Genomic DNA, 72089 nt, shown 5'->3' on the forward strand with positions numbered 1-72089 from the left:
GTTCGGGATACAGCCAGGATTCGGCCTTTTTCAGCAGGATTTGGATTTGGCCGAATCCTTCTGCCGGGCCGAACGGAATCAGAAAATTGTGTAACTTTTTGTCACAAAACAAGGAAGTAAAAAATGTTTTCCACTTCCCATATGCAAATTAGGATTCAGATTCAGTTCTCTATTCGGCTGAATCTTTAGTGAAGGATTCGGGGGTTCGGCCGATTCCAAAATAGTGGATTTGGTGCATCCCTAATGTTAAAGCACAATAATGGAGAAGTTGCTACAGTACATCAGAATATAGGAAACAATGTGCGGCTATTTCTTTGTTGCATGCAAGCTCATGTCAGCCAAGAATTTATTTAGAGGGATACCCACAGGTCTGTTAAGGTCTGCGAAATTGTAGTACAGATGATGACTTCTTAATAATTGCATGCAAACTGAGAGGTTACCACATGAGAAATCCAGTGAGAGCATTTGATTTTGTGGTGAAAAAGTAGAATTGAGCTGTTTAGTAATGGAATAGTAGGAAAGTAGGATTGGTAGGAAGTTAATTTGGACACACCTATGTTTATTACTTCATACATTTGTCAATTTAACAATACAAAGCAAATCATAGAAAAGTACAGTCCGGATAGTGCTCCATAGTGATACGAAGCTGAAAGAGATCCTAAAAAGTGTCTGCCAATTTGTAAGTCGAAGGGCTCCATCTCTAGGTAATATTTTGGTACCAAGTGAATTTTGATCTGAAAAACTACTTGGTTAAAGGTTGTGTTTTTGTTGGTCGCATAAGTACTTGAGCTGTAATGCAAGGGGTGTGGTTTACTTATTAACTTGCAGGCAGTGCAGTTTACAGTATATGGACTGTGCAATGCGACCTCTCAAATATCAAATGCGGGAAGATTTAAAACAGGGTTGTGAAGCTTTTTCAGCAGCCCCAGTGGTCCCCAGCCCCCCCAGTCTGAGGTTGCATTTAAATTATATTGTAAATAGTAGTGATGCCACAACAGTGTCAAGACAATGTAATGGGTGGAATGTTTCCCTATTGCAGATTCAGGGTATCAATAAGGTGGTTAGCGAATATCCATGGGGGGAAATCAGTTAGTCAAGTTACTGAAATTGATATTTGCCTTTATCTGAATGTTGTTACAATGTATAAGTAATATAATAATAATAACATTATAATATAATAATGTATAGTATTAGTGTCAATGTATAGTGTTAGGATGCTACATTTTCTGTTGAAATAAGTCACTGATTTGTCCTTGAATTTATCCTCGGCATATTAAATTATTAGGCACTAATGGGGTTATGTAAAAAAAGCACTAAGTTTGCCCAGATGCAGTAACCCATAGCAACCAATCAGAAGGTAGCATTTACTGGTCACCTGTTTAAAACCAAACATCTTATTGGTTGCTGTGGGTTACTGCTTGTGGGCAAGTGCCTTTTATTATACAGTATATGGGGGTAAAGGATTATTTACAAAAATATTAGTTTAAAAAGTGATCAATGATTTAAAAAGTAATTAATTTAATACTGTGCCGAGGGTTATTTCTAATATTATTATATTATAATTATAATATTATATTTCTATGAATTATATATACATTTTAGGAGGTTTTGTAACTAAAGCAAGTTATTTATAGTGAAAAAGCAGGATTCCCATTGTTTTATTAAAATAAAGGAAAACAAGGGTTCATTTTGTGAGGTGCCTGATGTTATATACTGTATGCTATTACGGAGTGGGACCCCATAGAGCCCTGTTGCACCAGATTTCTCTTATTAAGGTTCAGAGGCCTGTCTAATCTAGTTTGTATAATTTATATTATGTTGCAAGCCATGGGGCTCGTGCAACAGCTTCATTGAATATTGGATTTTGATTTTATTCAGGTTTGTAACAATAGCAGACTCTACAGTTGCAGAGTGTAGAAGGCCCGGTAGTGTACGACCAATTCTCATATTAAATGTGTTCTGCCCGGCCGAACCGAATCCTAATTTGCATATGCAAATTAGGGGTGGGGAGGGAAATCACGTAACTTTTTGTCACAAAACAAGGAAGTAAAAAACGTTTTCACCTTTACACCCCTAATTTGCATATGCAAATTTGGATTCAGTTCGGTATTCCGCCGAATCTTTTGCGAAGGATTCGGGGGTTCGGCCAAATCCAAAATTGTGGATTCGGTGCATCCCTAGACAGTATCATGCTGCTGTATGTTCTAGTTATTTTGATATACTGTATCCCCAGAGCTGTCAACTTTATTTGCTCGTCTCTAAGTGACATGTGCCAACGAGCCGCCAAAAGTTTTTGAGACCTGGAAGTGACGTCACACGCATACGCAAACCTTTCCTGAAGACAAAAATGTCATGCTGCATATGCTCCCGCTGACGTCACTGAAATGTTCCGCGCATGCACACATCAGATTTTCAGAGCAAATCATCAGAAATCGGGGGAATGGTTAAGAGTGACGGGAGACCAGGAGAAGGAGCCCAAAATGTGTAAATCCTCAAAAAAATAGGGGGGTTGACAGCTCTCTATCCTCCTGATGTTTTTAATCCCCCAGGGGCACTTCTGGGACTGCCTTCGCCTTAAGCAAACAATCAAATACAATGCAATAAGAGCAGCATGGAAGTACCTGGCACTGGCATTAAAGCATCCTTACTGAAACAAAGAAACAGGACCATTTTAAAGGAGAACTAAACCCCCAATAAGAAAAGCCCCATATACTACTCTAGATAGTCCCCTCTCACAGTTTATAGTTCATTACTTCTGAAAGTGTCCAATGGTGTAACTAGAGTGCGCCAGGCCCCATGCAATGCAATCTTCAGAGGGGCCCAGTGCACTCCCACTTCCTGCCTGGAACCCACCCACTTCTCTGTCCAGACTCCACGCATCCCATACAGACTCCGCCCACTATCTGCCCCATGCCGAAGCGTTCTGTTTCCCCGCTGCAGGTAAGAGAGCAGCTGGGGAAGGGGGGAGTTCAGGGGTGCTTCGCCAATGAGGCGAGATGAGGCTGTCGCCTCAGGCGGCAGCGCCCCGCTAGGTACCAGGGGCGGCAAAAATGCTGCTCCTGGTACTTTAAGAGCGAATTTCCGGGGGGGGGCAGCATCAGGCGGCGGAGGGGCCAGGATCGCCCCTGGGGGGTTCTTGTAGGCTATAGGAGGCTCTATAGAAACACCACTGAAAATGTCCCTAGCATACTCACATATCTGTGCACAGTAGTGCAGCGGAGCTCATGGGCGCCATCTTCCAGATCTTCGGTCTTCTTCTGTAAGGAAGTGCTGTATTGGCGCGTGCCTAGTTGGAGCAGTCCTGTATTTGTAGCAACTGCGCGTGCAAGTGCTGTGTTTTGCCGAAGGGTAGGAAGAAGACCAAAGATCTGGAAGATGAAAACAGCGAGGCTGATTAAAAATCAGAATATGTAGACTGCACTGGTTCTTGTGATGCCCTGTAATGAAATGTGGGATTTATAGTTTTATAATACACAAAAGACATCAATATCTTGTAAATTATATCTTTATAAACGGTGAGTTCTGATGTCATCAGTTATAAACGGTGAGTTCTGATGTCATTTTTGTCACATGACTCATTGAAACTTGTGTATTATAATAAATAAAGTACCCCCAGTTGTAAAATATGAGGATATTAGAAGTTACCTTGGAGTTCCATGACCTTCGGCCTCGGTAACTTATAATATCCTTATATTTTATAAGAGGGGGTACTTTATTTACTATATATTGTTTGATAAAACTTTTCTCAACTCTCCAAAGCCAGTGGCTCTATTAATATGAATAATAATCCTCCCCTTAGCCAGAGACACACGGTCAGATTCAGTAAGATTAGTCGCCCAGCGAGAATGAAAATCACAGGCGGGATGGCATTCAGAATGCTTAGTTTTCCGAAACTTCAGAAAACTAAGCGCTCCGAGTGCCATCCGATGGCGATTTTCAATCTAGAGGCAGGAAGGCAGTTCAGGGAGATTAGTTGCCCTAAAACATTATGTTGCAGCTCCATAGGACAGAAGGTGGCAACACTATTTTACTGCCAATTCTGCTCTCTGGCTTTGACAGGAAAGTGGCCCAGTGGCCAGCACAATTATCCAGTGACAACTTTTAATAAAACAACAGCAGATACGCTGACTCTGTGGGAAGGAGGGTCAGGGTGGTGAGCAGGCTGCAGGGTTTCAGCCCAATCAGAACCTCCTATTCTGCCGTACAACAATCAGGGAACTGAAGGAGGCGGGTATTTTTACTGCTGGCCAATCAGATGCGAGGGCCTCCCTGTCACAGCGTGTGTAATTTGATCCGGCTGCAGGGAAAGTGGGGAGGAGCAAGCACCAGAAGAGCCGAATTATTCGACAGCCCCTTCCTTTTACTCAGTGGAAAGCAATCGTTTCTGGGAATTGTAGTTCAAAATGTAGAGGCACGCAGAGCATGACTGTCTTATCAAATACAAGTCCCAGTTTCCCTTGCAAGAAAAAGAGCTTTAGAATCAGGCCGAGGCTTAGAACGCACACTACCGCCTCTTTGTTATTGTGCTTCCCGTCTGAATCAATTCACTGTGTGCAACAGACTGGAATTACTGAGCTCGGTCGGAGAGACTATGTACGTGTAGCCGTGTGTCTTTATCAACACTTGTAAGTACTCGGGGCAGAGCGAGTGTCATGGCCTTTAACTGTGAAAGCGACCTCTTCACTGGTGTGTGTGTCTGGATTTTAAACAATTTGTATGGTTCTAGATTAACATTTATTCTACAATTACTTATCCCAAATTTCAAATAGAGGCCGCTGACCCAATCTAAAAACAAATGCTCTGTAAGGATGCAAATGTATTGTTATTGCTAATTTGTAATATTCAGACCCTTTCTTATTCATCTTCCATTCTTACATCCAAATCAATGCATGGTTGCTAGGGTAATTTGAACCCTAGCAACTGGATTGGCAAAATTGCAAACTTTAGAGCTGCTAGATAAAAACTAAAAAAAAAGCACAAAAAAATAACACCAATTGCAAATAGTTTCAGAATATAAATCTATGTCTCTACATCATATTAAAAGTTAATAGGCGAACAACCCCTTTAATAAAAATTGTCACCACTCAGGATATGATACTAATCTTGCAGGAGTTGGATGGGTTGGGGCTAATGTAGAAAAAAAAATCAGGGTGCAACTGACAATTGAATATTGGAACCATGGTTCTATGAAGATCGTAGGAAACTGTGGGGAGCTACACGCAGACCTGCTGGGTGCTTGTGTTTGATTTTCACACAAACTGAGGAATATTCTATGTCTGGAAACAAGACCTAAAAAGGCCTGTCATGTACTGTTGCCTGAAGGGGCTTACACACCTGTTTACCAAACCAAATCCACAGTTTTAGATTTCCCTCCGTGAAAGATTTGGCCGAATACCAAACTAAATCTAAATTAGCATATGCAAATTAGGGGCAGAAAAGGCAAAAGTGGAAAAGATTTTCTTTACTCCCTTGTTTTGTGATGAAAAGTCACGTGATTTCCCTTCCTGCCCCTAATTTACATATACAAATTAGGATTTGGTTCGGCCAGGTGCAAGGATTCGGTTGAATCCTGGATTCGGTACACTAGTAACAACAGATTTTTTTTTTTTAAATTTACTAGCAGTGACTCTCTTTTTGTTCTTTACAGCAATTTCACTAAGTTCGACCTCTGCTAATGTATTTACACATGGCCGACTGTAAGGCAGATGAGCAAAGTAATCAGGCACTGGATGACGAGGAGGTAAGAGACACATGCACCAAATCAGTCAAAATCATCCTGACAGTGGGGCTCATTTGTCAAAACACTTTGCCCATCACTAAATTATATGTTTTTTATATTACGTACGTGGGTAGCAGTGGTTGACAAATTGCAACAAATTCAGTTTCAGATCTAATTTCAGACATCAGAATGAATACTCTTTATAAAGATAGACCTTTGTCATAATGCATATTTATTTTATGTTGTTGATGGCAGCTGCAGTTATACTATTTCCTGCATAATTTAACTTCTCTTGTGAACTGCTCTGTGGCAAGGGATTCATTTCCTTTGCTCACTAATCATAGTCTCACTGGCCTACTCCATGTATCATGGTCTTCTTGTTTTTTCTTATCCTTACTCATTTATATTAAGGATGCACTGAATCCACTATTTTGGGATTTGACCAAATCTTACATTTGTCGTTTAGGATCCTACTAAATCCCAAAACGAATCCAAACAACAAATAAACCCTTCCTTGCCCTAAATTGCATATGGAAGGAGAGTTAAGAACCGCAAGCGCAGCACACGGGAAAATAAAACGAAATTTCCTTGATCAAGTGACGAAAAGTCACATGATTTTAAGGATTCATTTTGGCCAGGCACTGGGGCTGCTGAGAGAGACTGAATTTCAAACCAAAACCTGGATTCTGTGCATCCCTAGACACTACACTGCCTTTTCAACATGAGTTTATTAAACAGAGTTTGTGTTGAACATACTTTTTGTCTATTGTTTTAATCATAAAAAAAGTATATTTAATGTTATTTCTTGCGCTACATGGGGTTACTCCTTGTTTGTTTCTTGTGAGGTAGATAATTAGTTTACCAGAGCTCAGATATTTTCCCCTTATGTTTATCTGCACACTGGTAATATAATTAGCTACCTCGCAAGGGCCAAGCATGGAGTCATTTCAGTTTCCTTGTTTGCCCTGTTTAGCTGGAATAGACATGGATCGAACATGTAACGATTTGCAAACTGATCTCTATGTGAGACAATGCTCCAGATATATCAACTCGAACCTGCAATAGGAAAAATTTAGGAGAGGCCAGTGTTGTGAATGAACGTTGCCAATCTCAATAAAATATATGGCTCATATGTAAAACACTGCTCTATCTAAATATACCATTTTTTAAATAAAAATATATTTTTCTAGTAGTATGTGCCATTGGATATTCTTAAGTAGAAAATAGTACTAAGGGCTACATCCTGGCTCCTATGATTCACTGTGCTCACACACAAATCAAGGGCACACATACATTCTAGGTTATATCAGCCAATGAAGGGACAGAGGTCTGTCTTTTTCTCCCACAACACTTCCTGTTACAGTTAGAGCTGCATTTTTTTCCTGTCAGGTGATCTCCGATGGAGCACACAAGCTATCACAAAATAGTGGTTCAAGGTAAAAGATGTAAAAGGGCAATATTTACTAATATATATACTGTGTACTACTTGGTAATATTCTTTGAAAAGTGATTTACAATTATCTAAATCATCTTTAACTGTTTGCATTGGTAAAGGGCTATTACTCTGATAGAATTTTGTTTTGAAATACACAAACGGTTTGTCGCAGTAATAAATATACAGAGAGCCGTGTACTAGCTGTATGAATACAAAGTGTTGATCCAGAGTGCAAAATGCACCATATGATGTGCTAGCAGGATCCATAGTGCCCAGCAGTATAAATGCAGCATGCACACAGTTCTACCAGCATAGCTGTGAAGCCCCAGTGCCCAGACAGCAGAGCTACATGTGGTTGACCAATACCTGCAGTAACGTAAGCTGAGGACAGAATCGTGTTAAAGGGGAACTATCGCGAAAAGGAAAATGTAAAGCGTACTGAAATAATAAACTTTCTAAAAACAATTAAATATTCTGCATTGTTTCTGAAATAATCAAGTTTATCTTCACTATCCCTCTCTCAGCATCTGTTTCTCTTCATTCTGTCTTCATGCAGCAGTTGGGTGTCAGATGAATGATCCAATATATCTTATAAGAGGGCTTCCTTTCCTAGCAGATGAATTAGAGCTCACTCTGTTAAAACAACCAGAAATACTCTCTCTCTATATGTAGACTGATTCCAGTACAAACAAAATAACTGCCTTTTGTACTAATTCTGCATGTAGAGAGACAGGATCACTGGTGATATACATAGAGTGAGCTCTAATACATCTTCTAGGGAAAAGGAGCCCCCCTATAAGATATATTGGATATAACTGTCGATGAATATCTGACACCCAACTTTTGTTCAAATTCTGCATGTAAAGTGACAGGATTTCTGGTGATTTTAATAGTGAGCTCTAATACATCTTCTAGGCAAATGAGCCACCCTATAATATATATTGGATCTAACTGTCAATGATTATCTGACACACAACTCCTGCATGAAGACAAAATGAAGAGAAACAGATGCTGAGAGAGAGGGATAGTGAAGATAAATGATGCAGAATCTAATTGATTGTATTTAGAACACTTCTTATTTCAGTAGGCTGTAGTAGCTATTTTTTTTTGCGATCCCCTTTAAGGATGGGCATGCATAGTATGCAGTATGTATACTGTATAGGGAAACATGGATGGTGAAAAATACATGGCCGAAACACATAGTGTTTAGTGATAGTGTTTCAGTCTGCCAGTAAAAAGAAGCATGGGGTAAAAGTTCATAATTTAGCAAGACAATTATCCCAAACAGTGGGTCAAAGTAACACAGGAGTTGCTGAAGATAAAAAGGGGAATACCCAAGATATGACCAGCTAAAGACCTGGTCTTATTCAGCATTTGAAAACAAGGGGGCACAGACACGGACTAACTTGAACACTACCACTATATCAATCATGCTAAGTCTCACTAGTGTGAATTTGTTTTTCATGACTCCATAAAATCCAGATAAGATATAAATTCTCACTAATGCAAATTTGTTTTTCAGGACTCCATAAAAACAGATAATGTTGCAGTGTGCTTCTCTGTGGAAGAGTTAGAATCTTTTGAAGAACGGCAAAAGGAACCTTGCAAGAACATAATGAGGGAAATTCATCAGACCCCCACCGTAGTGGGTAGGGAGAGAATTTCTTAACTAAGGCGTGAGTGATGGGGAACCTTAGTGATTGGTTTTACAGAAACCTATATGAATAATGAATAGTAATTAATGAGGCAGCACAAAGAGATCAGTCTACAAGGTTTATATAGTTTTAGGGAGGATCAAACTATTATACAATAAGAGGCATATTTATAAAGGGTCGAATTTTGAATTCATGCGAGTTTTTTTAAAACTCCCTTAAATTCGACTTGGGGAAGTTTGTTTAAAAAAAACTAATTTAAATGACCCGAAAACTCAAATTGAATTCGGTTTGAATTTAATCAAACAATCAAATTCAATTCATGTTTTTTCTCCGAAAAAAAACTCGAATGTCAGGAAGGCTGCAAACATCTCCGAATTGATCCCTGGATTTCTCCCATTGACTTAAACAACGGGTTTTAGGTGGCGAATAGTCAAATTTGAATTCTTAAAGGCCCAGAGTATGATAAATCTCGAAAATCGGATTAGAATTCGATCTCTCTCTGATATGCCCACATTGAGGTGGATAATATTGGGCTGATCCGATCATTGGGCCCTAGGAATTTAATTCTACTAATAAATTTAAATATATAGTGTATTTCCCATTTTCAGTCACAGGTCGAACTGATTCCATTTCTTATTGATTTCTGTGGTTACAGGTTACATCTATGTGAAGCCTGAAACTGTATCCCTTATTCGCAGAGGAGAAGAGCTGTGTGTCAGTAGCAATTTGTACTCAAGAAAACGAGACCTACGTATAAGTCCTGCTTCAAGTAAGGAGTATTTTATGTGCCAATCCCAGGAGTAGTTAAATCTGTTAAAATAATTATGTCCCTCCATAACATAAATTTACCCGTGATGTGCACCGGCCATCATCCTTTCTTGTGTTATCACTCTTACTCAGCACAGTTCTACAGCACGGACTGCCATTTCTGCAAGTGTGATCCGCAACAACAACTAAAGCAGCATCACCACAGGCAGCTTTGTTCCCCACTCCTAAGGGTATACTTATCGATGAGTGAAGTTAGAGGTCACCACAGTCCTCTAGAGTGAAATTACACCACTCTCCATTCATTTCTATAGGATTTTGAAAGGTGTATTTATGAAAGGATGAACTTTCATTGCACCCATTGATAAGTACTCTTTTAAAAATCCCATAGAAATGAATGGAGAGTGGCGGAATTTCACTCTAGAGGACTGTGGCGACCTCTAACTTCACTCTTTGATCGGTTCTCCATGGTTCACAAAAAAGGGTAGACTCAAGGCACCATTAACTCCTTGTGCTTTGGGAAGGGAAAGTTGCCCAGACCGATGTGAAACGGTAAAGACGCATTTCCCTAAAATAAAATCTATAATACTGGCTACACCAATATATAAAAAGATAGGGGTATCCCCAGAACCCTACCTCCTGTGGCAGGACAACAGAAAACAGATGTCTGTCTTCAAAGATCACTGCAGGGGTCTCCTGATTAGATCGATCAATCACAAGGCTGATGTTTCTGAGGCAATTCCCTTTGCAGCTGACCCTTGCCATGTGGCATAGAGGAGGAACAGGGAGTATATGATTGACAGCCTTGAGTTTTAAATGAGCTTATAACCAGTATGGTTGTTTTAATATAAAAAAAAGGATTTGGGTTTCATGATTCATTTTAAAGAGATTATACAGATTTTCAGGTGTGGGTGACAGGTCCCCTTTAGGCACAGGACTGCTGACCCCATGCAGTTGTCCAAAAGACTATATAATTGTAAAAACACCTTTGCAATGTACCTTTGTAGTACTTTATACTATTGGGGGTTCCTTTTCATCTGCACTGTGCTTATGGGCAATGTGAAATGACAGTGCCGGGACAGAGGGCTCTCTATGCAGGAAATTTCTAATTATAGAGGGTGCCGGGGACAGAGGGTTCCCTATGCAGGAAGCTTCTAATTACCATATATAGATTTTATTTAGAGAGCTCCCTGTACAGGCACCCTCTATAATTAGCGAAAGTGCAATAAAACACCCTCATGTAGAATTTTCCATCACGACCATGTTTTAGTTCAATTCAATACAATATTAGCATATTTACATTTTTAGTAAGTAGACAAAAGTCCGAAATCCCTTCTTTCATCATAATAGTGAATCAGACATTTTCAAATCCAGTCTGGCATACCACACCCATTAGTAAGATCGGTACAGAGAAGTAAGTGCAGTGCATGCATACCCTGCAACAACTGTTTTAAGGCTCCCATGCACAGGCCTACAAAAGCTTCCGACAGACCAAGTCGACTGCTTATCGGCACATGTGTAGAGCCCTCCCACGGGCTTTTCCGACCGATATCTGTCCGAAAGACTGGACAGGGTAAAAAATCCCGTTGCATCTTTTCGTTGATGCATTTCCTCAATCCGACCACCTGTTTGGCCTCCATTCTGATCCAATAGTTGGCCCAACGATCAGATCAGCCCGATATTGCCAACTTCAATGTGGGCATATCGGGGAGAGATCCGCTCGTTTGGCGATGTCACCAAACGAGCGGATCTCCCTGTGTATGGCCACCTTTAGACACAGTAGGGTACTGACTGATAAGTAGTTTCACACATTCAGAAAATGTTTCCACACAATAATGGAGTGCTTTGACCTTGCCTGATGGATCCCTTCGGACCAGGTGCTTAAACAGTGTTAAATCCTCCACGGGATAAAGTTCAATATAATAGTCCAATACACTGCAGCACACTAGAATGAACGATTGCTTAGTAAAGTGAATTTATTGGCTCATAATTTAGAGCAGACAATAAAAATGGCAACATTTCGGGCCTCGCAGGACCTTTTATCAAGCCTTGATAAAGGGTCCTGCGAGGCCCGAAATATTGCCATTTTTATTGTCTGCTCTAAATTATGAGCCAATAAATTCACTTTACTAAGCAATTGTTCATTCTACAGTGTGCTGCAGTGTATTGGACTATTACATTCAGAAAATGTATAATTTTCAATCATTGGCGGGCCCTAAAATGATTTTGTTATAGAGCTCAATAACTTTTATAGTTTTTTCACTAAGCAACTGAATTTAGAATATCTATAAATATATATAAACTGTTCTTCTGAGGGCAACCTGTGATTATTACATTAATGCTCAATATCTTGTTTTTCTTACAGGTGAAGGTGGAAGTAAATCAGATAGTAACGGGAGCACGTTACATGCTCAAATCAAAAGGCCCCATAGCACATCCCAAATTAAAAGCATTAAAGGTGACTCTTCACAAAATTCACCTCAGGAACCCACACTGAGTATTAGAGGAATCCTAGCTAGGAAACCACGTATTATTATCCCAACTGTAAATCCAGTTAAAGAACACCTAATCCCCAAAATGAACATACAAGTAATGGAAGAAAAGAGCAGTGAAATGGCTACTTGTACGCAAAAGACACGCGTAAGAAGGAGATATCTTAAAAGGGCTAAAAGTACAAGTGTGGACCAAGTACAAGATGAACAGAAAACAAACAAAAGAGCAGAGGTGTCTAACCGGCCTAAAATTCCTAAACCCCCTAAAGTCTATTCATGTTCTGATTGTGGGAAAACATTCACTCAGAATGCAAGTCTCATTATTCATCATAGAACCCACACAGGAGAAAGGCCCCACGCCTGTAAGATATGCAACAAAAGTTTTATTAGCAGCGCCTACCTCATCATGCATCAGAGGATCCACACAGGGGAACGTCCATATGTATGCAAGGAATGTGGTAAAAGCTTTATAAACAGTTCAAATCTTATTATCCACAGAAGAGTTCACACGGGAGAACGGCCCTATATCTGTAGCGAGTGTGGGAAAAGTTTTCGGCACAGCTCCGATCTGGTTAGGCACCAAAAAGTACATACCGGAGAAAGGCCATACTCGTGTGAGGAGTGCGGGAAGTGCTTTTTCCGTAGCTCTCATCTGGTTAGACACAAGAGGATTCATGCAAAAGCCTAAAGATGTGTTTATATGGAGATTTATTTTTCATGTACATAGTAAAGGTAATCATTTCTTAATTTTTAGTTCAGTTTCAGGGTACAAAGCATTAATCTTCCTAAAATTTGTTAACAGGTTACGTTGGCTACACAGTAATTATTTGTCTGGTCATATCTGCCTGTCTGGGAAGGTCTGGTTTAGTTGGTTAAAGGGGTGGTTCACCTTTTAGTATGTTTTAGAATGGCCAATTCTAAGAAACTTTTCAATTGGTTATTATTTATAGTTTTTTTTGGATTTCTTGTCTTTCTTCTGACTTGTTCCAGCTGTTCACAGATCCCATCTGAAAAAAACAAATGTTCTGTAAAGCTACACATTTATTATCATTGGCACTTTTTATTACTCATCTTTCTATCCTCTCCTATTCATGCTCGTCTTTTTGAAATCATGGTTGCTAGGGTAATTTGGACCCTAGCAACCAAATTGCAGAAACTGCAAACTGGAAAGCAGTTGACTAAAAAGCTAAATTACTCAGAAACCACCACTAATTAAAAACGAAAACCAATTGCAAATTGGCTCAGAATATCACTCTACATCATGCTAAAAGTTAATTTTAAAGGTGAACAACGTTCACATTCAAACAACGTTGTTTTCAGATAGATCACCAAAAATAACAACTTTTTCCAATGACTTTCTATTTTGTATGTGTGATGGTTTTTCTAATATTGAAGTGTAAAGTGTCATTTTTCACCTTCAGAAGCAGCTCTGGGAGGGGGGGTCGTCGACCCTGTAAACTGTTCTAAATGGATACATTTAGCTGATACATTTGTTATCTTTGTCCCTGCTGAGCAGAATCTCTGGGTTTCATTACAGGCAGATGTTAGAATTGATCCAATAGTTGCTGTTAATCCTAGAGATGCTGCTGAGAAATGTATCAACTAAATGTTGCAAAATTGTAACAGTTTAGAGTCTGCACCTGAATTACTGTGCTGCCAGACTGAAACACCAGAGACACAAACATTCAACTTTAAACTTAGATTTTGGAAAAACAGTAAAAAAATATATATATGGAAAGTAATTGGAAAAAGTCTTTATTTCTGGGGAACAATCTAAAAACAACTGAATTGAAAAAAGTGTTTGGAAGGTGAACAACCCCTTTAAGATGTGATCTCTCTTTTTTTTAAATTCTTAATGGCTAGAGACCTCCATCAGCATGTGTGGTTATTGTTTTGGTCATCTGTCAGTAGGGGAGAAATTCTCAAGCGAGTCCAGCCATCTGTTGCAGTTGGCCATTGCGTGTGACCAAATTATGTATCTTCTGATATATATACAAAAATTGACCAGGCTGTGCCCACAGGCTGAGCGTTTTCTCAGTTTAGCAACATAAAGCTCGGTTGCACAGAGACAATGGTAATTCATTTTGATGCTTGAGGAAGGCTAGGATATTAAAATAAAGCTTTTTTTTCTTTAACGGTATAAATGTAACTTATTTTTTATGCATTGCTGCATATTTGCTGTTGTACCCGGTGGGAGCTGCAACTTCGCCTGCATAAGATGCGGCATTCTCTGCAGACTTCTAGTAGCACAGCACCACCAAGTGGTCATACATAGATGTTGTTCATGCCAGTTCCGTATAGTGAAACAGGAGCTTTGATCTGTTTGTATAAATTAAATGTGCAGAGATGGAATGTGCACACAAAACCAAGGGTCTCGGTTTTTACATCTTTTTTTTTAGAGGGACATTAAACTTTAAAATGTGTTGTGAATCTCTTATTAACATGTACTCTGTGACCATGTGTATAATATAAACAATCAATCTTCAATAGATTAAATCTTATGTATTTTGTGTTTGCTGCAATGTACAGTAGGAATATTACTTGCATGCAGTGTATCATGCACAGATTGACAGGTTGCAGGTGTTGGTGTAAGAAGTAGCACACAAGTTAATCCAACAAATAAAAACTGATGGTTCAAATTTTATATTATTATGGGGATGTGAATCATTAATTTGTATTGTGAGCTTACTGTTTGTATCTGCAATGCAGCCGACTGACCTACAACATGTTACTTTTGCCGTAGAAGGATGTGCTTTTGGTTACTTTTGCCGTAGAAGGATGTGCTTTTGGTTGAGTTTTTCCTTGGTACTGCTTTATGTATGGGAAGATTTTGAATAAGTAGAAGGTGAAGCTGCTCCAAACACACAGACTGTTCATGTAATCCAGTACTGCCGCCTCCGCTCTGATGTAAGTATCGTGTACCTGCTTGGGTGCATTGCTGGGACCACAGGCAATCAAAATATACTCTTGATAAAAAAGGGCAGCCATATTTGCAAAAGCAGCAGAGTGGAGGTTGGCCTAAAACTCCTTTCTTTCACCTACCTCCGCCTTTATGCAAGCAGAAGCTGCACTTTTCAGCGTGGATCAGGGGAGCTTGGGCACGGAGCGGATCTGCTTCACTCAGCAGTTGGAGAGCAGCAGAGCCAGCGCTCCATGGGGCAGATTTACTAAAGGGTGAAGTGGCCGTCACTATCGAAAATGTGCTAGAAATCTCATCCGCAGGCACAGTGCCAATTCACTAACGACAATTTGCTAGTGAAAGAGACCGTCGCCAGCGCAGTTTCACACCCTAACGCTCAGGCGAATGATCGTTACTCTGTAAATTCACTAAAGTTCGAAATTTACAGAACGTTACCTCTTTCACCAGAGTTTTCTTTGCCACCTTAGACCAGGTGAACTGATAAGATGAAGCTACAGCCTCCTCAATCTTATGTCAGTGACATCATATCCTGTATGCCGAAAAGTCATAAAAGTTGTAAAAAACACTGGCATTTTTTCATATTTTAAAGCAGGATTGCCTTCAAAAGTCCTATTTATTAAAGATTTTTGTGTTAACATTTTTTCCCAACTATATGAGGGACATGGCACATTTGTTTTAGGGTGGGCTCATTTCTAGGACATTAGAGTATCTATTTTGTCTTCATTTTGCTTCCTTGGACATTTGTAATAAGAAGTGGCCACTTCAAGCATATACAACCTATATGTACCCGCCCTATTCAAATTGACCTAAGTGTTGGAGTACTAACAAAGTTACGCGTGGCAGAAATAAACTTTGGCGAAAGGTCGCTATTAAATGGTCGCGCTAACAAATTTGGCTGCTAAGACGCAACTTTGCCTCATAGTGAATTAGCGTAGTGGTTAATGAATTTGCGCCTGACGAATTGGTGCAAAGTGTGGGGGATCGTTCGCTGGTGAAAATTTAGTGAATTTGCCCCCATGTGCCCAAGGCCTTAATATCACAATTTCTTGATTTGTCATATAAAAACTCAAATCAATCAGAAGCTTAATCTTTCCAGCTCACAGAGATACCATAGAAATCAATGGAAAGTGCACATTTTAATTTTGGAATAAAGTTGATTTTGTTTCACATTTTCTCAAAAACAAATATTTATTTGAGATGTCTCTGGTTTTATATCAGTTTTTAAACAAACCATGTTAATTTCTTTGTTCTTAATGCATTTATCGAAAATGGAATAGAGGGTTATATTTTGAAACTTGCAAAACAAGCACTTCTGTAAAGCATAGAACAATATAATATATGTATTTTTAAATGCACAAAAAAAAGCTACGTGTAAGAGCCCTAACTCCTTCAAGGTATTTGAATTTGTTATGGGGGCCATATACACTCTGCAACATGAGTGCAATGAATAGTGCTTGTGCTGAACATACTTTTTGTCTATTGTTTAAATCTGTTGTTTGTTATTCCTTTCGACAAACAAGGTAATTTATGATTTAGCCCAGATTTATGGAAAGGCCCAGCCTAGGGCGGCAGCAGGGCCGGATTTACATAGCGGGCACCCCTAGGCCCCCCCGTCTCCTCCCTTTTATTTGCCAAAATTTTCATAATTGGGACTGGAGCAATGGGGATTGGTGCACTGGAAATTTAGAAAACTATTATGTTCTGTGCATCTCCAGTGTTTCTGAACCAATGTGGGTGTGGTTGGGCCGCATGCCGTCCCCTAAAATCCTGCTGCCCTTGGCCCGGGCCTTGGTGGATTTAAAACAAATCTGGGCCTGGGCGTCAGGATTTTAGGGGACAGCATGCTTCATAACTACACCCACATTGCTTCAAAAACACCGTGCATGTGCAGGAGATAAAAAGCTGTGGAAAATAAAAGGCAAATTTATCAAGCTGTTTGTAATTTTATGCCATGTGAACGCCAGATTTGCCACTGTTATTTAACACTGCTTCCTGCGGAAGTGTAAAAATTTGACGCCGTTTTTTAAATGGCAAAGCCTGGTGATGTGTGGTGTATTATCCCGCTGTTTTATTTACACAGCATAATACTGTAAATATGCCCCTTAAAAAAACATTAACATCACCCTACAAGGCATTCCACAACCTGTTTCCTCACCATGAAGAACAAAGTTCAGAATCACTAGTTAAAGTAGTATGAATGTGATATAATAATCTTAATGCTTTTTATTAGTAAAAATGTATTTGTTTACATTAAAAGGACAGACCAAATGCATTTTCCTTAAGTTCTACTTATTTTGCACATCTTGGAAAAAAAAAATAATAATAATAAAAAAAAAAAAAAAAATATATATATATATATATATATATATATATATATATATTGTATATGTGAATATTGCTTCTTAAAATACAGCTTCAAGGAAATTGAGGATTTATCTATCCATTGGCTCATCTTGGATGAATTGTGATTATTTGTGAGACTCATTTCCCCTAAAGAAAGCCCTATGACCACATGGAACACATGAAATGGATGAAGACATATTGTACATCTCTCTTTCTGAGTTACAAACTTCACACTTGGCTCATTCAAAGATAGTGGCCACACTCCAAATGTATATACACCCTAAGGGGCCTATTTATCATGCTGTGTAACAAGTGGAGTGAAGCATTACCGGTGATGTTGCCCAGAGCAACCAATCAGCAATTAGATTTCAACAGTTAGAAAACAAAAGCAAAGATCTGATTGGTTGCTAGGAGCAACATCAACGATAATGTTTCACTCCACTTTTTACGCACCATGATAAATAGGGGGAAATTTACTAAAGGGCGAAGTGGCTAACGCTGGCGAAAATTTGCCAGCGTGATGTCATTTCGGCACTTCACTGATTTACTAACAGTAGCTGCCATAAATTCGCTGGCGCAAGGTGATTGACTCTGGCGCAAGTTTGCACTAACGCCAAGCGAATTTATGGTCTGGCGAAAGAGCGTTACTACTGACTGTTACATGCGACGGAAATAAGGTAAGTGAATGCAAGTCGCAGCGTTGATCCGACACGACTGACGGATGCAGACGCTGCATGCTGTGTCTGCATCCGTCAGTCATGTCGCGTTGGATCAACGATACGGCTTCACCTGACATTTTTATCTCTTGCATGTGATTTGTCGCAGCGTGTCGGATCGCGCCGAAAACCTCTGTGTAGTCCTACCCTTATAGTGACGCTCTAGTGATGTCTAACTCAAAGGTAGTCAAGAGCTGCATCAAAGGGGACTCAGTGTGTGGAGAGTCAATAGTTTAGCACTTATGGACAACATAATAACTGACCAACTGCAGGGAAGCCAATGAAATAAGCGTATGTATGAAAGGAGAAGGGAGAGTATAAAGGGGTAAAAGACTGAACCCTGTGTATTATATTAGCCTTATGCACAGCAGCACTGCAAGAATACAAAAGATTTACCCAATAGATGTCTTCTCTCTTCTAATCTCTCTGGGCAAGGATCTGGGAGGAAAAGAGGCCCAACTGTAATAAGTGATCTTTTTACCCCCAATGATCAGTATAGAATGTATTAAAAGGTGGCAACAGGCAACCCCCAGATATTCCTTCCCTCACTAGCAAGTATCTGGTGGGCTCTTGGTCCAAAATGTTTTCCGTTTATTTGGAGCCAAGGAGAGTAGAGAGAATTATAATTTCAACCCCTAACAGAAAATAAAAATATTTTACATTGCTATGTACAAACAAAATCAGTATTCACCACAGTTTATCTGCTATATAATCATGTGCCCTGTAGCCCAATATCAACTAGAATGACTGCCCCATGGCTGTACAACAGATTATTTATATAAAGTGTAGTTTTGCTTCTAAAGCAAGTGCACCGTTTTTACCAGTGCAGGATAATTGTACATTATATTTAAAGGCATAGAGACTACTTTTATTCGATGTTACTGGTCCTATAAAGTTTACATTGCCCAGTATATATTGTGCATTTTTAGGGAGTTATTTATCAAAGGTGAGTTTTTTCTACCTTGAATAAAAGCACAACTCGAATGTTTGCTTATTTATGGAAAATTCAGAATGTAAAAAACTCAACTGAAAACTCGAATACTCCAGCGGAAAAAAACCTTGAATGCCTGATGGCAGAATTTTTTTTATAGTGCCTGAGGTTGAATCGCTACAAAATATTCTTTTCAAGCAGTACTTTAGTGAGATTATTCACAGTATATGTAGAATTCCCAAGATCAATGGACTATTGGTTGTAAAATAATGCTACATATAATACAACCTTTTCAACAAAATAGTAGACAGCATTTAAAGCAAAACCTTGGTTCTTGTGATCTAGTTGTCCGAGTGTTGCCTATACAAGTATGTGACCTGTTATCCAGAATGCTCGGGACTTGGGGCTTTCTGGATAATGCATCTTTATGTAATTTGGATCTTCTTCATCCCTTAAGTACTAGAAAATCTTGTAAACTTGAAATAAACCCAATAGGCTGGTTCTGCTTCCAGTAAGGATTAATTATATCTTAGTTTGGATAAAGTAGAAGCTACTGTTTTATTATTACAGAGAAAAAGGAAATCATTTCTAAAAAATTGAATTATGTGGATAAAATTGAGTATATGGAAGATGGCCTTTCTTTAATTCGGAGCTTTCTGGATAACGGGTTTCTGGATAACAGATCCCATACCTGTATTGGGCAGAATTTATAGCATTTTGCAGTGTAGGTAATAAAACTTTTTACTGAAAATTTTATTTTTGCACCAAAAAAGTTTGATACCTTCTAGTATGCCTTAAAAGTTAACTATGCACAATTACACTTTTCAATTTAATAACTAACAAAGAATATTACCTTGCGAAATGCAAATCTTCTTGCGAAATGCAATTTTTTCCCCGTTATGACTTTAAATACATTCTCCCAATGTATGCTATTGAATTGATTTACTTCTTGCTTCTATAAGGTTCAAACGACTTCCTACTTACAGTCAGGCTGCCGTTATAGAAGAATAGTGCTTTGGGGGAATCTGGGGAATGTAGTCTCTCCTGTATCTATATTAGCATGTCTTGAACCCTATATATATGCTGATATAGAGCAACCCAACAATGGGTCCCCAACCCTTTTACCTGTGAGCCACATTCAAATGTAAAAAAGAGTTAGGGAGCAACACCAACATGAAAATAGACCTGGGTGATGCCAAATAAGGGCTATGGTTTGCTATTTGGTAGCTTCTATGTGGACTGGCAGCTAACAAGAGGCTCTCTTTGGCAGTACACCTGGTTTTTATGCACCCAAAACTTGCCTCCAAGCCAGGAATCTAAAAATAAGCACCTGCCAAAAATAACCACCTGCCAGCACAAACCATTTTGGATAGCTTTATTTATTCCCTCAAACCTCATCTTTTTGTATATGGGCTCCAAAACGTTAACTTAATACCTATTTTAAAATAGGTACAATAATAATTTGTACAACTGGACCCTCTTTCTTAGTCTGATGGTTTTCCATGATACATTCTAGATTCCGGTGTATTTCTTCAAGAAAAGATAGCATGAATATAAAAGTTTACGAGGTGACATGTTTTGTTATACAGGTATGTGACAGGTTATCCAGAATACTTGGGACCTGGGGTTTCCAGATAATGCATCTTTCCATTATTTGGATCTTTATTCCTTAAGCCTACTAGAAAATGATGGAAACCTTAAAGGGGAAAATGAAAATTTAATATAAGCTTCATCATACTGAAATAAGAAATTTCTAAATACAATCAGTTAAATAACTGATTCCAGTACAAACAAAATCTAACAAAATAACTGCCTTTTGTACAAATTCTGGATGTAAAGAGACAGGATTTATGGTGATTTTAATAAGAGTGTGCTCTAATACTGTATATCTTCTAGGAAAAAAGAACCCCCCTATAAGATATATTGGATTTAACTGTCAATAAATATCTGACACCTAACTTCTGCATGAAGAGAGAATGAAGAGATAGAGATGCTGACAGAAGAATAGTGAATATAAACTTGATTATTTCATAAACGGTACAGAATTTTTAATTGATTGTATTTAGAAAGTTTCTTATTTCAGTATGCTGAAGCTTGTATTAAATGTTTGCAATAGTGTAAACCCAATAGGCTGGTTTTGCTTTCAATAAGGATTTAGTATATCTTAGTTTGGATTAAATACAATGTACTGTTTTATTATTACAGAGAAAAAGGAAAACATTTTTAAAAATTCTGATTTTTTAGATAATATGGAGTCTATGGGAATTTCTGAGCTTTCTGGATAATGGGTTTCTGGATAACGGAACCCATACCTGTATTGCAACAAGACAGTGTATATTTGTGAATGTGTTAATACATTATTTTTATTTCTGTACTGTAAACTCTGTGGGGAGACAGGAGTTCATATGTAGGGTAAAGGAACCCTCTGCAGGAATAGAACACTGTAAAGATCAACATCCATTGACACAGTGCTACCCCTGCCAATCTCAGCTTTCATCCTACCAACAGTCAGATAATAAGTATGTCACCCAAGAAAACCCGTAAGAGCAAATGCTTCAAAAAGTTGCAAGACAAAATAAACAATTGTACACATGGCAGAACTTCGTCCTGCAAAACTAATGTTTTGGTATTTTAACAGTTACCGTATATACTCGTGTATAAGCCGACCCGCGTATAAGCCGAGGTACCTAATTTTACCTATGAAACCCAGAAAAACGTATTGACTCGCGTATAAGCCTAGACACAACTCAGAAAAGTCTCAGAAATATCAAACAGTCGGTTTAATGTTAAAAATCAAGCCATGATGCTTAAAACATTAATTCATAAAAACAAGCACAAGTTTAAAAAAAATGTAATTGATTGGCCAGGCAGCAGCTAGTCGTACCCATCTCATAACAAAGGGAACAAACATCCCAACAGATCCACTCAATAGCCACATATATAAATAAAATACAGGTGCTAAGAGCAGCAGTGATAGATAGATAGATGATAGATATGGGGCTAGCCAGGATAGTACAGTATGTAGTAGACAGTAGGAAGACAAAAAGTTAGGGGCCACAGGGAAACAGTAGAAGGCATGTTCCCCAGCGACTCTACCCCTAACCATACAGAGTGGCTGCTTCCCCCAGTTACCGTAAGTAGAAGGCGTCGTCAGGAGGTGTCAGGCCCCGTCATGTGTAGCGACAGGGGGTGCCGGCTTTACTTCTAGCCCCCAACCAACTCAACTGCACACACAACATTCCACCACCGGGCCCAAGGCGGCTTAGAGGGAGGCGGGGGAGCCATTTTTACTTCCCAACCATCTCTCCTGAAAGTTTTTTTACACGCGATCGATGCCGGCTCCCCTGCACTGCGAGGGAGAATAAAGAGCGACTGCGCCAAGATAGAAGGAAAGCACCGAATGTAAAGCCTACCTGGCCGCAAGCAAATCCGGGCGTAAGGAAGGTCCAGCGTAGAAATTCAAATCCCGTAATATCGGATCCCTCACCTCCCTCTCCCATAGCGCATCAGGACTCTGTGACTGACGATCGCCGCCCGGAGCAGGTCCAGGAGCTCCGGGCGGCGCGTCCTTCCCTGCCGGCGTCGCTCCCAAAATGGCGGCGCCCATGGCCGCCACGTGGGTAGCGGCGCCGGCGCCTCTACCCACGTGGCGGCCATGGGCGCCGCCATTTTGGAAGGACGCCGGCAGGGAAGGACGCGCCGCCCGGAGCTCCTGGACCTGCTCCGGGCGGCGATCGTCAGTCACAGAGTCCTGATGCGCTATGGGAGAGGGAGGTGAGGGATCCGGTGAGGGATTGGCGTATGACCCGCGTATAAGCCGAGGTCGAGTTTTTCAGCACATTTTGGGTGCTGAAAAACTCGGCTTATACGCGAGTATATACGGTACATTGTTTGAATGGGAGTTCATTACGTTCCAAATGTGTTATGAGCTTGGCTGAAACAATTTCTGTGCCTACGAGACAAAATAGACCATGTGGAGACCCAGTTTCCATAAAATCACACGTTTTATTTAGCTCTGTTGAAGTAATGACAAGGCCAGGGCCTTATGCGTTTTTGGTGTTACCACCCTGAAAGGGCATGTAAAGGCAAAAAAATAAAACCCCATTTTTACTTTCTTTAATGAAAAAGAAACCTATCTCCAATATACTTTAATTAAAAAATGTGTACGGTATTTATAAGAAACCTGACTGTATGCAGTGCAATTCTCCCTTCATTTACTGCTGTGGATAGGAATTGTCAGATGGTCCCTAACTGCTGAGCAGGGAAACAATCATACTTATGAACAGCAGGGGGAGCCCCCGCCTTACTTACCAGCCATGCAGAACTCAAGCAGCTTTGTTTATGAAGATCCCTAAGCAGCCCAGACCACACTGAGCATGTGCACAGTCTTAAGGTGGCCATACATGGATAGATCCGCTCGTTTGGCGATGTCGTGGGCAATATCGGGCAGATCCGATCGTGGGCCCTAGGGCCCAATGATCGGATCCTAGCATTCGGCAAACGGGCGGTCGGATCGCGGGACTGCATCAACGAACAGATGCGGCCGCGATCCGACTGGATTTTTAAACCCATCCGATCGAGATCTGGCCGACTTTTGGCCAGATCTAGATCGGGGAAGCCCGTCAGGGGCCCCCATACACGGGCCAATAAGCTGCCGACACAGTCTGTCGGCAGCTTTTATCTGCCCGTGTATGGCCACCTTTAGTCTTGAAAAGATGTTTAACAAAGTTACAAGATGGTGACCCCTATAGCCAACTTTGAAAGCATAAATTATTTGTTTAATTAGGCTTGTGGTGCAGTAAGTTCATGTTTATATTTAGTATACAAAACACAGCATTTCTAGCCTTATTCTATTTTAGACTTTACATGCCCTTCAAAGGGGTTGTTCACCTTCCAAACACTTTTTCCAGTTCAGTTGTTTTAAGATTGTTCCCCAGAAATAAAGACTTTTTTCAATTATTTTCCATTATTTATTTTTTTTACTGTTTTTACAAAATCTAAGTTTAAAGTTGAATGTCCCTGTTACTGGTATTTCAGTCTGGCAGCTCAGTAATTTATATGTAGACTTTAAACTATTACAATTTTGCAACATTTAGTTGATCAGCAGCATTTCTGGAATATTAGCAACTATTGTATCAATTCTAACAGCTGCCTGTAATGAAATCCGATATGGTGATTATTTGAGAGTATTGGGGATTAACTGTCTCGTGAGTCCTGGGTAGGTATGATTGCTTTACTTGCTTTTAGAATTACTTTTGCCACAAAATTGAAATAATGTTGATTTTTCATCATAGGTTTGATGAGAATGTGAGGTTAATATGATGACAAGGACCGCATTCCACTAGACACACAGCACATTATGGATTATGTTCAAATTTTGTTTTGTCTTCCACTTTTCCGATTGTATATTGTAGAAAAATGTATTGTTACTTGTGTATTTTTGTGTAATTTTCTCTTTTTGTAAATTTTTCTTTTTTTGTTTTTTTATAATTTTTTATTTTTATTTTGTAATGTTAATTAGTAGGGATGAGGAAGTTCCTTGCAAGCTTATGGTAATTATTCTGTAAATTATATGTAAGATGAATGAGAAGCTGTTGACTGACCAGCTTAGATTACTATTTACTTGATGTTTGCGATGCTGGAACGCAAGTGCGCTCCATATGTAAAGCAGCAGGAACCTCCTCAGATCTTTACAATAGTCGGCGGAAGTGACGTCCATAATATGCGACGTTGAAACGCATTTGCGTTCCATGTGGATCGCAATGCACCTTTTTATGATACACGCTTCTGCCTTAGAGCGGATGTGACGTCACACGCCATTTCACATGTGCAGGGTGATTATGGAGACTTTACAAAGGTATTTAAACTTGTTTAATGTATGCATTCGTTCTGCCTTTTATCCTTTTCTAACACTTTATGGATTTTGCCCCTGATGAAGACCACTTCTGTGGTCGAAACGCGTAGGGCCATTACTGGGCAGTAGCCAAATATGTGAGTGTATTTTTTGTAAATGTAATAAAATTTTTGCCTTTTAAATTGGAGTGTGCTGTCCCTATATTTAACTTTTGTAATGAAATCCAGAGATTCTGCTCAGCAGGGACAAAGATAAGAAATGTAACAACTAAGGGGCAGATGTATCAAGGTTCAAATTTCGAGGGGTTAAATCCCTCGAAATTCGACTGGGGAATAGAATCGAATAGGGAATTCGGGCGAATTTACGCGCTGGCAAATAGTCGAATGGGCGAATATTCCATCGAAGGATTTTCATTCGATCAAACGATCGATCAAACGATCGATCAAATGCCTTTTTATTCGATCAAAAACTTAGAAAACAAGCCTATGGGACTTTCCCATAGGCTTTTAAAGCAACTGGTAGGTTTAATCTGGCGAAGTAGGCAGTGGAATAATTTTTAAAAGAGACAGTACTTCGACTATTGAATGGGCGAATATTCGCAGCGTTTTTGCGCTCGATCTATTCGAATCATTCTACTCAGGCGAGTTTGCGCCAATTCGATAGTCAAGGAGCACAAAAAACTACTCGAAATTCTAGCTTTTTTCCCTCTATTCATTCACCCGAGCTTGGTGAATGTGCCCCCATATGTATCCATTTAGAACAGTTTACAGGGTCAATGACCCCCCCTCCCAGAGCTGCTTTAGAAGGGGAACAATTATACTTTACACTTTAATATTAGAAAAACTGTGACATATAGGGGCAAATTTATGTGAATTACGGGAAGTCCATTTAAGCAATTTATGATTTTAAAACATGATTTCCCTTTTCTCTGTAATAATAAAACAGTACCTTGTAGTTGACGGTAACTAAGCTGCACAAACCCAAATTGCTGGTAAAACAATCCTACTGAGTTTAATGTCTAGGTGATTTTTAGCAGAATTAAGGTATGGTGATCCAAATTACAGAAAGATTCCTTATCCAGAAATCCCCAGTTCCTAAGCATTCTGGATAATAGATCCTATACCTGTATATTACACTTCTTACTTAATCCTTTAAAAATACACTGAAAGAAATGTAATAGGGCCACCAACTATAAATTTATTTTTATCAATTTGAAGCTCATCTTTTGCTGAAAATAGCGAAATGACTTATAAAATGTTTTTATGTATTACTTTTTTAAACTTTCTGTGGGGTGAAGGGGCCTTAAAGAAGAAAGAGAGTATTTCAACTTGTGGGTGCCAAAAGTTAGGAGAAAACTGCACTGGTCCGGTCTGGGATTCTTCCATTGAGCACCACGGAGCTATTGTCTTCCTGCTTCTATCTTCTAATTTCACGAGACTCATGCGCAGTAAAATGAAATAACCCTACTTTTTTGTTAAAGTTCAGCTTTTCTCGCTACTGCGCATGCGCGGCTGCAAGAAAAAAGAAGAAGCCAGAAGACAATTGATCTGTGGTGCTCCATGGAAGAATCCTGGCCGGTGCAGTTTTCTCCTAACAGGTGCACCGGCCCGGGGTTTCAGATAAGTACATGTAATCACTTGAGGGTGCCTAACTTTTGGCACCCTCAAGTTAAAAGACATTTCCTTCTCCTTTAAGGGAAAATATACCCCTTTTGACATGAGCTCATTCTGCTGGTCTTTTTTAAAAGGTGTATAAAAATTTTCTGAACTTCTATAAATTTCACTTTGGTGAAATGGCAGATTCTGTATGTAACCCTTTCTTTACCACATTGCTTTTAGAATCGGATTACACTCTATTAAATAGCAATCAACCCTTTGCAATCCAGGGCCCTGAATTCCCTTTACATGACAGATGTGCACTTCCTGAAGACAGCCCAAGTTATTGCGCCGAAACATTGAAATACATTTTTTACTTCACCTCTGACGTAAGATGGGGTTGCACTTATTTGGGGACATTGATAGAATAAAAATCCTAGTAAGCATTTTCTATAAGTTAAATTTCAATTTCCATCTAGTTTTTATCAATGGGAAAACTATTTGCACTAGCAGAAAAGGCATTTTACACAAATTCATGATATTTTAATTTAGAAGCCCCATATGTGTAGTTTTCTTCAGTAAACTTGAAGTGATGCCCAAGAAATGTCTCTAGATTGTTAGCACATAAGGTTGAAAACTGGTAGAAAAAAGATGCCCACATTGGTTTGTCATTGGTAGCAAAAGGTTAATAAACGAGAAAATTAAGGACATGTATGAACAGGGCCACCATCAGGGGGACACAGGGGCTACTGCTGTACCGGGCCCGGGCCTAAAGGGGGGCCCCCATTGATAGCGCCAAAGCCGTGCCCCATTTGCAGTAGTCCAGAGAGCCGAAGTCTCAAACAGGTAAAGTTGAGGTCCTGAAGCCGTGAAAATATCCGAAGCCACAAAAGAAACTGAAATTGAAGTCCCGAAGCCGCGAAAAGACCCGAATCACGAAAGGAGCCGAACTTGAAGTATTAAAGCCACCAAAAAAGACCCAAATTCTACAAAGGAGACAAAATTTAAGTCGTGAAAATTACCGAAGTCACGAAAGGAGCCGAACTTGAAATCCTGAAGCTGCAAAAAGACCCGAGGTCATGAAAGGAGCCAAAGTTGAAATCCTGAAGCCACGAGTTCAGTTCTACTACTGAACACCAATGTGTGTTTTTTTATTTTATTAAACCCCTGGCTACCAATGTATTATTTTAATACTCTATAGTCCATTGCCACCAATGATTTGTGAAAAACTATTCTCTGGGGCTGAATGTATCTTTTTAACTTGTAAGGGGGACAGTAGCGTCACTAGAGGGGGGTGGGCCCTGGTGCGTGACGTGCAGCCGGGCCCCATCCCCCTCCGTTCGGGCGCATTTGGCCACATTTGTCAGTGGCGCGTGAGCTGCCGGGGGGCCCTGAGGGGGTGCGGGCCCTGGCCCGCTCGCACCCCCTGCTCCCCCGGTAGTTCCGCCACTGAAGGGGGACCTTGGCGCCACAGTTTTTTTTTTAACTTGCAAATGTATCATAAAGGTTGGGAATCATATAGCAGGCAGAATAACTGCTAATAGGCTTTTTATTTTCACGTAGGGTTGCCACCTGGCTGGTATTTTACCGGCCTAGCCGGTAAAAATGATGGTTGATCCCAATATTATTAACGGGGAAAAATTATAAATATATAGGAAGGCCGGTATTTTTTTCCAGAAAAGGTGGCAACCCTACATGTTTCGGGCTGCAAGGGCCCTTTCTCAAGCGTGTCAACTTTTTTTTTTTAACTTATAAGGGGGCCCTAACCATCAATGGCTTTTTATAACTTGTGTATTGGGGGGGGGATTTACAGTTTTTAGTGCTGATGTCTGTGTGGTCTTTTAATTGTGATGTGGGGTGGGAGGGATCTGGGGAAAATTTTGTTGTACAGGGCTCCATAATTTCTAATGACGGCCCTGTGTATGAAATAAACCTTTTGCACAAAATATTGACAGCACATAGGTTTGTGTTCAGTAACACACAAAGCAAAGTAACAGGATGTGCAATGGAAACCATTTGCTTCAGTTTTGTCACTAGGGTTGCCATCTGGCCGGTATTTTACCGGTGTGGCTGGTAAAAATGATGGCTGATCCCAATGTAATTAATAAGGAAAAAAGCTAAATATAAAGGAAGGCCGGTATTTTTTTTTACAGAAAAGGTGGTAACCCTATTTGTCACCTGCTTATTATTTTCCCAGCAGACTACGGGCTCTTACACACGTTTGTTTGTGCCCTGCATTGCGCTTTCCTCCGTTCAGCCGCAGGGGAGCGCAGGAGTAGATGCACTGAATTATTGTCAATGGGGCTGTACTCAAACAGACACGTGTATGCGCCAAATGCAGGTAAAATGCACATGCTGCATCCCAACCTGCATTTGGCGCTTACATGTGTCTGTGTGAGTACAGCCCCATTGACAATAATTCAGTGCGTCGATTCCTGTGCTCCCCTGAGGCTGATTGGGGGAAAGCACAACGCAGGGGAGCGCACAAACAAACGCCCCAAGAGCCCTTATTCTGTGTATTCCTCAGTGCAGCTGCTGTGGACAGGCTGAAGGATTATCACAGGGGAGGGGTGTGGGAAGGACGCTCCTCCCATGGTGTCCACTCTGCTCAGGGGGAGGGTTTAGAATTCCTCCATGCTCAGAGGCACATTGCTTGCATTATAGCTATAGGTTGTGACTTCCTTCTTGGCAATGGCGGACGGCTACTTTTGAGGTGGGACTTTATGTTTAGTGAGAGACTTGAGGTAAGTAGTGATCGCTGACTACGTTTCAGTTGCAGCATTTCTATACACACACTTATAGAGTTCTTTCATTGCAGCTTCCAGTGAATACATGATGGGCTTTTGTGAGAATCCTCTTTCACTGTGTGACTTACTTCAGGGTTTGTTGACAGATCTGTGTATGTGGGTCAGTAAGAGGAGCTCAGCTGGGCCCTGCTGCAAAGGAAAGTCTCCCCAGCCCACATAGAAACACGTTCATGTTAAACTGGTGTCTGCTGGACTCCTGGTAGTACATAGAGTGTCTGAATAACAGACACAGACAGGTTTAAAGGGGTTGTTCACCTTTACATTAACTTTTAGTATGCTGTTAATTAAGTAATTAAAAAACTATACACAGATAAAATGAAGGCTACTTGAAAAGTTGTTTCAAATCAGCCATTGTTTGACATACTAAAACTTAAATTGAATGTGAACCAACCATTTTAAGTAATGGTTCAGGGATGGCAGCTAATTCAATGCCAGAGAGAGTGCTCCCACAGCCCCACAGTGCAGTTGTATTAGTGAGCTTCTTGTGCAGTGTATGTAGGACATTTTGTGCCCCCTGACAAAATGTGCTAATGGGTCAGTGCCCACTTAGTAAGCAGAGTAGTAGCTACACTGGAGGGGAGAGAGTCTGAGAGAAAGTAGTGCATGTATTTAGGGTGTCAGGGGCTTGTTGCTGCTGGAACCCTATTTCTAGCGGTATCTCTGGCTGCTCTGGTACTTCTAGTCTTGGCACACAGACAAAAGAGGTTGTGTAGACTGGCAGGAGAGTGCCCATCCCAGCACAGAGGAGGAGGCTGCACAACAGGAGTGTTAGTAACGTACTGCCAGGTGCTAGGAGGGAGCACAGGGCATTCCTGTCTTGGTGCTGTTAGCGAAAGGAAAGAACTAGATTAGTGTGTCTTGGTGGGGGGGTTTGTGTGCAGCAATTACTGGGCTTAAGGGAGTATGGAGCTGCAGCTATTTATAGATCAGATAAAGTGTAATTAATTTATACTTTAGGACTAGTGTAGAAATGGGTTAATTGTAAGGCAAATGTCTTCACAGAACTGATTTTGTTATGTTTAGGAGCACAGATGCATAGTTTTTCCATTCAATTTTATATCACGTACATGTGCTGCAGGGCTGTTCTCTTCCCCTGAATACTGTGTAGTGTGTACAGCTGGCGTTGCCTGCAGCAGGAATTTGACCTGATTTGTTATCAGTCATGCAATATATGTAGTTTATATGCCTGCAACCCTGTCGGTGCTGGCCTCACTATTGGGTGGGTTCAGCTGAGTAACCCAAGGGGTGAAAAGTGTATTAAACTGGGGTATGTATCAATTATGAAAGTACACAATCTGTACTGGCTGATCTGGTCAACTTTACTGCAAACATACAAAAGATGGAAATGATCAAGGCAAATTCCCTGGTGCCAGGGTTTAGTAATCATTAGTAATCATTTTTGTGCAGTTGCATATATTTTCAAACACAGGGTTTTAGTTACAAATTTATGATCATAAAATTGCTAAGCCAACACACCATACCACATTAAGGTAAACCCTATATGTTAATAACTATTTACATTTGTTCATATTTTTGATCAGGTGTAAGACTACTATTAAGGTGGTAGTCTGCCTGTGTGTCCCCTACTCTGGCTGCCCTACTCTGTCTGTGTGTGCCATATTCTGCCTGTGTGTCTTAAACTCTGTCTGCCCTACTCTGCCCTACTTTTATATATAAAAATATGGACCAGTGGTGTAACGATGTGTATATTGCACCCAACATGCCCACCCATTTGCATGTGCAACATAGATTCTCAGCAAACGGCAATGGGGGGAACGCTCATTTATTGGGAGTAAAGCGGCTACGGAGGAAACTGTCCCCGTAGTCCGGCCCCCTCTCCCCAAGCCCCACCCAGTGACCTTGAGATCTGTTTCCTCCATTGTTACATCACAACCATAGACAACAAGTCATGCTGTAATCATGTTTTCACATGCAGCTTTTATACAGATTTCCAAGTCCCTAAAGAACACAATCTTTCTTTGTTCAGTAGTAAGAGCAGTAATGTGACTATGAAGTGTAGCTTCTGTTCTTTCTTAGCGTTGGGCGAGTCTGCAAGATGCTCTGTGTTGGCAGCTTGGATTTCAGTGGTGCTGTAAATTAAAACGTTGACCTGTTTAGGACTCTAGCATCTCTGTGACAGCTTATCTCACATAGTGATTAACTATCTGAGCTGAGCTGAGGTAGAGCACAAAAGAAACAAGAAAGCAGCTGACACTTTCCACAGTACCCTATTTATGCTTCTGCTTTGTTCTGAGAAGTAGGACAGTAATTTTTTTCCAACTATAGCCTTCTCATTAAGAGTAATATATATTCACTTGAATGTTATACTGACAAATTCTCAGCAGTGGTTATGACTGTGTTGGTATCAAGCTAGTTTAAAGTTAACCTGCTTCTTATAATCATGGTTGGCCTAATTTTTATAGATTGTAAACTCTAATGACCAGGTGCCTCTTTAGCAACTATATATGTATATAATCTGCATGGCTTGTTTCTTTATGTGTATAATATGCCACTTTATAGAGGGTGTGTTACGTGGTGGGAAAATTAAAATTCGGGGAGTCTAACCTCCATGTGTAAAAAAAGGCACTAAGTTTGCCCAGGAGCAGTAACCCATAGCAACTAATCAGATGGTTGCTTTTAAGCAGGTAACCAGTAAATGCTGCCTTCTGATCATACTGGGCTGGTGACACGGGAATAACATTTATGGGTGCTGCCCCCTGCCCCGATTGCGGCCTCAAAAAGAATAAGGTATGCATGGTGGAGGGGGTTGCGAAGGGGCTACCCGGGAAGGTGAAGAGGGGGCTTGCAGCTGGGGGCCCCTGAGGTGGCAGCCCCGGTGGGCCCTGGAGCTCCCAGTCTGACTCTGGTAATACAAATGTAAAGTACAACTGACAGCAACTGTATATGTTTAGCAACTTATATGTAGGATTTATATTTAATTTCTTTTTTAAAATTTCTGTGAATTGGGGCTGGCATTTTAGCTCCCTGTCAATAAAATTAGTTAAATTTCATCCACAGAATTCCACAATTCAATTCCGCAATCCACACACATATTGGATTGTCTGCTTTCCAGCACTTGCGTTTTTTACACAGGTGAAGGAAAGCAGATCCACTTCCATACTTTCGCTCCTGCAGCTCCATAAGCAGGCCCGGCGTTGAGCTGTGTGGAATAACATGGAGCATATATCAGTTTGGAAATGCAAAGGTGTTTTAGTATTTGAAAGATGTGTTTTTCTTTGATTCTTGGAAACTACTGGTTTTACCTTTGGTTTTGAAGAAGAGGTTTATTCACTTATATGTTTTACAGATTCAGAAGCTGTTCCACCATGCCTCATCGGACAATACACATTTTTCGCAAAGGCCTTCGACTTCATGATAACCCAACATTGGTAGCAGCACTTGAGACATCAGATATCATATATCCAGTATACATCCTTGATAAAAATTTTATGACTTCATCCTCTGTTATTGGATCCAAACGCTGGAATTTCCTCTTACAGTCCATTGAAGACTTGCATTGTAACCTTCAGAAATTAAACTCCTGCCTTTTTGTTATCCAAGGAGATTATCAAAGTGTTTTGCGTGAACATGTTCAGAAGTGGCATATTACACAGGTCACATTTGACCTTGAGATTGAACCTTATTATAAGGGAATGGATGAAAGAATTAGAGCAATGGGCCAAGAGCTGGGATTCGATGTTGTCTCAAAGGTTGCACACACACTGTATGATGTTAAAAGGTGAGTACGTTGGTATTCATACCAAAATAATCATATATATGAGTGAATGCTGGTTACTGGTAACAGAAGGAGTAATTTATTCCTAGTATATGAGATAACACTAGCTCTAGGCTAATTGTTCTAATTTATCTCAAAGCTTATTGTCTGGACCTGCTTGGTCCAGAAGCAGGTCAGGTTATTGCTGCTCGAGTTCAGTGGTTACATTTCAGCTGTTTTTTTTTGTTACACATCAGGGCGCTGCTAAACACAAGTGGCAAAATGCCTGGAATTGATGTGTGTGCCATTTCCCTTAAAGCAGCAGCTCCAAATCCTATCAACTAACCAATCGCACAGCAGATATGTGGAAACACTTTGGATAGGAACCACATCAACACACAGTTGCAGCGTTCACCTTATGGGATTTTCAAACCTGTCTGGTCAATATGGGTTGGACAGGTTGAGGTTCACAAAAATGTATCACATATGCACACAGAAAAAAATGTTTACCTTGTGCATTTTTTTTAATGTTTATCACTTAGAGTACATTCCCTAATTAGAGCACTATCCTGTTGTTGCGGAGTTACATACATCTGTAACTGCTGTTCAGTTGCTGACTAAATTTATCAGGTACTGCCTAATGGTCATATGACCTTTACATTACATGTCACATGATTCAATACTCCGTGAGTAAGGAAAAGTGCTATTTCCTTTTATAGCTCAATGCAGAAAGTTTCCACGGGAGCAGAGGACGCTAGGTTTGCCCTCTATTAGGGGTGTAACTGCTATGTGAAGGGTCATTTACAAACGCCAATGCAGAGTGATGTTTTGGACACAATTTGCCATGTTTTATACCCATAAAGCAGCATTTTTGGCCTTAATTTTAGCGTAATGGGTCGAAATGGACGTAAATGGGTGTAGGTTGTGCCTGTGGACATTGCACTACTACAAAACGTGAGTTCAAATGTAGCTTGCAAGGATATTGACACAATTCTCTGTGGCAACCCTGGACCGACTACTTGGTTCAGAGTTGAGGCAGCCACTGGGCTCCCCAGAATGAAACCTTAAATTGTGTACAAAGAGCTTTATAAACACACATTGGTATTCATTGTATTTAGCACAATTCTGCAGCAATATTTGAAGGTATAGTGTCCCTTTAGCCATTTAACTATTTCCCAATGCAAGCACGGCAATACTGTTTTTAGAATTTAAGCAAATGGCTGTAAAATGTGTACCAAAAACTTTAATGTGCATGAGTATTTTTTTTTTTAACTGTTGTTTTTTTCAGTATTTTAGCACTGAATTATGGGAAACCTCCCTTAACATACAAAAACTTTCTACGTGTACTGTCTGTACTTGGAGATCCTGATAAACCTGCTCGACAAATAACTTTAGAAGATTTCATGTAAGTTTTCAATTTAAAAACAGTGAAAATGAAAATAAAACCTTTAAGGGGACCTGTCACCCTAGGAAATGATTCCAAACCCTATTTTCTGATGTCAGTGGAGCAAAATAAACTTTATTTACACAATTTAAATATTGTTTCTTTTAGTCTTGGAATTCACATCAGGCAGGAAGGTGCTATATTTTGTGCACACCGTTATTAAGGCAAGCCTTGCATCATGCCAAAACAGGGGACTTGATGCACATGCCAGTTCACTTGCTGGCAGTTTTTAGACCAGCCAGAGAAGCACCTGAATGTGCCAGGGAGCCATAATCTGTAAATTGTAACAGTTGGGTATTGTGCAGCATGTAAACAAGTTGCAGCAAAAGTAATGTAATACATGATGGCACTGTATTCTAAGTTATGTAGCAACTAAAATACTTTGTCAGTATAAGACTTCTACCAGGCACTATAAATGATTACATAACTAAAAAAGCTTACAACAAAGAGAAGTAAACCCACCTTCCTTCCACACACCTAACCAATTATAGACTGAACAAGTGCTTAGTGCAATAAAAACATTTTTAAATCATAAATATATTACTAGCATGGAACTTCGTTATAAACAAAGTTAATCACATGCTTATGCCTCTGATTGATTGCTTATGAGAACATTTAAGATGCTAAGTGCTATTTCAATGTATAAAGCAAATCATTAATTGGATTAATCAACCACGGATCAACCACCATTAAGTTAATAAATTTAAAGTGCTAGTGCCACAAACTAATTGCAACCACAGATTGCCAATGTGCAATCAAAGTAAAGGTGGCCATACACAGACCGATAAAAGTTGCTGACAGACTGAGTCGGCAGTTTATTGGCCCATGTATGGGGCCCCCCCGACGGGCTTCCACGATCGAGATCTGTCCGAAAGTCGGCCAGATCTCGATCGGATTGGACTAAAAATCCCGTCGGATCGCGGCCGCATCTGTTCGTTGATGCGGTCCTGCGATCCGACCGCCTGTTCCAGTTCGTTAGGATCCGATTGATGGGCCCTAGGGCCCACGATCGGATCAGCCCGATATTGCCTACCTCAAGATGGGCTTATCAGAGAGAGATCCACTCATTTGGCGACATCGCCAAATGAGCGGATCTCTCCATGCATGGCCACCTTAAGTTAGAATTGGCTGTCTGGTGTAGGAAGTGAATTAATAAACCATTTATAATATACAGACCAAAACCAGCATTTGAGAAATAAAAGCAGGAAAATGAAAATTAGTTAAGAGGTGGAGAAGTCCCGAGAATCTACTGCCTGGTTGTATTTTCTAGGCTCTGCGACCCCACACGGGGAGAAAATAGGACCCTGGGGACTGTGGTCTTAAGTCTACCTTACTATCTTTGAAGGAGAGCTGAACTTCCCCATAAAACCACAAATCCCACAGAGTCTTAAAGTAAAAGATTAAAGAGATACAAATGCGGTCAAAAAAAACATTAAAATATCCAAAATTAGAAAAGATTATTAAAAGCAATTTTTGGAATCCAATCCAATTGCTAAAATGCTAGCAGTTTGCCAATGCGTGCTTCGCCTTTGGCTTTATCAAGGCAAAGCCTTTGATATTTTAATCTTTTTTTTAACCGCATTTGTATCTCTTTAATCTCTTTTACTATAAGGCTCTGTGGGATTTTTTTATTTTCACACCGAACTGTTTTAACTATATAAGCCCAATGGTGCAGTATAACCACACTTTGCACCCCAGCATGACACCTTCTTGTTTCACAGTCTTCAGTAGTGCTTTGTCTCCCTATTTGAAATGGGAACTCTGCTGCTTCCTTAGTGTTTTCCTTTCCTCTCCCCCAGCACTCCATTCTCTTCTCTAAAGATGCTGTATTGCCCAAGCCCAATGCAGATCCCCTCTGCTTCTCAGTCAATCCATAATGCTCCACTACCCCCTTCCTTGACTCTCTTTTTCTTTCTATGTTTTCTCCTATCGTGCAGTTGCCACTCCACTGCCTGGGTTCCATCACTCCACCCCATGCTGAATTCTTGTTTCAAACTTTTGTCCCATCATTGCATTCTCTGCAACACAGGGAAAAGTTGTAGTGAGAGAACCCTACGAATTGTCACCATCAGTTTGGTTATATTGCAAAGAGTATTTATCTTATTCCAAGGCTTCTTAAATTAAAATAGCTTAGCTATCTTACAAAGTAATAAAAAAGTAGACTCACCAACATTGCAAAAGTATATTATACATACATTATAGTATGTAAATTATAAGTACATTACAGTGAAACCTCAATTTTACATCCCCTGATTTTAAGTATTCCTTCATTTTATATTGTTATTTTGTGGTCCCGCCAATATATATGTCAAAATTACTTTCCCTAATCATGCATTTTCCTGGATTTGACCATTTTTTCTTGTCCCTTTAAAAATGCTAAATTTCTACTGTATATCCTGTCCTGTATTTATTTGTCTTAAATCTGTGGTTGGAGGATTTGTGTGTATAATTAATATTTCATTCAAATATTTCATTTCTTCTCATTTTATCATTCAGAAAGTGCACAACCCCTACTGAGTTTGCAGCCGAAGAATACTACAGAATTCCCAAACCAGAAGATCTGGGTATATGTAGAGACTGTGCACCTAACTGGAAAGGTGGAGAATCTGAAGCGCTCTGTAGACTGGAACAGCACCTGGAAAAGCAGGTACAACATTTCATTTGGGACCAGTTTATGACCACCCCAAAACAATGTATTTTTCCATATCTACAAGATAGTACAACCTCACTAACAACTGTGTATGGTTAGGAGACTCATTTTGCAAATGGCATAAATGGAAAGCATTTTGTTTACCATATACATAACTTTTTAATGATTCAAAGAAACTGATGTTTCAAAGGCAACAGAAAAATAAAAGGGGGTAAAAAAGCTCAACTGCAAGGATTTTTAACCAGTAGGGTTCCTCCTCAGCAGCATCAACCAGATGGCTTTGGATGCTCCTGGTTAGTGATTGAAATAGGGAAACCTACAAGTAGGTGTGATGTGGCCTTAAGGTATGGAGATCCCAATTACGGAAAGATCCCTTATAAGGAACCCCCCCCCCAAAAAAAACACATCTTAAAGGGGTGGTTCACTTTTGAGTTAATTCTTAGTATGATATGCGCATCACCGATGTGTGCGTCATTCCTACCCCAACTCACAACAATAACTCGCTGCTTGTTCTGCTGATTCCCACCTTAAATCTGCTCCGGTTGTCCTGCTGCAACCCCTAGGCCCGGGCCTTGCCACAAATCCGGGCCTGCATATAATTTAATAAACAAACGTATATATAAATGTATATGTATGTACATATATATAAAAAAGGGGGGGAAAAGGGAAAAAAGGGGGGGAAAGGGAAAAAAAGGGGGGAGGAAATAAGGAATTGGATGTCAAGAGTGTATCTTCTATCAACCTCAGAGTATGTTGTAAGTTGGGAATCATTGTTTTTCTTATTTTTGTTTTGCATAAATCAATATAGATATGCCATGTCATACTTGGTACTTAGGTATTCTCGTTTCCAACTTAAGGATCCAAAATGCCTCTCTTAGGTTAATGGAACATATTTGATCCCCTCCTCTAAATGGTTTCCTCACGTGTTCAATAACTTTAACGTCCAAGTCCTGGATGTCTCTCGGGGAGCATAAGGCAAAGTGTTTCCCCACCGGGGACCCCTCATCTTTTTTCTCAATATGCTCCCTTATCCTTCTTTTTAAAGGAAAACCAAAATGAACACTTAAGCAACAGAAAGTTTATATCATATTAAGTGGCATATTAAAGAATCTTAAACTGGAATATATATTTAAGTAAATATTGTCCTTTTACATCTCTTGCCTTGAACCACCATTTTGTGATACTGCCTCAGAGATCACCTGACCAGATACAATACTACAATTCTTACTGTAACAGGAAGAAGTGTGGAAGCAAAATAGAGAATTTTACTTACCTACTTGACGTAAATTCCTTTTCTTCTAGTCCCGACATGTCAGTACACATGGGGCATTGCCCCTCCCAGACCTGGAGGTAGGACCTATAACATAGCCAATCAAAATGAATCATGACCTATAAGACCACATGACTTCCTCCTCACCACAGTTATACTTTTGCCATAGCAGTACAGTAACCAAAATAAATAATTGGGATGGGAAACCCTGTACTGACATGTCGGGACTAGAAGAAAAGGAATTTACGTCAAGTAGGTAAGTAAAATTCTCTATTTCTTCTACGTCCCTCCATGTCAGTACACATGGGATCTACCAAGCCATGCACCGAAAACAAGGGGTGGGAATAACCAACATAATGCAAAAACCAAACTGATGCTAAGGAGGCCCTGAGAAAAGGCCAGCATCACATCCATCCAACAGGGGAGCTGATAAAATGTATATCTCCTGAAAAGGGTAGATAAAAGGCACAAGAACAACATGTCCTAGGACATGGTAAACGATTAACAAGAGCTACAAAATCAACCACAAAATTACAGAGACCGGTACTTGAGGATCAAGCATTGCAGATTAAGAATAACCATATTCTGTTTAAAAAGGTTCCCTCAGTGACTAGAGGGATACCTGCAAAATGGTTATCTGACAAAACCCCACCTGGGGAAGAACAAAAATCCTGCAACTGTTAAAACAAAAGGTGCCCTAGGACACAACCAGAATGATGGCAATAGCCATCTCAGAACTAAAACACCCTAGAAACCACCAGGAAATCAATCAGACCAGAAACTAAACACAACTTGAATGCATCTATCTCCAGTGCTGGAGAAATACACGATCCTCAGCAATAGCAAGTGGCCCTAAAAAGACTTGGCCCACATTAGCCTGGTCCTGCATCTTAATGGAAGCAGCTCAAACCAGTGCTGACCGGAGTCACCTCTACACCAGAGATCAGTCCAAGATCCACTAACTCCATGCTAATAATACCTAATGAAGACTTAACTAAATGAACACCAACTCTGGGTTATCATAAATCAGCATATCATTGTAACCATTGTAGAGCCATGCTGGTACAGCTCAGTAGCTCCACCAACCACCAAATCTAAACTGGGTATACAACAGCACAAGGATAAGCTGCTGAACCAACCAATGTGACTTAAAGCCATCTACCAGTAAGCTATGCTGTTGCCCCAGCCAACTGCTACACAAGCAAGCAATGGGACCCAAGCCAATTACAGTTCTAGAAAACACCCACAAAAGCCGAGGCCACTACAGCTCAAGCTGCACAATGCTACAGTTTATGCAAAAACTGAACCAAACCTGTGACCATACATAGAAGCTACTGAACCAGCCAACAGCTGGGATCACAATCCAAAATCAGGCATGCCAGAAGCTTAAAGCCTACAAAAACTGGTACCAACCAGCAATGATGCACAATCCACTGGCAGAGAGCCAGCCACCATACATGCAACCAGTGGTGGACCAGCCAGCTATTATGTATTCCAACATAGATGTGCAAGGCCATTTTCACACTAGCAGGCCAAGATGCCCGTCAGCTGTGTGCAAAAAACCAGAGTGGAATTCGAATACACAAGCAATAGTAAATAAGCCAGCTATTGTGAATGCCACCCTTAGGGACAAGGTAACCAACTGCACTGGCACCTGACACAAAAGTCAATTTCCATACATGCAACAACGGAGCACGTCAGTTGTTGAACTTGCAAAACCCTGGTCCAAAAGCCAGCCTTATTGATAATAAGCAGTGGCATACAAGACCAAAAACAATGCATGTAAGGCAGAAGAAAAGGTTAGCTGTAAGCCAACATATGACCAACATCAGCTGCTGAATACCAATCAGCAATAAAATCAGCTATGGGCTGTGAAACTCAGAGCAAACACCAGCTGATGGTACAACCCATGCTAGATCCATCCAAATAGTCAATCATGCCTACTGCTGGTGTAACCAGAACCATACCTGAAAGGAGTGCAGACAAGACAAAACCAATGGCTGTTGTCCTGCCAAGGATTGCCGCAAGGCAAACAGACATGCCCACCAAGGGCCACAGCAAGAATAGTAAACCATGCCTATCAGCCGCCACAGCCTGGCTGGTGACCTATGCGCCATAGGTCACAGCCAAGACTGGCAGCCACAAGCCCACAAGGACTATAATAAAAACTAGCGGCCACCTTAGCCAGGGGCCACAGAAAAGGCCAACAGCCCAAGAACCCTGGTAAAAGGCAAGCAAGCACCTAAGTTAAGGGCCATGAAAACAGGCCCGCAGCCATAATAACCCAGGTAAAAGGACAACCAAACAAATGTGCCAAGGGTAAAAGACCACATGAGCCAAAGGCTCATGCAACAGGCCAGCAGAACAAGAGCCCTTGTAAAAGGCCAGCAGACCCAGGAGCCGAGGACCATGGTAAAAAGCCATGGACCAAAACAAGGGCTCTAACCCAAGCCAAGGGCCATAATGAAAGCCAGAGGCCACACAAACTCAGCTCCCTGGCGAGATGCCCGAGGCCACACAAAGGGCCATAGACTACAAGCATGTTAAGGTGCCAATAGACATAACAGTAAGTGCCCTTTAATCTACCAACAATTAAAGAAGGGAAACCTACAGTCACAAAAACCCAGTAGATGTAGTATAACTACAACTGAGCTCCCAACAAAAGCCACCAGATGGGAATAGAATATCTAAGAGAAAGCCTACATCACACAAAAAGACACCATATAACTCGGAACACTGCCTGTTAAGTGTGGAAACATCATAGGAAAAAATGGGGCACAATGCTGCTACAGCAGAACAAACCCCTAGCCGGTCCTGGAAATACCAGGTGTAATAAGAGCACACTTGCCTACTGTGTCTGCGCAGAGAACTCGGGCTCACAAACCTAAGACCTCAGATGACAACTATACAAGAAGTCAGAAGAATAAAGGCACCTAACCAGATAATATGCGCTAGACAGTAGGAATAATCCAGACAGATCCTTGGTGGCAGACTGCTTCTAAGGAGCAGACTCAGGGGCGTAACTAAAGAGGAAGCAGACCCTGCGGCTGCAGGTGGGCCCAAAAGGTATAGGGACCCATGAGGCCCAAATAAAGAGCAATTTCAATACGTATTGGTAAAAAAGCACAACCTCTGGATATGTTAGGGGCCCTAAAATGAATTTGCTGTGGGGCCCAATGACATCAGGTTACAGCACTGAGCAGACTCAATGTAAGGAAGGAAGGGGCTACCATACTGCTTCAGCAGTGCAAGCCTCCAGCCAACCCTGCAAGCACCCAGTGTAATAAAAGGCAAATATAACCTCTGTGTCTGCACAGAGGACAATAGAAACAACAGTAGCAAACTGAGGAGTATCTGCACATTACCTGATAGCAATGAAAAGTCCGCAGGTTGGAAACTTCAGCTAGAACTCGGGTAGGTTTCAGCTGAGGGACATAATTAGCTTATTAACATGCAGACTTAGTACCTTGTGTAACTGCATTTTGCACAGAGGACTCCAGCTCACAACATACGACTTCATATAATATAAGAAGGAACACAGGCAGCTTACCAGATAGCTCAGACTTGTCAGCAGGAATATCCAGTCCAGTGGAAAACTGCTTGTTAAGAGCAGACTCATAAGAAAGGAAGGAGGTGCCATACTGCTTGAGCACATGAGCCAATATAACCACTGTGTCAGCCAAGAGGATGCAGGTTCACCCATACAAAACTTAAAATATTAAACAGCAATAGCAAAGGGGCCAAAGGAACACCTGCACCTTATCAGATAGTGACTAGTTAGCTTGATGGAAAGTCCAGCCAAAGCCCTGATAGCTTTCAGCTGAGGGACATATTAAGCATATTAACATGCAGACTTCCCAGTGAAATTAATGTTTCAAATACACAATGGATACTGAGAAATCAAAATCTCTGGATTCAGGTACCACACTGCTTAGGCAGAGGGATTCACCAGCCAGTACTTAAAGTGTAGCAAGAGCCAATACTGTATTTTCCACAGAGGACGCCAGCTCACATAAGACTTCAGATAATACAAGAAGTCAGGGGAACACAGGCACCTTACCAGATAGCTCAGGCTTGTCAGCAGGAATATCCAGTCCGGGGGAACACTGCTTGTTAAGAGCAGACTCATAAGAAGGAAGGAGGTGCCATATTGCTTGATCAGTGCAACCTCTAGCCCTTCCTGGAGGTGCCTTAGTAACATGAGCCAATATAACTTCTGTGTCTGCACAGAGGATGCAGGTTCACCCATACAAGGCTTAAAATATTAAACAGCAATAGCAACGGGGCAAAGGCACACCTGCACCTTATCAGAGTGGCTAATTAGCTGGATGGAAACTCCAGCCAAAGCCCCAATAGCTCTCAGCTGAGGGACATAATTAGCCAATTAGCATGCAGACTTCCCAGTGCACTACACACAGTAGATAATGAAGAATCATACTCACCAGCTTCAGGCAGTTATAACTAGCCCATATGCATACCCACGGCCCTTTTGCAGAAGTTCTGTAGAGTTCTGTAAAGTCTCACATAACTCAAAAGAAAAAGGGAGTCCAAAAAGCTCACAGGTAACAATGTGGGAAGCCCACACCTGTGTCTGTTCCCAAAAAAGCACTAGATTGAATCTTGTGCCTCGCTGGGCATATAGCAGGGGGGCTGTTTTAGCACAGGGCTAGGACCATGGGTATGCCCACACCTGCACTTCTTCCCAATAAGCGATAATTTACAGATTATGCGTTTTGAGGCATCAGGTAAATTCTTATCCATTACCTGGGAATCATCCCTCTGTGTCCACACAAAGGTAAAAAATAAGCAAAAATAAATAAATAAATAAATAAAAATACAGAAGAAAAAACAAAAGGCTCACAGGTAATAATGTGGGAAGCCAACAACTGTGTCTCTTCCCAAAAAGCACTAGATTGAATCTTGTGCCTCGCTGGGCATATAGCAGGGGGGCTATTTTAGCACAGGGCTAGGACCATGGCTATGCCCACACCTGCATTTCTTCCCAATAAGCGATAATTTACAGATTATGCGTCTTGAGGCATCAGGTAAAATCTTCTCCATTACCTGGGAATCATCCCTCTGTGTCTACACAGAGGTAAAAAATAAATAAATAAACAAAAAGAAAATACAAAAGAAAAACAAAAAACAAAAACTGTGTTTGATTTCTCTCAAAATTCAACAAAAAATAAAAAGTGAGGAGGGAGATCCTACCTCCCTGTCCAGTAGGACAAAAAATAACTGTGGTGAGGAGGAAGTCATGTGGTCTTATAGGTCATGATTCATTTTGATTGGCTATGTTATAGGTCCTACCTCCAGGTCTGGGAGGGGCAATGCCCCATGTGTACTGACATGGAGGGACGTAGAAGAAAGACAGAACCCTGTCTGTTAATTGGCTCATTTGACCTAACAAGTATAGTTTGCTTGGTATGTTTGTGTGCTCAGTGAATCATACGATTCCAGGGGGCGGCCCTTACTTTTTAAAATGGCAATTTTTTATTTATGATTACCCAATGTCACATATTACTAGAAAAGTATATTATTATGAAAATGGTTTATTTACATGAAGCAGGGGTTTACATGTGAGCTGTTTTATGCAATATCTTTTTATAGAGTATTGTAGAAACCAACATTTTTAATAATTGCAGCTAGGTATATTATCACAGTTCATGCATTATAGTGCAGCCCTGTGGAGTCATTATCTCCTGCTTTCATTCTTCTGTGGACATGGTCATTGTGAACTATGATGAATGTACTGGGTCGGACTGGGACACTGGGAAAAAAACGGTCTCTGCAAAAACACAGTACATGTGCACGTGCTTGCGCGCGCGCGCAGGGGGAAGGTTGCTGGACGGGGGCCCTGAGGGAGAAGCCCCAGTGGGCCCTGGGCCCCCCAGTCCAACTCAGTGAATGTAGAAATCTATTTCACTAACTGACGCTATTTTAATGAGATTTTCTTGAATTATTTGCAATTGCAAAGCACTTTTAAGTGAATTGGCTATTACTGGTAATAATATTGACAGCCAGATATATTAACCCTTTAAGTGCCAGCAGAATTTCCCATTTCATTTGCACTCTGTGCCAGCTGTTTTTGAACATTTTGTGCTCTCTCACTTTTCATTTTCTGGGGGGGGGGATTTTTCATTTACCTGGGAAAATGTATACATTGGGGGTTTTTTTCAGGAGAACCTGAGCTTTCTAAATATGCCTGAGTATTACAATTACTATTTTTCATGAAATTGGGATTTCTACCAGAAAAATATTTTATTTTATGCACAATAATTCAACTGATTTGGAAAGCCTCAAGTGTCTCGAACATGCCAATACCAGATATGAATAGTTTTATGAAGATTTCTGACTTCTATAGATAGATAGATAGATAGATAGATAGATAGATAGATAGATAGATAGATAGATAGATAGATAGATAGATTTCTGACTCCCAGCAGTAGATAACTGAATTTTCAAACCACCACCCGGTATATGGTGTATTTTACATTCCAAAGCCAAAAATTCCTGGAACAGTAGGTTTACAACAGGAAACCATATATTTTAAAAAATAGACATTCTGCTGAATCTAACTATATTAACTTAACTATATATTTATATTGTGTTACTAAGCATTGCTCAGTGTTACCTTTTCTTTTTATTTAGGGTTGGGTTGCTAACTTTCAAAAGCCACAAACCGTTCCGAATTCTCTTCTGCCAAGCACAACCGGTTTAAGTCCCTACTTCAGTTTTGGATGTTTATCCGCCAGAGTGTTTTATCACAGATTGTCCAACATTTATGCCCAGGTATATATTTTTTGCTCCTCTGTGTCTTAAATCCCTAAAAATACAGTTTTGAAAAATAAGATTTTAATATATTTTTCTTCATAAAATGTCTTGAAGGTCAATTAATGATACAGAATTCAGAAGATCCAACAGGTGATAAAAAAGTTATTCCTGTAGGTGTTTGGGGACACACGGGACCTCATTTACTGGGAAAATTTTCACCTGGCCTTAAAAACATAGCAACCAGTGATTATCTTTTGTCAGACAGCTGCAGATCGATTAAAGCAAATATTTGATTGGTTGCATGTTTCATTGCACAGGTGCAAACTAGCCCAGTGTTGTTAAATACTTTTTTTGACCACGTAAACCATGCTGCTCTCAATATGGGAAGTGACTGACATGGGCAATCAAAAATCTCTCTTGCTTCCTTTTCAAATAATTGGGAAAAGCCCTGCCCAAGGTAATTTTCTCTTCGCCTTTCCTAAATGAACCAATGGCAATTTATATGCTATAGCAGGGATCCCCAACCTTTTGAAGCCATGAGCAACATTCAGAAGTGAAAGGAGTTGGAGAGCAACACAAGCATGAGTGTGGGGTGCCAAATAAGTGCTGTGATTGGCCATTTGGTAGCCTCTATAAGGACTGGCAACCTACACGGAGACTTTGTAAGGCAGTACATCTGGTTTTTATACAACCAAAACTTGTTTCCAAGCCTGGAATTCAAAAATAAGCTCCTGCTTTGAGGCCACTGGGAGCAACATCCAAGGGGTTGGAGAGCAACATGTTGCTCACAAGCTACTGGTTGGGAATCACTGTGCTATAGACTGGGCAACTCAACTTGAACGGATGCAATTGTGGGGTGTTTTTTCCACCACAGTCACCAGTCATTGCCTACTTTAATGACTTTTTCTTCCATGCGTCAGCAGCTTTCGTTTGGGTGCATTTAGCCAACCAGAACATTTATTAGTAACAATGCAGATGTTAACTGCTATCTCAAATCTTTGTTTAGTCGAAAAATCACTCGCTTCCGCCAGTGTCTCTTCAAGGACAACTGCTCTGGAGAGAATTCTTCTATACTGCTGCATCTTCTACTCCAAACTTCACTCATATGGTAGGAAATCCGATCTGCCTTCAGATAGAATGGTATAAAAATGAGGAGCAACTGCAGAAGTGGAGAGAAGTAAGTAGTGGTTATTCATTCTTTGGGTACACTTTAAGTTTTTGAGGTGCAAAAGTGAACTATATAGTGAATAAAGTACCCCCTCTTGTAAAATATAAGGATATTATAAGTTTACCGAGGAGTTGGTCAGGTCATGGAACTCCGAGGTAACTTCTAATATCCTCATATTTTGCAACAGGGGGTACTTTATTTATTATAATACACAAGTTTCAGTGAGTCTTGTGACAGAAATGACATTACTACTCACCGTTTATAAGAATACAATTTACAGGATATTCATGGCTTTTGTGTATTATAAAAATTTTATATAATTGTAGTGATATGAAAGATTCTGTTAGGCTGGTGTAATACATAGAGGGATCATTCACCTTTTCAAAATGCTAAAACGCTTATCGGTAATAGTGACTAGTATACAAAAAAAAAAAAAAAAAAATATATATATATATATATATATATATTTTTTTTTTTCCAAAAACTGCGCTTCCCCAATTCAAAGGTCTTGCGTGTCCCACTAGAGCAGATGTTGCTGATACTCTGTCCCACTATATTCATACCAAGATTCTAAAGCTAATACATATCCCTTGTCTCTTTTTTTTTTTGTTTATTTTGCAAAACAATTCACACTATGCAAATTAGTTGGGAGCCAGTCCATGGAGAGTACTGAAAGGTTCCTGCATTGATTAATGCATTGGTACAAGAGGCCTTGACCTTTGCATTGGGTAAGCACACTCTTTGAAAGAGAAAATTTGGAAAGGACAGATTTTTGTTAACTAGTATCTATTGGGATTTGTAACAAAATGTACTACCCTTTTAACTATATTAATGAAAAGTATAATTTGGATAAATGATTTAATTGGCATTTGCTACACTTTGATCATGTTCACATTTCTATATCTAATAACGGCACTTGTAGGCTTTTAACATTCTTTACATAAATGTTAAAAGGAGATGACTTCACAAGGGGTTTGTTGCAGGGTAAAACTGGATTTCCATGGATTGATGCAATCATGGCTCAGCTACATGAAGAGGGTTGGATCCACCATTTAGCACGTCATGCAGTGGCATGTTTTCTTACTCGTGGGGATCTTTGGATCAGTTGGGAAGAAGGAATGAAGGTTGGTGTGCCTGGTGATCTCAAATGAAAATTCTTCCACTGAAGGAAAACTGAGGACAACTTAATAGTAGTTAAGGTGTATTCATTTACAGCATGGCTCACGCATGATCCTGAATGATGTTTTAGGAGCATCAATTTAAAGTAGAAAAGGAAATCTCTGTGGCATTGTAAAAAAAATATATATATTATACTGTAAAATATATAACTTTTTTTTCCAGACAAGCATTTTTTGCTAGTGTTCTGAACCTGAAGACTATCTTCTAGTCTGCATATTGCCAATGAATTTGGTCCTGCTATGATCTGCTGGGAAGACCAATTTTTCTTGGAATAATACAGCATAATACAACCCAGTGCCAACAGTTTATGAATGGTGCCAGGCAGAAAGGAACTTTTAAACTAAAAATAAAAAGCCATGATTTTACAGAAGCATAGCTACAAATGTAGTTTGGACTAGGAAAGGCAGTGATTTAGAATACAATGCACCCATAAAAGGGCTTGTACCCATGAATGTTTACTAAATAAATGCAATGAAAATGTGGGCTGCTTGTTCATGCCAGTGTTTGACTGAGGTTTCTGGGCCCCACCCGTACTGCCACCTCAGGGGCCCCATCCCAGTTGCCAACTCATTCCCTCACTTCTTGAAAACTCACTTCCCCCAAGCTGCACCTCCCACTCCATTGCGTGGGTTGCCATACCTTTTACCACCTCCATGAGGCTGTGATCGGGGTTGGGTGTAGAGCACCCAAAGATCAGGGAGTGGACCTGGGTCAGCAGGGCCTACTGTGTTTTTGCTGGTGATAAGCCAGCCGAGTCCGACACTGGTTCATGCTGTGTGACTGCTGTGCAGCAGTAGGATCTTGAAGACCACCTAGACAAACTAGCACATTCTGACCTACATAAGTGATAGCTAAGTTGGTCACATTACTTACTTAAAGGGATACTGTCATTGGAAAAAATGTTTTTGTTCAAAACGCATCAGTTAATAGTGCTCCTCCAGCAGAATTCTGCACTGAAATTAATTTCTCAAAAGAGCAAACAGAGTTTTTTTATATTTAATTTTGAAATCTGACATGGGGCAAGACATTGAGTAGGAGAAACAACAGCCTGCCAGACACCAGTTTCATCCTAAAGTGCTGGATCTTTTTCAAAGCACATGACCAGGCAACATGACCTGAGATGGCTGCCTACACACCAATATAAGAACTAAAAAAATACACTTGCTGGTTTAGGAATTGCATTTTTTATGGTAGAGTGAATTATTTGCTGTGACACCAGTGTTATTTATAAATAAAAACTACATAATAAATAAAAACTACATCATAAATCATGACAGAATCCCTTTAAATTCTTGATTAAGTTGTTTTCTTATCCCCAGTACCTTAGAATGCAATGTCCCTTGTGCTTTAAAATCTACTCATTGATGCTACTTTTGTTTATAATAAAAGTTGTTTTTTTTTTCTGTTGATGCAGGTGTTTGAGGAGTTGCTTCTAGATGCAGACTATAGTATAAATGCAGGGAACTGGATGTGGCTCTCTGCTAGTGCATTTTTTCACCACTATACCAGAATATTTTGTCCTGTTCGCTTTGGAAGGCGCACTGATCCAGAAGGCAACTATATTCGGTAACTATAGAGACATAATATGTGTATTACTAATGCTTAATTCAATGACATTGGTAAAACCATGCTGTTTATTAAAATACTTTATCTCATGTAATACTGCAGTCAGTGGAGTTTTGTGCATATATAAGATATGGTTATATTTTTTATACTGTGATAGGAAATAGTCACATAACATGTCATTTACTGTGACCCTGGGTAGAAGTAATAGAGCACTATGGGGCACAAGACTGCACCTTTTAGTGCTCATGTTGAGAGCACTTCTGTCCAAGGTCTAACTGGGCCTTACATCTCATGGAGGCTAAAAGTGAGGTGCAGAGCATAGTGCTGGCAGGTGAAGGCCAGCCCTGTCAGTGCCCCAGTTGTGGCATGTATTTGAAACTGAGCCTAGAGACCTGCAGTAATCTAGGCTAGAAGGCAGGGTGAGAACTGCAAAAACATGGTGAATTGTGGATAACACCAAAAAATAACTGTTTTAAAGGAATGACTAAATAATGTAATGTTGCTCTGTATTGGTTAGAAACACAAATATAGTTTATATAAACAAGTTCTGTGTAGCTATCGGGGCAGCCATTCAAGCACAGGATACACAGTAGATAACAGATACGTTCTGAAGAATCCCATTGTATACTACAGGGCTTATCTGTTATTTGCTATGTAAACTGTGCCTGTTCTCCTTTTTTCAAGCTTGAATGGCTGCCCACATGGCTACACAGCAGCTTGTTTATATAAACTACAGTAGACTTTCTAAAGCAAACACACCAGTTTTATCAGTGTAGTGCAATGCTACATTATATTTTCATAACTTTAAAACACTTACATTTTTTGGAGTTAATTTAGCCCTGCAGGAACTAAAAATAGTACAGCCAGGCGTCTTGCTAGTCTGTAGCAGGGGACTATTGTACGGTATGGGATCTGTTATCAGGAATGTTCGGGACCTGGTGTTTTCCGAATAATGGATCTTTCCTAAATTGTATCTTCACAACTTAAGTCTACCAAAAAATCATGTAAACATTAAATAAATCCAATAGGCTGGTTTTGCTTCCAATGAGGATTAATTATATCTGAGTTTGGACCAAGTACAATGTTCTGCTATATTATCACAGAGAAAAAGGAAATCATTTACAAAAAATTTGGATAAAATTTAGTAAAGGGAGATGGCTTTTCTGTAAATCGGAAATTTCGGGATAATGGGTTTCCGGATAACAAATCCCATACCTGTACTGAAATAAACATAAGGGTGTTTTTATAGTGCTTTAGCCTCAGGGCTAGAATGGGCTTTTAAAGGGATTTTATTAGCTTTGTTGTCCAAGCTTATTTGTAGCTTTGGTTTATCCAGTGCTTTACTGCTAGTCATCTGTTCAATGCATGTTAGAAACGATTACCTTATACTACAATATATTTCTAAATGTAAAGCATATATTTAAGGAATACTACAGATAAAAAGTCATTATTTGTGATGTACTGTGTAAAATCAATAAGCTTTGTGAAATTAAACTACCCCTCATAAGCTTTCTTTGTCTCCTTAGGAAATACTTGCCAGTGTTGAAGAACTTCCCTGCAAAATATATTTATGCGCCTTGGACAGCCCCAGAAGAGATCCAGAAGCAATCGGGATGCTTGATTGGTAAAGCAATTATTATAAACCAAGATATGAGCTATGTACCTGCCATGTTATGTTCTATTGTATTCTTATTGTGTAAAAGTGGATAATATAGTCATTGTGTTGTTAAACTTTTAGAAACGGTTAAATCTGAGAAAATATTTAGTACTGTGTGTGTATTAGATTTCATGTATATTAATTTAAAGGTATATGGACTCATTTCAGGAAAAGATTATCCTCTTCCTATGGTGGACCACACAACTGCAAGCGAGCATAACTTGCAACTAATGAGACTGGTGCGGGAAGCGCAACAAAAGACTGCTCAACTTACCACAGGTAAGGCTGGAAACTGCTAGTAGCAATGTGCTGTCTTTTATCTTTAGAAGTGGATCCAGCATGAGAGTTTTATCAAGGTATTTATCTTTAGCATGAAGAAGAGTACATGCATATGGGGAATATTTAAACAAACATGTCATTAAGTCATGTTTCAGTCTGTTCCTGATTTTAGCTATGTTTTAAATGTTAGATTTAACTTAGCTAACAGGGACTCCTGAAATATAATTAACTAGGCTAAAATGCATAGGCATTTCTGTATCCAAACATCCCTAACATTAGGGGATTATATACTGAAATCCGAATTGATCTTATTTTAGTAAATAAAACCACAACCAAACCCCCATGCCCAATTTTAGCTTATTTATTAATTAAAAAACTCTATTTTAATTGGATTGCAGAAAAATTTGATAAAATCCAGCAAAAACCCGAATTACTCTAATTTTTCGAGCTTTTTTCCCAAAAACCCTGAAAAAGTCAGATTTTCGGGGCTAAACCCAGCACAGACCACAACATCTTCAAATTGAGATAAGTGCCTCTCCCATTGACTTATACAGGACCTCAACAGTCTGAGGTGGATTTTCAGATTCTGGCTTTCTGCAGCATCAGGGTATAATAAATCTTGAAAAATGTGAGGTTTTTTTTCCTCGAAAAATTCAAGGTTTTTGCACCAAAAAGCCCGTCCTGATTTTTAGTAAATAATCTCCTAAATTATTCCCTGTAATTTTGCTCTTGTTAAGACAGTCATTTTAATGTGGTTTTTAGCTTTATAGGGCAGCATGATATTGTCGTTTTGGGGAATAAGAGCTTTTTATTATAGGAAAACTATACCTTCCAAACAATGTTGGTCTCTATAAAAATATATTGCATAAAACAGCTCATATATAAAACCCTGCTTCATGTAAATAAACCATTTTCATAATAATATACTTTTCTATTAGTATGTGCCATTGGGTAATCATAAATAGAAAATTGCCATTTTAAAAAATAAGGGCCGCCCCCTGAGATCGTACGATTCACTGTGCACACAAACATACCAACAAATCATACTTGTTAGGTCACATGAGCCAATTAACAGACAGAGTTCTGTCTTTTGCTTTAACACTTCTTCCTGTTTCAGTTAGAGCTGCAGTTTTTCTGGTCAGGTGATCTCTGAGGCAGCTCATAGACCATCACAAAATGGGGGTTCAAGAAAAGAGACGTAAAAGGGCAATATTTACTTAAATATATAGACACGTTTGGTAAGATTCTTTAATCTGCCACTTAATATGATGTAAACTCTCTGTTGCTTAAGTGTTCATTTTGGGGGGGTATAGTTTTCCTTTAAAGTGCCTAACACAGGACTTAACCTGTAGAATATCATGTGAACCATGGTACTCTTGACTGACAGTAGAAGGTCTCATTTTGTTAAAAAGTTTATAACCCATGTAAAAAAAGTACATGTAAATCATTAACGAAATTGTGTAACTTCTCTTTTTAAGCAAAACTTCAAAATGAAGTATTGTAATATGCATTGATAAATCAACATCCCTATAGTTGGATGTGCTGAAGTTTTGATCTGCTAACTGGTTCACAGAAATGCTTCACACCTTATATCCATCCCAAGCAGGCTGTAGTCAAAGATGTCAAAATTCCTTGTATCCAAAAGATAGCTGTCCCAAAGGCTTGCTTTTCCGTAAAAAATTTTCTTTATTTAAATTATCATTAAAAATTTGGTTACATTCAGTCCCCCCAGGCCCACCTTACGCGTTTCGCACCCTCCGGCGCTTAGTCATAGGACCTATGACTAAGCGCCGGAGGGTGCGAAACGCGTAAGGTGGGCCTGGGGGGACTGAATGTAACCAAATTTTTAATGATAATTTAAATAAAGAAAATTTTTTACGGAAAAGCAAGCCTTTGGGACAGCTATCTTTTGGATACAAGGAATTTTGATATATGTGTCGCCTGTGAACTGGGGCGAGTACCTAGGGCTTCACCAAATCTAAATCAGAGGCGGATTCCCAATTTTGATATATAGTGTAGTCAAAGATGAATGACCTAATTTACCTACTGTAGCCAGAGATCATTGGCTTGATGAAAGAACCTTCCACCACTAAACTCTTGTTATCACACCCATAGCTGCGGCTTAATAGTTTCTTCTGCTGTTAACCAAATGCAAGAAATAAGATGCTTACGTTCATACAATTAACCAGTAAATGCTACCTGCTGATTGCTACTTGGCTCAAACTTTAAATTTTGTTATTACATTACCCCTTTGAATTCCAAGCATGAGAGTCAGGTCTGTGGATAGAATCCTACAAATTATTTCCATTAAAACTGATGGCTAGAATGTGGATAAGCCCTACAGGGAGCATGCACTGTCCCAATAAAGTAAAAAGTACATCATGAGAATACAAATGCTTTCTCCTGGAAATGTTAATCTTGTATTTTGTTCTAGATATTGCAGACGATCCCATGGAATTAAATCTAAAACACCCTTTTAAAACTGATAAAGAAAGTGTCTTAGAAAACAAAGTTAAGAGAAGATGCCTGGAGGAAACGGCAGGCGAAGATGGGAATAGACAAAGTGACCTAGTACAGTCTCTGGATCCTTGTGAAGTGAAAGTGTGCTGAAATCAGAAGCATGCTATCATAGTTTAAAGCAGTGAAAGGAACTAAGGCCTTTTGATATTTTATTTACATATTTATTATAACAGATTTTCTTCCACTTTATTTTGCTCTAACAGTCCTAAAATATAAGAGAGACTTTTCTTATTCTATAGAACTGGCATTTATCTGTATTTGCTGTTATACTTCGATCTGTGCTGCCATACTCGATCTATGGGCCAAGACCTGGAAAGAGCGTCGGCAGAGCATCTAGGAGTTATTAACAGGTGGTTGGTTAGTTTTTCAATGGAATTATAACTTTTCTCTGCATTTACACATGCTATTATCCATTATTGTCAGTTTATGGTTATGTTGCCTTATATAGACAATAAATAGAATTTCAAAATAATTATTTATCTGTAGCAGCTAGAGTTGTCACCTTTCCTGGAAAAAAATACCGGCCTTCCTATATATTTATCTTTTTTCCCTATTAATAACATTGGGATCAACCATCATTTTTACCGGCCAGGTGGCAACCCTAGTAGCAACTAACCACAAATGTAGAGCAGCAGGTTTCCTATCTCTGCACAAGAGCTGATGGTAGTAGAGAACAGCAATCCTCACAAACATGGCCTTTGCTCTTGCCAACCAAATGTTTATTTTAAAGTAAATAAAACGTATTTTTTTAATATAGAGTTGTTCTGTTGTGTTGCTAGTCCTGACAAGTCCATGTCAGTGATTTTTTAAATTTTTTTTTGCTGGAAATTCAAAATTTTGGTAAATAGCCTCATTATTGTTTATGGTGAATGACCATTTCATCTCTTCTTTTTGGTTGAACGAAAGAAAAAATTTGACTATTAAAGTCCACTCAATCAGCTGTGGGAAGCTGTAGTGATGAAAGCATTCTTTGCATGTTGAATACTAGTGAAATACCTTTTCTTTCTGCTCTCAGGGAGGTGCAAGTGTGCCTTACAACTCTCTTAGTTTTCTCCTGTTAAATAGTATACTATAGCAGTCTTCTAAAGCAATATGAAATAATAAAATGTTGTTTTGGCATTTAACTGATTGACACCTAAAACTGGCATTAAACACTTGCTGCAAAAAATGCATCACCACTGCTGCCTTAAGCACAACAGAAATACTTTTGCACATGCAAAAGTCAGTAGGACACCTCTTCCAATCGCATCTGCCACCAGATTTGAAAAAAATAATCACCCACAAGGGTCTATAGCAAATATGTTCCTGAATATCACTAAATGAGTCTGTGTCCTACACAATGTTTTTGTTTAGAGAGAGCAACTTTGTTTGCTCTTTAACAACAAGTTTACAGAATCAATTCACAGCTATATTAAATAGCGTTTGGCAATAATGAATAGGGATGCACCGAATCGACTATTTTAGATTCGACCGAATCCCTGAATCCATCTTGGAAGATTTGGCAGAATACCGAACCGAATCCTAATTTGCACATGCAAATTAGAGTCAGGAAAGGAAAAAGTGGAAAAATTGGTTTACTTCCTTGTTTTGTAACAAAAAGTCACGTGAAATCCCTCCCTCCCCACAATTTGCATATGCAAATTAGGATTCGGATTCGGTTCGGCCAAGCACAAGGATTCGGCCGAATCCGAACCCTGCTGAAAAAGGCAGAATCCCGAACCGAATCCTGGATTCGGTGCATCCCTAATAATGAATGACTTAAACTGTAATCTGGTGTTAAGTTGTTCCTACTGCACCACTAAAATGAGATGCCTAGTGCTTCCATGACTCCAAATAAGCAATAAAAATCTAGTTTCAAGCACCTTACTGCAATGAATAATGGAAAGAGTGCAAGAGACAGAGAATTTCCAAATAATGCTTATATATAAAGATAAAGCATTTAACATGGTACAACCACTTTCAGTAATCTAAGTTAAATATTAATATTGTTTTGTACATGGAGCAGCTGTATGTTGCCCATACGGAGATGTGCTGTTTGATCAAAATTCTTGTACTTAATGCTTGGGAAAAACATAAGCAGCTCTTATTCTTATTTCTAAGAATATGTAAATGTGTATAAGTTGCTTACTATACATTGGTTTTTACTGTGTAAAACAATACATTTAAAGAAATAAAGTGTACACAACCCGCTAAATTGTGTTGTCATTTCTGTTACAGTTTAGGGAGCAGAAGTTTTGAGGGTCATAAAATCTACCGCCACAAAAGACTACGGTAGAGACAAGTTCCTTTAAGCCACATATGCAAGGCAGGTTTAGTATAGATAGGATTTGTGCTAATACCAGCCCTATATTTACAAGCCACCATGAAGTCCTTAGGGAAGGTAGTGCAGTGGCCCAGTCTATGGGGTAGATAATAAAGTGACAGTCTGGAAGGGGGGCAGCAAAAGAGGCAGGAAAGCCAGTCCCTTACAAAGCTGAGATGGAGTGACTGTATGGGAAGAGGATCTCCACTAGCAATTATAGGACAACGAAAGCTAAATCCTAAGTAAAGTTCTATCACAAGTCTGGTATACTAATTACTTATAGACAGTGTCGGACTGGCCCACCAGTAAAACTCCCAGTGGGCCCAAGTGTCAGTGGGCCCTCCTGCTTTAAAGAGGCTAAATAGATGGAATAATAGGTTATAGTATGTAAAGTATACAGAATAGGAGAATAGAGGTTGAGTGAGGAGAAAAAGAAAATAATACTTAGAGTGGGCCCCTGGTCTAAGAGTTTTTGGTGGGCCCCTGGTGTCCCAGTCCGACAATGCTTATAGAACGTAGTAAAATCTGTCTCCCTGGAGTCTAGTAGCAGGAAATGCGGTCTGATAGGAATGTAGTGTAGGGCTCCAGTGACGTCATAGAATTTGCAGGCAGCTTCCTCCCTGCTGCCTGAGGCAGCCTTGAGTTGCATTGAGCCAAATTCTATTCTCTTGCGCAAGCTTCAGAGGCTGAGCTTTCCTACCATGTAAGATGACAAGCATTCAAATCAGCTATGTGCGTATCATCATTGACCCCTTTACACACGCCCCCAACCAAGCAGCGTGCATGCGTCTCGTATATATGGAGATGCACAGTGTCGGACTGGCACGGTGGGACAGCAGGAAAAAAACAGGTGGGCCCCAACCCTAGTGGGCCCCCATCGTGCCAGGCCCTTTTTTTCGGCGCATAGCAGCGCCATTTGAGCATGTGCGCTGCTGAGCAATGTTTGCGCATGCTACCCGAGTGATGTTTGCGCATGCGCTATGTGCTGCCTCGGCAAGCGGCGCCTTCGCGTCACAGTAGGGGGGTGGGGGGCAGCCCCCCAGTCCGACCCTGAAGATGCACAATCATTTCTTTTTTATTATTAAAGGGAACAGCTACCTGCCAGCATCGAGCACTTGCGGTGTGCAGCAAGGGGACATAAAGATTTTTTAAACTTAACTGTGTAAACAAGATTATGTTCTCTGCTCTTGCTGATTATTTATGCGCGCTCGCTGCCTGGTACTGAGCGTCACGTTATGTATGATGCACTCCTGGGTCAGGGGAAGTTTTTTCACGCATGCGCATGAAGTACAGAGAGCCAAAGGAAGCTTTTAATCCTTTAGCAAGATGGCTGTCGCGTTGCTCCAAAGCAGGGCAGAACATCAAGCATGATTTTATGCTTTTGTATTCGGATTGGTTAGAAAACATAGCGATTAAGGTCACCGAAGTGAGTACTTTAGAGGGAGATAGTGCATAGAGTTTTAAGATGGCCATAGACACAAAGATTTGATCATATGAATCTTCGTTTCTTACATTTTTTGTGCCATTTCAATCGGTTTCTCAGTCGATCGGACAGGTTAGAAAATTTCTGTCGGCTACCGATATCTCTGCATGTATTGCCGATCTGACAATATCAGTGGGAGACTGTCGCCAGCTTTGTCAGACATAACTTTCATACTATTGCTGTCAGGGGCAGAGCATCGTCTGATCTGTTCTTTTACTACTTTATTTGATCTGAATGGTTAGTGGCAGGTCAGGAGATTGTACAGCACAACCATTTGTCTGACACTGAAGGTAAATCTGCAAGTCTATGGCCAGCTTTATCCCTAATGCCAACAACTGACAATTCCAGACTTCAGGCTCTGTGCTTTTAGAAAACCTTATAATGCTGCAATTCTTAATGTTTTCATCTGAAAATGACCTACAGTTAATAGGGTAGGAATAGGAAAATGTAGAGAAAGTGCTTTTATTTTAACTTTTATTGGCTAACTTAGTATACTTAAGCTGGCCATACATAGGGAGAGCTGCACGTTTGGTGACATCGAAGGATCAATGATCATATTACAACGAAAAAATACGGGTGGTCAGGATTTTTTAAACCCACCCGATCGACATCTGTTCGACTTTTGCCCAGAAATAGATTTGGGAAAAGCCCCATACACTGCCCAATAAGCAACTTCATCTGTTGCCAGCTTATATCTATCTGTGTATGGTGGGCCTTGACTTAAAAGAAGTATTGACCATAGGCAGTAGAGCTTCACTTAAAGGGATACTGTCATGGGTAAAAAAAAATTTTTCAAAATGAATCAGTTAATAGTGCTGCTCCAGCAGAATTTTGCACTGAAATCCATTTCTCAAAAGAGCAAACAGATTTTTTTATATTCAATTTTGAAATCTGACATGGGGCTAGACATATTGTCAATTTCCCAGCTGCCCCAAGTCATGTGACTTGTGCTCTGATAAACTTCAATCACTCTTTACTGCAAGTTAGAGTGATATTACCCCCTCCCTTTTTCCCCCCAGCTGTCAAACAAAAGAACAATGGAAAGGTAACCAGATAGCAGCTCCCTAACACAAGATAACAGCTGCCTGGTAGATCTAAGAACAGCACTCAATAGTAAAAACCCATGTCCCACTGAGACACATTCAGTTACATTGAGAAGGAAAAACAGCAGCCTGCCAGAAAGCATTTCTCTCCTAAAGTGCAGGCACAAGTCACATGACCGGGGGCAGCTGGGAAATTGACAAAATGTCTAGCCCCATGTCAGATTTCAAAATTGAATATAAAAAAATCTGTTTGCTCTTTTGAGAAATGGATTTCAGTGCAGAAGTCTGCTGGAGTAGCCCTATTAACTGGTGCGTTTTGAAAAAAACATGTTTTCCAACGACATGATCCCTTTAACTAAAGCTTTTAATGCAAACCACCACCCTTTGGAATAAATTGGCTGCTGAACTAAACTTTGAAGCCAGCAATTAGCACGGAATGGATAATGAAATCCATTGGAATACACCAGCTCTGAGTTGAATAGCTCAGAGAGAAATACCCTGGGGTCTCTTCCATGACAAGAAGTTTAGGATTAATTCTTATTTTACTACAGCTTAAATCCGTTTCCTGTATGTCCCATGAGGATGTGAAACTCTCAACCTTTCTTTCCAAGCCACAGATTGAACTATTTTCCCCTACAGACAGACAGGGCTATTTGAAGAAGAGAAGCTGTACAGACATTTAATTATAAAAATCATGCCACCCAGAGAGATAATTAATAAGAATGCACCAAATCAGGGATTCAATTCAGGATTCAGCTGAATCTTAACTAGATGCAAGATTTCTTGTTTACAGATACATTCTTTTTTTAAATTGGAATATGTGAATTAGGTTTTGGATTCCGTTCTGTAAAGTAAAGTAAAGTGAAGTAAATTATTGGTTTTAGGCAGTACAGGTATGGGATCCAGAAAGCTCAGAATTATGGAATGAGCATGTTCTATAGACTCCATTTTAATCTAATCAATACATTCAGAGCTTACTGGATATCGGGCTTCCAGATGACTGATCCCATACCTGTAGCTTTAACCATTTTATTATAATTCGATGGAAGATATGGCCACAGCCTGAGTAACTTCAAGTAGGTATATGCCTGTCAGAGCCGGACCAGACCGGGCAGGCGCCCTAGGCATGTGCGGATTGGTGACCACGTGCGCAAGTTTGCGCTAGCACACAACTGCGTGCACAGAAGCGCAAATAGGAATGCGCGCATGCATGTAAACACGAATTGGAGTGCCACACTTAGTTGGGGAGGGAGTGGACTGGACATGGGGTAGGCGACAGAGCAGGTACGTGCCTGGTGCCCCCCCATCTTTGCACCCTAGGTACATGCCTACCCCTAGTTCTGGCCCTGATGCCTGTGTTTTATTCACTGCAGGGTTTTCCACAAAACAGGACATTTTTAAATTTTACATACAACGTATGCAGTGAACAAATTATTCTTATGAAACCATAACAGAGCTATGCACTGACCATCTGAATACCTAGATACTCAATTTAAGCTGCATTAGCTTAATCTCCCACATCCTGGACAGAGAGATAACGCCCAGCCTCGCTCAATAATCACAGTTAATGACTAATTAATTTCAAAACCGGTGCTAGCTGTTCAGCCTGAACACAGAGCCTTTTATTATACACATCTGCTGACTCTCATAGAGCATTCTGGGAGAGAGGTACTTTTTTTCGGGTTTTTCTTTCTACCAGAAAAATACAATATACCACAATATACAGTATATAGTTAAAAACAATCCGATGTATTATTCATTATGAAAATTACGTCGCATACACTGTCTGGGAGAGGCACCTTGCAGCCACAGCAAACATCCCGTGTTTTCCAGTCTGCAGCTACTTTTTTTCCTGCTATTAAATTTATTTTCTCAATGTTCCCTTGCTCATCTTCATAATGTCTCCTTGTTGTTCAGTGGGGGCCAAACGTGCCTCTGTTATGACCTGTTTTAAGGGGCAGTACAGTTTGACACCTGTCTGTCTCTTTGACCAGAGTCCTGACAGTGTATGCTGTGCCGCTCTCACATTGAACTTGGACCTGAGATTGGCACAAGTTTAGTAAATATCACTAAGATACAGCAATTCATAACTAATGGATTCCCACTGTTCTGTTTTTGCCTGGCATTTTGGTAAGTGGAAATGGTTGCACGCTGCACCAGTAGGAATTTTTCCATTTCTGAAAAACACATTACTTTCCTTGCCTGCGCTGTATTAAAACCAGCACTACAATTAGCAGCAACTGTTGTTTTTATTAGCCAGGCAACAGCGGTGAATGAAGTGCAAAGTGCAATAGCATTGGCAGTAGGGAGCTCTGTATGTAAAACCTGCACAAATTATTTTGAGCATTCAAATAGCAAGGCATGTACTGTAGGTGACACATGTATTCCAATGCATTTTGTACATGATTTACAGCTTGATGCACTTTACTGTTGCATACCTTATGCTGTGAACACAAAGGGGCACATTTACTTAGCTCGAGGGAAGGATTAGAATGAAAAAAACTTTAAATTTCGAAGGTTTTTTTTGGCTACTTCGACCATTGAATTGACTACTTCAACCTTCGACTTCGAACTAAATGCAGTAAATCCTTCTACTTTACTTCGATGGTCGAATATCGAGGGTTAATTAACCCTCGATATTCGACCCTTAGTAAATGTGCGCCAAAGTGTGTTTGATATTTGAAGTAATATTTGACCTTGTTTTCTAAATCAGCAATGAGCAACAGATAGTCTTTCTACCTTCCTTATTGGAGAATTCAACCTCCCAACTAATAAAAACCCCTACCCTACATAGTCCCCCCTCCCTGCTCCCCCCTGAACAGGTGTTAACATCTGTAAATGCCCCTTATCCTGTAATCACCCCTCGTTACAGAGTTAGCGCAGCGGAGCTCACGGGCGCCATCTTCCGGAGCTTCGGTAATCATTGGGTCTTCTTCCTTCCCTTCATCACAGCATGCGCAGTTATCACGAAGTGGAAGGCTGCTCCAACTACGCATGCACCAATAACACTCTTACTTTCCAAAGAAAACCGAAGAGAAGAAGATGGCGCTCATGAGCTCCGCTGTGCTGACTGCAACGAGGGGTAATAACAGGATTAGGGGCATTTACAGGTGTTAACAACTGTGTGGGGTGGAGCAGGAAGGGGGGGACTATGTAGGGATGGGTGTAGGGGTTTTTATTAGTTGGGAGGGTTGAATTCTCAATTAAGGAGATGGAAAAATTAAATAGCTGGGGGGGGGTTGCCAAATGTTAGGGCTCTTACTCACTGGCGTTCTGACCTGCGCTCCCCTGCGTTCCGTTTTTTGGCGTTCAGCCGCCGGCGAGCTCAGGAATAGACGCATGTCATTATTGCAAATGGGGCTGTACTCACTCAGGCGCATGTAGGCGCCGAACGCAGGAAAAATGCAGCATGTTGCGTCTCAACCTGCGTTCGGCGCCTACACGCGCCTGAGTGAGTACAGCCCCATTTGAAATAATGACATGCGTCTATTCCTGCGCTCCCCGGCGGCTGAACGCCAAAAAACGGAACGCAGGGGAGCGCAGGTCAGAACGCCAGTGAGTAAGAGCCCTTAGGCACCCCTTCAGTGATTATAATTACTTACCTGATACCCCAGGCTGGTATTCCTGTTAGCAGAAAACTGAACAGGCCCCTTGTGTGTGCGAACCATGCAGTGATCTTCTCACCGGGTGCTCATGCACAGGAGAGTGGAAAAGCCAAACTATAGGGAAAAAGCCATCTTTTTCTCACTCTACACCATATGCATTGGCATGGGACCATTGATAAAAAAAAAGGAACTATAAAAAGATGATTGCTCCATGGTGCTCACTGAAAAATTCGACAGTTTCAGGTATCAGGTAAGAGATTATAATCACTGGGGATGCCGAACACTGCTCTCCCCAGAGTGATGTAACCTTTCCTTCTCTTTTAAAGAGACACTAAACACTGCTGCACTACTCAACCACACTTTACTCACTTGTTGCTGAACTACAAATCCTAGCATACGTCAACCTATGAAGGTTAAGGCATGCTGAGAACTGTAGTACATCAACATCAATGTTGTATTCTTAAAGGGCAAGGCAATCTCCATAAAACTATTGTCCCACAATTTAAGCCTAGTTTTTCCATTGATGTCCATCTTTGTTACCTGGTCTTCAATTTTGATACTTTGTGTTTCTGCAGGTTGTGTCATGTCTCTAGCATAAGCTGTCATCATGCTGTTATATTTGATTGCACACTTGCAGGGAACTCCCTCTGCTGGCCATTTCAGGGATCTATGCAACACCTCCATAAGGCCAGTAATAGCATTACATTTGAACTAATCAGGCTGCCATACTCCCAACATGTGACCTAACACAGTGCCTTGTGGGAGCTAAGACTCCATTTTACAGTCCATGCTGTTTTGCATCCTCCCTTTATGGTAGCATCGCTGGTAAGCAAATGGACTTAAAGCTGCATTAAGCCACCTCTACAGCTGCCAGCACCTCAGAGACACTGCTGCATATATAGTTTGTGCCAGCATTTATGTGTTTCAGTTGTTTATAAATGCAGTCTTTTTGTGTTACTGATTATTGTACTATCTTTCTCCATACTCATTGCATATTCTATTTGTTATAGTTTCACCTCTATTCCACTTGCCTGTCCAGTAAAATCTACAGACTCTACGCTCAGTCTCTTTACTGGATTGTGGGGAGGTTTAGCTGCATGTCAAACTGCACACTGCCCAGGATAATATGTAGTGAGGACAGAACAAGTTGCCTTGTCCTTAAAAGCAATACTGTTCAAAAAAAGTTTCTTCAGCTCTCCAGGGCCAGCGGCTGTATAAAAATGCAAAATAATTCACCGTGAGAATCCAACATGAGTTGCATTAACCACATTTTCCTAATATTGAACAAGTATTTACTTTATCCCTATGTGTAATTACACTGTAAAATAATGAAGCCAAAATTACAGTACAGGTATGGGACCCGTTATCCAGAATGCTTGGGACCTGGGGTTCTCTGGATAGCAGATCTTTCCATAATTTGGTGTGGCAAAGGTGGCAAACAAGCAGATCTCTCCCAATATGCCCACCTTGAGGTGGGTGATATCAGACTGATCCGATCATGGGCCCATCATAATGCAGCAGGTTGGGCGGTCCAATTGTGGGACTGTATCAACGAATGTTCCATTTATTAATCAGGGAAGACTGTCGGAGGGCCCCATACACGTGCGAGTAAGCTGCCGACTCGGTCTGTCGGACGCTTTTATCAGCACGTGTACGGCCACCTTAAGTCTACTAGAAAATCATGTAAACGTTATATAAACATTGAATAAACCCAATAGGCTGGTTTTGCTTCCAATTAGGATTAATTATATCTTAGTTGGGATCAAGTACAAGGTACTGTTTTATTATTACAGAGTAAAAGGGAATCATTTGTAAAATTTTGCATTATTTGGATAAAATGGAGGCTACAGGAGATGACCTTTCTGTTTTCCAGATCCCATACCTGGTAATCAGCGTATTCATTAGTGAATTCTCATGCATTTATAGTTTATAAACTATATAATATATATTATAGTAGAATTCTCTTTGGTTTATTGTTTTCCATACACAATCCAGTTTTTCGGCAACTTCTTTAGAGAACTAGGGGTGGAGTTGGACAGCTTTATAGTCGGGTTCAGTTCTCTTTTACGCTGGCCATACACACGAAGAGCTGTTCTTTTTGTGAGGCAAGCAAGCAGAACTTGAAGCCTGATTTGACCAACCAGGTTTTAGCTCATCTAATTATCATGTAGACCTGTTGGAAGTGGACACAAAATGTTTGTGCTGTTGATTTTTTTAAACCTGCCTTATGCATATTTGAACAGTCCCTGGCTAGATATTGGTAGGGCTAGGATGTATTTTGTCCCTGTATACAAGCCAATGAGCCACTACAATTTTGATTCCATAGCTAATGTCAGCTCATGTATGGCCAGCTTTACTTCTCATCTGTCCGTCTAGTCACCTGCAGGTGCATTTTTGATGCCACCCCCCTCACCCGCTTACCTTTCCTGCGTGGGGGTCTGGGGGGGGCCATGGCTAGTGTAGAGAGCACAATCGCATTAGAAACGAGACAAAACGGATATTCATCTTTTAAAGGTACCAGGAGTGGCTTTTTGCTGGCCCTGGTTACCAGCTCGGCGCTCTGGTTACCGGTTATTTCCTTTCCACCATGGTAACACTGCCCTCAAAAATATTGTATCACTGAGGCAGTGTTTGAGAGCTGAGCCTTTATGACCACTCACTGTGTTACACGCCTATAATATCTTGTTTACCTATGGTTTATACAGTCGTTTAATTTTATTCCTGCAGGTTTACCAAAGAGATGTCCTACAAAAGAGCAAAATGTATTCTTTGCAGGAAGGACTGTAAATTGAAGAAGATGTTTGGTATTGCCAAAGAGCTTAAAATCATTGTATGTAAAATGGAAGAAGACATTTCTTTTAGTAAAGTGACAGCAGAGAATAAATCAGAGGGAGAAAATTGTTCACATGTAATAACACTGCAGAATGCCATGTCAAAGTATAACAAAGAATCATACTTAAAGAGTCATGGAGTTTTGAAAGAAGCAAAAGTGAAAGTTCACCCACTGAGTAAAAGATATTTTTCAGACCCAGAGAATAAAAATTTCACTTCTGACCTACTGGGTGGATGGATAGCCACTACGATTTCTCCAAATAAAGAACAAGGGGACAAAAAGGTAATTGCTAAATTTAATATTAGTATTTGTGAAAAGTAAAGTTTTCATAATATTGTAATGCCTACTAGAGAACAACTCTAATTCTAACTAATACACAGTACACAGATTAGTGGAGAAAGGATATTGTCACATGTGGAAGCCCAAAATAATTGTGTCAGGCACTAGCACGATTCTGAAGTAAGCACAAATCTGTAGCAGAAGACATAGAAGGGTTGTTAACAAACAACAGGTCAAGTTGCAAAGTGCAAAAAACAGGCAAAAGCCACCATGTTTTTTGCACCCTGCCCCACAATGAACAGCCTCAGGTATCTTTGCATTCCAGAATTAAGTGCAAGGACCTGCTCCTTCCCCATGAATCCAGTGTTTCCTGTGTTCAGCAGAGCTGTATTCATAAGGGGCAGGCTGGGCAAGACATGTGGACTTCTGCCCCCTAACTTGTACATCAGCAGTTTTAAAAATTCTTGGGGGGCAATGTCTGTTGGGAGCAGACCATACTAATGCAGCTAAAGAGAGTTTGGAAGAGCCATGAGCTAAAGCGCTACATGCTTATGTAAAAAAGGATAGAGGCATATGCACTAATCCAGGGGTGCCCAAAAGGTAGATCGGGATCTACCAGTAGACCTTTAGATGATGATCAGTAGATCAAGACACTGTCAATAAACAGCTTGTCTAAAGCACCCTTCTGTCTCATGCTTTTCATTCAGATATTTATTACTTTGAGGTTTCAAAGTTGTTTGTTAAATATAGCAATATACTTTTTCTCATAATCAATATTTAAGTAATATTTTCCATAGAATATAATGCTAAAAATGTTTTTATGGATGTAGATCATAATGGGACAACATCACTAAAAGTAGACCTCACAATACTAAAGAATGGGCACTCCTGCACTAATCTAGCATGTTAAAACTATTATTTCCCCTCTCCCAATTCCTCCTATTCTGAGTTCAGCTCAGTTACCTTTCTAGCCACGCAGGACTGCATCAAGAGGTACTCCAGTCAGGCTCCATATGGCAGAGAGGGGCCCCAAGCCATGAGATTCCAAGATTGGGAGAAAGGGGCTGGTTTTGCAGGGAAGTTGGTGTGTCTGGGCAGATCATGGGTGGGGGTTTGGCAAAATGTGGCGTGATCAGGACAAATCAGTGATGAATGGTCCCAGTTGAGCCATGGGTGAGGGCCCTGGTAAATTAGCAGTGTAGGGCCCCATGATAATGATAGCGGCCCTGCAGCCATGACTACTTCAACCTTGCTGTCTAGCTCAGGCACAGGGTAAAGGCTTGACTGGGTGGAGCACTGTTGTTAAAGGAGAACCAAGCCCTTACTTATAAATACCCTTACCCTACATAGACCCCCTCCCTGCTATCCCCTGGCCTAGGTGGGAACTTTGGTAAATGCCCCTAACTCTTTACTTACCCCTTGGTGTAGATTCAGGGCATCGGAGTTCACGGGCGCCATCGTCTTCTCTTTGGTCTTGTTCAGGAAGAGATCGGCGTACCGGTGCATGCGCAGCAATCTTCTGTTATGTGACCGAAAGTCACAGAAATTGCCAAAGTGCCGGAAGAAGACCCGAAGATTATGAAGAGAAGAAGATGTCGCCCGTGAACTCCAATGCCCTGAATCTGCACCAAGGAGTAAGTCAATGTTAGGGGCATTTACCAAAGGTACCACCTAGGCTGGGGGGGGCAGGGAGGGGGGTCTATGTAGAGTAGGGGGTACGGGTTTTTATTAGCAAGGGTTTGGTTCTCCTTTACCGGTTAAACAGCAGCCATGGCTGAACCTGTTAAAACATGACATGTGAGAAGGGGAAAGGTGGAAGGAAATATATGTGTTTCAACATATTAGTGGTACTGACATCCCCAATGGAAATCTGGAAATTGTTAAACTTGTCAAGTAAAGTTTTCATACTTTATTGGTGTTAACAAATGGCTAATTTTCAAATATGTTGTGCTCTTTTGTCTTGGTGGCATTTCCTTTGGGAACGCTTCAAAAACTGGTAAAAATATTTGTGTAATTTACTTCTGTAAGTAGGAGTCTAAATACCTGCATACACTGCCTGCCCTATGCTCCCCGTGTGTGACATACTTTGTTTGCCCTACACTCCCTGTTTGTGCCATGCTCTGCTTGTCCTATGCTTGTTTAATCATGTGCTGGGAAAGCTTTATTATCCACAGGGGAGGAGGAGGCATACATATTTAAGGGTATATCTTAATATGACTTAACTTTTTTCTAGGGATGCACAGAATCCACTATTTTGGATTTGGCCGAACCCCCGAATCCTTTGCGAGAGATTCAGCCAAATACCGAACCGAATCTGAACCCTAATTTGCATATGCAAATTAGGGGTGGGAAGGGGAAAACATTTTTTCTTAAAAAAGTCACATGATTTCCATCCTGCCCTAATTTGCATATGCAAATTAAGATTTGGTTGGAATCCTGCTAAAAAAGGCAGAATCCTGGCCGAATCCCGAATCGAATCCTGTATTCGGTGCATCGCTACTTTTTTCAAATACAGTATGAGTGATAAGTGATATCCCTACAGTGAGCACCAACCATTTGTTTTTTAGGTGTGCTACATTGTCTTAAAAGTTCTTGTGGTAACATGGGTGTGGTTGAAAGTGGGTGTGGTTTAAAAACAGAAGTGGTCAACACTGCCTTCCATTATCGGCCTTCCACCACATAGGCAAGAAAAATTCTGGCCCTCAGCATCACAGAAGTTGGACAGCACTGGTGTAAGCCATAACAATATAATATAGGTATGGGACCTGTTATCCAGTATGCTTGGGACCTGGGGTTTTCCAGATAAGGGATCTTTCTATAATTTTGATCTCCATGCCTTAAGTATACTAAAAAAATAATTTAAACATTAAACCCCAATAGGATTGTTTTGCCTCCAATAAGGATTATATTTATATATCTCTGGTACAAAGTACTGTTTTATTATTGTAGAGAAAAGGGAAATCATTATTAAAAATGTGAATTATTTGATTAAAATTGAGCCTATGGGGGATAGACTTCCCATAATCTGGAGCTATCTGGATAATACGTTTTTTGGATAACAAATCCCATCCCTGATATTGAAAGCTGAAGAAAAGAGACTAAGTGAAAAGTAAAAAAAAAAAAAGAGTTAAAAGACAATTAAAAAGAAGTATGTGCTGTGAATCAGAAGAAAAGAAGATGGGAAGCTACCAGGAGCATATCAAAGGCACAAATCTTCATTGTTGAACGACAAATAAATTTAATATGTATGTGAAGCCATGTAGTTTGCGGATTGAACAGCCAAATTCTAAATACCGAAATTTCCCAGCACAATAATACATTTTAGACTTGTAATAAATCTGCCCTTATGCACACAGTAAGATCTTGTCACAATCTTAGCTTGCTGCCAGCTCTTGCCTTTGTAAATCTGGCTTGTTTTTTTTAGTAATATTGTCTGATATTCCTTTATTTCTGTTTTTATAAGATAATCAATTGTGCAGGATCCACAGAAGACACAAGCCTTGCAAGTAGCTGCACTCCTGGAGGAGCAGTAGTTGAAACAAGCTTTTTTGATTTGTGCTCCAGCAGTTGTATCAACCCAGTGGATCTGGATGGAAATATAAGGGAAGAAAAAATACGACGACTCAGGGAAAGCAAAAGGCAGCAAGAAGAGCATCTTGAAAAGATTAGAAGAAAACTAAAAAAGTAAATCAAACCAAAAGTTACTTAAAAATCTAGAATCACATTAAGTTTGCAGTTTTGAGCAAATGTTAACTGTAGTTTTTTAATGATACAAAAATTAAAGGTGTTATTCAGTACCATGGACCATGTCTGTAGGTCAGTACCTCCTCAGCAACCAGTATCCAATGTTTTCTTTCATTATTTTATCTTCACTAAGCAGGTAAAAGCGAATTGTTAATTGGGTAAACTCTGTTGCTACTTATTAATCACAATATACCCATGTCAAGTTTAATACAAGGCGGATGTTCTTAACTGTTTATCTCCGGTATATTCAGTTGGCCAGGTTCTTCTTATTTTAGCTGTCAGGATTGTGCCCAAAGGGATATTTTATATTGCTTATGTTGGGAGAAGAAGGAACACACACCACTGTATATTCCTGCTAGAATTAGTTTTTAGGAATACTGCGTTGACAGCCATGTGTTAGTAGCGGATACCTGTAGCTCACTAAAACAGTTCTCATTGTTTTTGGGGCTAGCCTCCATAGAAAAACAGCTACCATGCTCCTATCATTCCGTAGATAAAGGTGATTTTCTATTGATGGTGGTGAAAAACACTGATTTAGGTGCTAAATCTCCCATAAGAGTCCAGTTGGATTTCTATCTGCTGACTATTGTTATGCCCTCCATAGGAGAATTCAACCCTTTAAGAAAAAAAACCCGTACCCCTCCACCCCACCCCACGGAGACCCCCCAGGGAAATGCCCCATACTTTATACTTACCCCTCGGCGCACATTCTGCCAGCGGAGTTCCACGCAGCCATCTTCCGGGTCTTCGGAAAGCTGAGTGGGAGATTGGCATGTTCGCGCATGCGCAGTTGGAGCAATATGCCAGTTTGCGACAACTGTGCATGTGCCAAAACTCATGAAAATTGACGAAAGCGCTGGAAGAAGACACCAAGACCCAGAAAATGGCTGCATGGAACTCAGATGCCAGAATCTGCACAGAGGGGGTAGGTATAAAGTATGGGGCATTTCCCCGGGGGTCAGTTAGGCTGGGGGGAGGAGGGAGGGGGGTCTCTGTGGGGGGGTACGGGTTTTTTCCTAAAGAGTTGAATTCTCCTTTAAAGCTCACCTAGAATGATTAATATAAATATGAATATAAAATATAAATATGAAAATATGAGTTGAAAATATGAGTTGGCCCAAACTATGTAGACTATGTAAACTAAGTAGATATGTTTTCAATAAAATAGGTTGCCCAGTAGATCACTAAGGGGGTTAATGTAGTACAACAATATCTTAGTGATTTTGAAGTGGCTTGGGGACTTTATTTGATGACACTACTGCATAAATGCTCAGTAGGCAGTTGCAGGCAATGGTAGACTTGTTCAGTCTTTTGACCCAATTCACAGACATTACAGTTTTGTTTTATCACTTTTATGTGCTTTTATCTGTCCCGCCCTATATATATATATATGATGAATGTTTTTCTTCCTATGTGCTTTTATCTGCAGTTATGATGAATGTTTTGCTTTCTACAATTTAAGGAGACCATACACAGCCCAACCATGTTCCCATGCCTTTTTTTATTGGGTTTTCCAAAGCATAAAAGATTTACATTTTAAACGATCATGTAAAGCACGATAAGAATACATAAATGCATGCCATGCAGTAACCTTTCTTCATGGTTAGATATATAAAAACACAGAGCTGAGTCTGCCTGTTGTATTTGACAGGATATCCAAAACAGTAAAGAAGCGTTCATGCTTAAATATAAGTCTGAATGGCCTTCAGTTTCACCACTTTGCAGCTTAAGTTTTAAAATGTCATTTCTAGTTAGTTCTTGTTCACAATAAGCCATTTTCACTGTAAAATTGCACTATATTTTGACAAAAAATGGTTCTGCTAACAATAATGAAAAGTGCCAGCTAAGTCGCATTCATTTTTCTGATGTGCTATGTGTTCATTTTCAGTGCTGCCAATGGATTTTTTCAGTTTAATGCTCTCCTCTTGTAGGTCAACCTAAAAAAAAACTGCCAGTATTCTGGTTGGTGGAAAACAATTTCTAGCAGTGTATAGGTTTACAATTAAAATTTCATTGTACAATTAAATTTCACAGTTTTGTTGTTCCCAGATGCTCTTTATAGTGGGTAATACTGCAGCGGAAACACCCTAATAAGTTTAACTGATCGTTTGTAAGAAAGTTTAAAAAACTGTAAATATGTGCAAGACGTGACCTCTGTTCTTTTACTTTATATAATTGTAAACGTTTGTTTATATTGGTTGTACATTAACATTTGCTTCCCAGTGATGCAACTGTTAATATTTCTGTTCTGTTGGATAACTTCAGACTGTTCCAAATGTTTTCCAACTATTTGTTGTATTGCCAAAAATACTTTTTGTATTGACAAAAATAATTCCTCAGGTATCATCTTGGAGACAACTTATCAGGAATTTGACAGTAACCCTTTAAAGTACTTGGAATCTACTGCCTAGTAGCTTAACATACAGGTTACTGAATGGAGAGCGGAACACCAACTGCACACTAATGCAACACTGCTATCTATGAAAGGTGATGTAACAGGTAAGTAGCACTCACACATATTATTGGTGCATTGCAGGGTACTGCTAAAGGCTTCACTGCATTTTTCATTTGGTTTAATTTTTCATAGCAATTTAGAACTGTAAACTCCCACTGACCTCCATTTGTTAACCTCTTACAGGGGCAGATTTATCAAAATGTGAGTTTAGATGTTAATAAATAAAAAAGCACCCATGCTCTATTCATTCATATGGGATTTTTAGAAGTATATTTATCAATGGGGGAAAGTTAGAACTCACCATATGCTTCCAAAAATCCCATAGGAATGAATAGAACATGGGTGCGTTTTTATTAAATAAAATCTAAACTTACATTTTGATAAATTTGTCCCACAATTTTTCTTAATCTTTAAAACTCAGACCTGCCAAGTTCATGTAGAAGTCAGTGGGAGAAGTCCTGATTTGTGCTGGGTTGTGTGCAATAATTTGAAGATTTCGTGACTTTTGGGCAAAAATTTCCGGCATCAACCCCAAAAAATGTGTATGATTCAAATTTTTCAAGATTTTTTCCTGCACGGGAAATTTTTGGAAAAATGTATTGATAAATAAGGGGAAACAACCTGTGTGGATTTGGCCAGAGCAGCTTTCAGAAAATAATGAGATAATGAGATAAATTCAGATTTTGATAAATAACCCCCTAAAATGTAACCCCCCTTGTAAAATATAAGGATATTATAATTCACAGAGGAGGTCTAGGGCCATAAAAAAGCACAAAGCTGAGGGCAGAGACGATTTCTAATATTCTCATATTTTGCATGATTTATTATAACACACGTTTCAGTGAGTCATGTGACAGAAATGACATCAATAAGCACTGATTATAACTGATG

General features: G+C 40.1%; 2 protein-coding genes across 4 annotated transcripts; both read left to right on the forward strand.

Moving 5' to 3' along the window:
• Positions 1 to 4380: 4380 nt before the first annotated feature.
• zkscan8.L (zinc finger with KRAB and SCAN domains 8 L homeolog) lies at positions 4381 to 13097 on the forward strand. 2 transcript variants are annotated; one of them, XM_018246349.2, is made up of 5 exons: positions 4381 to 4593; positions 5648 to 5740; positions 8677 to 8803; positions 9465 to 9578; positions 11940 to 13097. In XM_018246349.2, exons 2-5 carry the CDS (start codon positions 5675 to 5677, stop codon positions 12752 to 12754), a joined length of 1122 nt encoding a protein of 373 aa, XP_018101838.1. In that variant the 5' UTR covers positions 4381 to 4593; positions 5648 to 5674; the 3' UTR covers positions 12755 to 13097. The 2 variants fall into 2 exon arrangements, with proteins under 2 accessions (XP_018101838.1, XP_018101837.1); XM_018246348.2 differs by having other exon boundaries at positions 4382 to 4625.
• An 11661-nt stretch (positions 13098 to 24758) lies between these two features.
• cry4.L (cryptochrome 4 L homeolog) lies at positions 24759 to 55644 on the forward strand. Of its 2 annotated transcripts, none has more exons than XM_018245284.2 (11): positions 24759 to 24833; positions 32540 to 32971; positions 34236 to 34352; positions 36888 to 37038; positions 44963 to 45103; positions 46092 to 46262; positions 47237 to 47377; positions 48847 to 48998; positions 50525 to 50622; positions 50824 to 50934; positions 53369 to 55644. In XM_018245284.2, exons 1-11 carry the CDS (start codon positions 24802 to 24804, stop codon positions 53542 to 53544), a joined length of 1722 nt encoding a protein of 573 aa, XP_018100773.1. In that variant the 5' UTR covers positions 24759 to 24801; the 3' UTR covers positions 53545 to 55644. The 2 variants fall into 2 exon arrangements, with proteins under 2 accessions (XP_018100773.1, XP_018100774.1); XM_018245285.2 differs by lacking the exon at positions 24759 to 24833 and adding an exon at positions 28974 to 29169.
• Positions 55645 to 72089: the final 16445 nt, after the last annotated feature.

This window comes from Xenopus laevis, chromosome 2L (genome assembly GCF_017654675.1).
Source record: "Xenopus laevis strain J_2021 chromosome 2L, Xenopus_laevis_v10.1, whole genome shotgun sequence".
NCBI classification, from domain to species: Eukaryota; Metazoa; Chordata; class Amphibia; order Anura; family Pipidae; genus Xenopus; species Xenopus laevis.

What these genes read in the sequence shown, in the direction of transcription:
- cry4.L (XM_018245284.2), top strand. Translation starts at nt 24,802, where the DNA reads ATGTGCAGGGTGATTATGGAGACTTTACAAAG. An exon ending in ATTATGGAGACTTTACAAAG is followed by an intron (nt 24,834 to 32,539) that starts GTATTTAAACTT and finishes TATGTTTTACAG; the next exon opens with ATTCAGAAGCTGTTCCACCA. An exon ending in ATAACTTTAGAAGATTTCAT is followed by an intron (nt 34,353 to 36,887) that starts GTAAGTTTTCAA and finishes TTTATCATTCAG; the next exon opens with AAAGTGCACAACCCCTACTG.
- zkscan8.L (XM_018246349.2), top strand. Translation starts at nt 5,675, where the DNA reads ATGTATTTACACATGGCCGACTGTAAGGCAGATGAGCAAAGTAATCAG. An exon ending in TCAGACCCCCACCGTAGTGG is followed by an intron (nt 8,804 to 9,464) that starts GTAGGGAGAGAA and finishes CTGTGGTTACAG; the next exon opens with GTTACATCTATGTGAAGCCT. An exon ending in ACGTATAAGTCCTGCTTCAA is followed by an intron (nt 9,579 to 11,939) that starts GTAAGGAGTATT and finishes TTTTTCTTACAG; the next exon opens with GTGAAGGTGGAAGTAAATCA.